The sequence below is a fragment of the Sorex araneus genome, chromosome 1 (genome assembly GCF_027595985.1).
Source record: "Sorex araneus isolate mSorAra2 chromosome 1, mSorAra2.pri, whole genome shotgun sequence".
Classification (NCBI taxonomy): Eukaryota; Metazoa; Chordata; class Mammalia; order Eulipotyphla; family Soricidae; genus Sorex; species Sorex araneus.
The window spans coordinates 339330514-339400289 of NC_073302.1; the positions used below are offsets into that span (position 1 = coordinate 339330514).

Sequence of the window (69776 nt, forward strand, 5' to 3'; positions counted from 1 at the left end):
TGGGGTCTCCTGTCTGTGGGAGTATGCGAGGCAGCGGGTATACCAGCCTGTGTGTGAGAGAGAAAGGGTGTATGTTTGTGTGCGCGCTTGTGTGTGTGCACACACATGCATGTGTGCATGTGTGCGTGTGTGCATGTGCATGTGTGTGCGTGTATGTGTGCATGTGTATGCACATGTGTGCATGTATATGTGTGTGTATGTGTGCATGTATGTGTGCATGTGCACGTGTGTGAATGTGTACATGTGTGTGTGCTTGTGCATGTGCACACACGTGCATGTGCATGTACGTGTGCTTATGTGCTTATGTGTGCATGTGCATATATGTGCATGTGCGTGTGTACACATGTGCGTGCTTGTGCACACATGTGCGTGCTTGTGCATGTGCACACACATACATGTGTGCATGTGTACATGTGTGCGTGCACACGTGCATGTATGTGTGCATGTGTGTGCACGCACATGTGTGCGTGTGTGCATGCGCATGTGTGCGTGTGTGTACGTGTGTGCGTGCGCGTGTGTGTGCACTCAGCAGGGCTAGGGGAGCCTGTGCCCCACTGCAGGGAGCCCCCACCCGCCTGCAGAGTGCTGCTGGCAGGGCCGAGGAGCAGATCTCGAGCTTTATCTCCCCCACACATTGAAGCCATCAGGCCCGGCCTGGCTCTGTCAGCTCAGAGCCCAGCTTTCATCCAAACCAGACCTCCCCTCCCCCGGCTCCCTCTCTCTGGCAGGCGGGCGGGCTGGAGGGGAGCACACACAGTCCTCACTCCTGCCTACCCCCACCCCGCCTCAGCCCGTTCCAGAACCTTTCAACTCTTGTCCCCTGTTTCGCTCCGCTCTGAAGTGTTTATGAGGCCACCTCCACTCTGCGCCCCTGCCTTGCCCCTCCCCCCCGCCCCCGGGACTTGAAGCCGGGGCGCAGAGCCCAGCACGCCCAGCACACCCGAGCACCCGACTCCTTCTTCAAAGCAGCAAGGGCTTCCTCGGTGCCTCCAGTTCTGGGGAAGTCAAATCAAAGGCAAACCCTGAATTCCTCTTGCTCACGGCCAATAAAAACCTTGCTTGGGTGCCGGCTTCCTCGGCTGAAATCAGATCTCCAACTCATAAACAAGTCCGAAAGGCAGGGAAAGCGCTGGCGTCTTTCAGTGGATTTTTTTCTTCCTAAAAAAAAAAAAAAAGAAATAGAAGTTCCCGCCTATGACAGGATGCCTGCCCAGACACTTGAGCGCCGAGTGGCGCCCTCTTAGGTCTGCACCCTCCTCAGCCCCTCGCTCCAGAACCCCAACCCCCAGGGGTCCTAGGCTGGGGAGGTCGGGCCTGGCTTCCTGTGCGGGGTAGCGGGCGCTGGAGAGAACAGCCTGGGGACCAGGGCTGCAGGGTCAGGCTCGGGAGCACCCAGCTCAGCCCTGGGCCCTGAGACTCCTCGCAGCACCTCTGGGCTGCCCAAAGCCCTCCAAAGCGGTTTATTTTGGTTGCTGTTGCACTTTGGCTGAGAAAAGGGGACAGGTTGGGACTGGCGGGGCCAGAGGACTTGGGGTCCTGATTTCTATGCGGGGGGGCAGCTGGGTGGAGTCACCCTGGGTGCCTCCCCCTGCTGGCGGCTCTTCTCCCTGCTCCCCCGGCCCCAAAGTACTTCTTCAAGTGAGTTTACTGTCAAAGATGCTATTCTGTTTGTTTTTCCTTCTGACACTATCTCTCCGGAGAGTTTCTGGTCAGGAGACTTATGGTGAGGCTGCAGATTGCAGGAGGATTGGGCTAATGGGGAACAGACAGGACACCTTTCATGTCCGGCCAAGTCCCCCACCCGCGTTCTCCCTCTCCCCAACTTCTCATCTTCCCTTTTTGGCTTCAAAGTTGGCCTCGTGTGTGCAAGTTTCCTCGTACAGCTGGTGAATAAGGTCACACATTGGTTTTATTTGGGAGATTGGCAGTTGGGTCCAGCTCAGCTCTGAGGCTGGGGCGCATGTGGGGTGGACACTTGCTCGGGGGCCGGACAGGCGGGGAGAGTGGGGAGAACCCTGGTCTTTGGTGGGGGTGGGGGCTGTTGTGCCTCCGAAGTCTCCGAGCTCAGGGGCTCCGACCTGTACAATTAGCCTGTTTGTTTATGCCCCTCCCCCCGGGGGCTGCCGTGGAGACTGGGATACGGGCCTTCTCCCCACTGGTGCTGTGATGACTGGGGCAGGGCCCTGTCGCGCACACTTGGATTTGGGCCCAGGAATGCCAAAGATCAGCCTTGCTGCGACCCTGCCTGGCGCGTGGGCAGCACCAGGGGTGGGATTGGAGTCATATGCAGACAAGGCAGGCAGGAGTTTCATCATTGAGCTAGCTCTGTGCTGCTGCTGCTGTAAAGTCAATTTTATTTGGGGAAGGGGAGGGAGTCACAATGGCAGTGCTCTTGTGCGCTCAGGGGACGGTATAGGGGGTGGGAATCAAATCGGGGTTGGCAGCGTGCAAGGTAAATGCTCTCTACCTGCTGTACTGCAGGCCTGGTAACATTTATTTTAAATTCAAGAAAAGTGACCAAAAGTGCCCAAAGTGGGGGGCTGGAGCGATAGCAAGTGGGTAGGGCATTTGCCTTGCACGCAGCCAACCCGGTTCCAAGCATCCCATATGGTCTCCCGAGCACCGCCAGGAGTGATTCCTGAGTGCAGGGCTAGGAGTCACCCCTGAGCATCACCGGGTATGACCCAGAAAGAGAAAAAAAAAGCCCTAAGTGTTGTCTCTGGCCCTGTCTCTACATATTTTTCAGCTCCTCTGTACCAGTGCTTGCAGGAGAGAAGGTCTCCTGGGAAGGAGCGTGAGCTCAGAGCCTCTCCCTGTCCACGGCTACACTAACGACACATCCTGTCGCTGCAGTGGCCGCCTGTGGGGAAATGAAGCCCATCTTTCTGCTTGGTTTCTTGGATTTTTTTTTTTTTTAATTTCTCTCAAGAAACCACTAACCTGCACCCTCTCCCTCTCCTCCCTCTCCCCAGGGAAGAGAAGAACCATCATCAGTGGGAAAAGGCAGTTGCAAAAGCAACCTCTAGAGCCGGCTTCGTGTCAGGAGAGGCGGCGCTGGTCCCCTCAGGGGCACGTCTCTGGGCACGAACCACAGCAATGATCTATGGTCTTCTCTGTGATCGGGCCCTCGAGAGCCTTTTTCTTTACCTGAGGGGAGAAGAAAGGTCAAACCCTCCGGCTGGAAATCTTCTTTTCTTCCTTCTGGGTTTTGCAGGCGCTCCCAGCTGTGTCCAGAGGTCACTCTCACAGTGCTCAGGGGCCCCTAGGTGCCAGGGGTGAAACCAGGCTCCCGCACGCAAAGCGGGCCTCAGCCCTTGAGCTCTCTCTGGCCTAGCGACTGGGAATCTTGTGCCTTTAATCTCATCGCTGATGTAACAAGCCAGACAGAATTCCCAAACTGGTCACTTCCTGCTGCAAGACACACACCCCTATGGATGCTTCAGGAACCGGTGGGTGAGGCCTTCCCTCCCCTCAGCTTACAGGGCTGAGGCGGGCTACTGTCCTGAGGATAAAGGTGTCTGGGATTTAAGGATGCCTCCCTGCGCAACGTCATTCCTCTTTTGTCTAGCCGTAGGGACCAGAATTCATTACCAGTGTCGCTCTTGGGGTGAAGACCCTCACACTGAATGCTTCAGCCTGTGGGAAGGCTTGGAGCTGGGAGAGAGACGCCCGTGAGGGAAACGGAAGAGAAGGCCAGGGTCAACTCCACTGTAAATGGAGTTGAATTCTCTCAACCACCATCCCTCGAGGCTTCAAAGTTTGTTTTTTTGTGGTTTTATTTTAATTTTCTTTTTGCACCAGGGTATGTCTATTTGGGTGAAGAATCTCAGAGGGCTGCGTGAATGTCTGTCTCACATGCCGGAAGCTCAGGGGTGATCCCTGGCACTGCACGGTCCCCTGGGCCTCACCAGGAGTGACCCCCCCAGGCATGGAGCCAGGAGCCCCAGAGCACCTTTGCGTGTGGCCCCAAAATAAAAAGTGTCACTTGTCAATAGACTAAATACAACAGACTATAAGTGTACACGGTCAACTAGAAACAAGACATTCCCGGCCCAGCTCCTAGCATTTGGCACCTCTGAAGCTAAGATCAACCTAACCACATGCTGCTTACCAGCCGTTGCAGCTCGAGATGACGGGAGGCCCCAGGGACCTCCTGGATTAGAAATCAAACACCTGAGCTTCTTTCTTGCCCTGCCACCATCCGTCACTGACATCATCTAAGCACTGAACCTTCGACAGGGCTCCGTGTCCCCTTCACGAGAACATGGCCAGAGAGCTTAAATGGTGGGGGCCGGAGAACTGGAGGGTGGCTGAGCTCTTGGTCACGTGCTGCGTAGCAAGGCCAGCGGCCACCTACGTAGATGATGGTCGTCCCCAGGCTGGGCATGCCACTTGCTCGGTAAGTTTATGCTCTGACCACACACTGCGGGCTACCCTGATAATGCATTTCCCAGACTGCGTCGCTAAACAATGAGACAGTCTCTGCACTGAGATTTTTTTTTTCTTTTTTGAGTCACATCCAGTGCTGCTCAGGGCTTACTCCTGCCTCTGTGCTCAGGGGTCCCCTCCTGTGTGAGGTTGCCTGGACCTAACCCAGGTTGGCTGTGTGAAGGCACAAGTAGTGCTGACCCACTGCTGGAGATGGTTTGGAGAGACAACTTCCCGGGGAAGCCCTCGGGTGCTCCCAGGAGCCCGAGCGCCAAGCCTTGGAGGCAGACAGGCCTATCGAGGCCTCTAGGACCATGCTGCCGCCCAAGAGTCCTGGCGTGCCTGCTCTGGTGAACACTGGGAGCCTTCAGGTCTGCCACCCTTCGTGTCCAGAAACAATAGGACCACGGAGAGAGGGGCAGAGAGAACACAGCAGGTGGGGCGCTTGCATGCATTTGACCCAAGTTTGATCTCCAGTAGCCCAGGTAGTTCTTTGAACCTGCCAGCAGTGATCTGAGTGCAGAGCACAGCGGGGGTGGGGGTGGGGAGGGCGGGGGTTGGGGGACAACCAAGACAACAAAAATATGACCACAGCTCTGCTCACTTTGCTCTCCGCTGGCAGCGCTGGCTTATGTGGGTCCTGGTCATACTTGATTCCCCACCCCCACCTTTTTTTTTTTATGCTTTCGGTTTTCAGGCTACAACCAGCAGTGCTAGGGGGTGTTCTGGGGTGTTCCGTGTGTGGTGCTGGGGACTGAGCCAGGGTTGGCTATGTGCAAGGCGAGTGCCGTAACCCCCGAACTCTCTCCAGCTCCCGATTTTAGCTGGGTCTGGTCAGCCTCTTGGGGGTCTCCCCCTTCTGCCATCCTGGGCCCCATGCGCAGGCAGGAAACGGCTTCCAAGCACAGGGTCCTAGCCAGCTAGGGGAAGGTGTGACGGAGCAAAAAGAATCTAAAGATTCTGTAAGAATCAGCTGCTTGGGAAGGCCAGGTCCCCCCCTCAGCCACTGTCCTGCTCTCCAAAGGATGAATCTGTGTCCCTTCGGTTGGCTGACAGTGGAACCCCAATGCCTGACCCCTCAGGTTATCCAACGTCGCCATCTAGAGGCAGTTTATTGAATTTCTTTTTATTTTAAAGTTGGGGGTTGGTGGTGGGGAGGGCACTCTCGGGGACGCCGAGGGGTTCCTTCAGGCCCTGCACTCAGGAATTACTCCTGGTGGGCTCAGGGGTCCATATGAGATGCTGGGGATCGAATCCAGGTCGGCTGTGTGCAAGGCAAACGCTCTGCCCGTTGTGCTATCTCTCTGGTCTCAACGTATTAGAATTCCTTTAATCAGGAAGTCTGCACGTTACCACCGCCTCCTGTCCTGAGAGCTCAGGATCTCTCTCATGGAACTTTGGCTACATCAGTAGCCCAAGGGAAGTCCTGCTCCCGACGGCTGGCACCGTGCCAAGTGATGGGCACAGCTGTTTCCTGTTTGGCTCCCATTCCCTCACATTAGATTCACTACACCAGAGCATAAAAAATAAATCCTTTAATTGCTCTATAATTGGCACAGATGGCATAATTCAAACTCACATTTTTTATTTAATAGTCTCTGAAATATCACACTCTAGCTCTGATTGGAACAGTACAAGAATCATGATGGTTTAAGTCTTACAAAATTACATTCAGCAGAAGCATTATGTTCTGGAAGTTATTTTGTATAATTAAAGATGGGGGCTTGAATAAATAAAAACCAGCAGAAAATAGGAATCCAGGCAGTGGTCACCTGCCACGACCGAATTGTGCTTTCTGACTGCAGAGCCGGCACTCCCCGACCCACAAGGAGCAGCAGGATGCTGGTTACAGAGCAGGCATGGGGCATGGGTGGGAACCCCCAGGCCAGCCCTGGTGGGAACACTGTGAAGAGACTGGGAAGGAACCTTCCAACTCTGGGGAGGTAGGAGCTAGATAGGTCCTCTGGTGGAAGATAGCCTTGTCACTCACTTACACTGCAGGGCCCAAGGAGGAAGATGTTAAAAGGCCGAGTCCTATTACTGTCACTCGGGAGTCTACAAGGTCATGGCTACAGGGGGGCCAATGCCACAGACTCTGGTCAGTGACAACTTGGGTTTGGCGCATGAACGTGAAAGTGACCAGTGCTGCTGTGCCAGTGCAAACACAGATATTGTGTGTGAGTGCGTGTATGTATGTATGCATGTATGCATGTAATATATGTGTGTATGTGTCTATATGTGTGTGTGTGTGTGTGTGCACGTGTGTATGTGTGTGTGTGCACGTGTGTATGTGTGTGCGGTGTTAACAGAAACACCTAGGGCAGCAGAGATGATAATCTGGTAGGGGCTTGTAAACACGAGTAAGTTTCTGTTAAATAAGATGGCAAATGTGAACTCCTCTGCTCAGGGTGACACAGACAGGCATCAGGGAGTCCCTCAGCTGGCCAGCCGGCCGGCACCCCTGGGCAGCACTGAATCCCGAACTCAATGACTGGCTACTGACTCGGTATTTATTTTGCTGAAATGCCTGAATTTCTCAGATCCCAACCGATGCCACTGCCTGGCGTGAATTTCTGCTGTCGGACACAGCGAACAGAGGGTTTCTGCCAATGCACATCACTAGTCTGATCTCCAGCCCCGAGCCCGGAAAGTGTGGTTGTGCTGGCACATGGGGAACATCGGAACCGACACCAGGGGATGCGTGATTGGCCTTCCTGGCAGGGTGGCCGCCGGGCGCCTCAGTGGGCTTGCGCCACCTCGACCGGGGCCTGCAGGTCTGTTGAAGACTTATCCTGGGCTTTCTTGGTGTAGTCACGCTCTCCAAAGATGGTGCTGCCGATGCGGACATTCGTAGATCCAACTTCAATCTGTGGGAAAGAAGTTTCAAGGGGGGAATGAAAGAAGCCTGTGCTGACGCGGTGCCCCTGGATCGTGCTCTTGTGGGAAACTCCACCAGCTCGACGAGCGTGTTTCAGGATGGGGAAGGATTTCCTTGGCTCTCCCGGTGGTGGGACTCTGAGCAGCACGGAGTTGGCTAGTGCCAGGGGTGTTGGACACACGGGCCAGCAGACACCCCCCCACACAGAGGCCATACAGAGGAAAAAGCCTCTTTAACTCTCTGAGCAGGACTTCATTCCACGGTACTTGTCAACACACATTATTTTTAACAACAAAGTTCTGTGGTTGGAGTGGGAGTACAGCAGACTGGGTGCTCCCCCTTGTGTAGCCGACCCGGGTTCCATCTCTGGCACTCTGTGTGGTCCCCAGTCTTGCTGGAAGTGATCCCTGGGTGCTCGGGGCTGCTAGGAGCTAAGCCATGAGCACCTCCAGGTGTGGCCCCAAAACAGACAGATAAAAGTGAAACTTCAAATTATGGCATGACCACTTACTGTCATCAGTCCAGGCCCATTGATTTATACAGATGACTTGTTAAATTGATCATTTATAGTACTACAAACGATTAATTTCTTATTTTCCTTAATGTATGATTAGGGAACTGTACTGGGTTTAAAAGAATGCATCAAAAAATAAAATGTGTCATGCTATATGATTTCTATACATTTCCCTTTGAAGGAAAGCAAAGGAGGCAATTAGAGAAGCTGAGTCACTGCTCCTAGGTACCCAACTGCACAGAGGCATTTGGGTTTTGGGCCACGCCTAGTGATGCTCAGGAGTTAGTCCTGGCTCTGCACTCAGGGATCACTGCTGGTGGTACTTGCAGGACCATACGGGATTCTGGGGACTGTCAGGTTGGCCATGTTCACCTCCTCTACTATCTCTCCAGCCCTACTATGAGGCATTCTGAAAGTTTCTCCAGCACAAGTGGATTCATTAAAAAAAAAATAAATTCTGGGGTTGGAGTGACAGTGCAGTGGGTAAGGCACTTGCCTTGCACGCAGCCAACCTGGGTTCAATCCCCCACATCCCATATAGTTCCCTGAGCACCACCAGGAGTAATTTCTGAGTGCAGAGGCAGGAGTAACTCCTGAGCACCACCAGGAGTGACCCCCAAAACCAAAAAACAACAAAAACAAAAACTGTGTGGAGGTCACTCGTGGTGGTCCTTGGGCTGGGCCATACCCCGCGGTGTTGGGCATCTAACCCGGGGCTTTGCACATACACAACACCCGCTGACCCACTCGCCTACCAGTCAGCTTCCGGCTACGGCCAGTGGACCTTGCCCCTGTGGCACAGAGGCGGCGGTCCGAGGACACTCACTGCGTGCTGGAAGTCCACCGACATGCCCATGCTGAGCTCGACCTGGTCGGCAGGGATGCTCATCTTGTCACACAGCTGCTGGCGGAGGGACAGCAGCACCTGTGGGGGACAGGCAGGGTCACACTGGCCGCCTCCCTGCTGGCAGAGCGCCTGCAACGGGCTGACAGGCATCGCGCTGACCACAGGACGGGCAGGGAAGCTGCAGGGAGCTCTGGTGGATGCGCCCTTTCCCGAGAAGCTGGCGGGGAAGAAGGGGCGAGTGTCCTTCCCAGCCACGCACAGCTGGGGTGCAGCAGCTGGAAAGGGCGCCGGGAGATTTTCTGACGAGAAGAGAAGAGAAGCGGCTGTTGGGTGGCACCCGAAGGCCCTCTCTGGGCTCCCCTGGCATTTACTGCCGGTCCCGCAACCGCGATTCAGTCTGATCTGCTGCTGCTGGGGTGCCAGGGCCACCCCCAAGCCGGGCTCCCGTACCTGGAAGTCTGGATTTGGTCCTCGGCTCAGGTCGTGCCCGAAACTGCCTATGGTCATCAGTCCCACAAACTCCAGGCTGGGGCACTTGGTGTTTATGTGTTCCACCACGGCCACCGTCTCCGAGGGCAGGAGGCCATGTTTACCTTTGCAAAAAAAGACAAATTACTGCCATCAAAATGACCCAAGTGCTGTAGGAAAGCCCCGTTTTCTCCGGCTGCCTTCAAACAGAGCAGCTGACTCTGGACTAGGGTTTTCTCTCCCCCGCCCCAGTTTATTTAAACACTGCGACTTACAGAGTTAAGACGCCTTTGTCACAGACATTCAATATTCCAAGCCCAGTTCCACTGCCACTGTCACCTTCTCTCACCACTGTCCCCATTTTCCCAACCAGCCCTCGGGCCTGCCCCTGTGGCAGGCCCCAAATAATTTATTTTATTGCTTATTATAACTAAATGGCTAATTCATACTGTTGGCCTTCTGTTGGGACTTTCTGAAAGAACTTGTACTCAGGTCCCAAAGAATAATTTTGTAACTGTGTTTTTTTTTAGGTTGCTACCCTTTGGGTCAGGCTCTGAATTTTTCAGGGTAAGAGTGAAAACTGAATTAAAAATAAGAAGAGAGCCAAAACTGGATTCTCTATATTTCGGTATCTGAGCTGAGAGAACATACACAGCCTTCCTTGGGATAGGAATAAGATTCACATTGCCCAAACGCCACTGAACCTGAAAATGACCTTTCCAAACCTGATTTCTCTACAGTTACAGTCTCATAAATTTGTAAAACAATATGAAGTCTATATTAAGCAATATGACTACTGGAAAAATTTAGTTGAGTTTCTAATTAGGAATGAGAGGAAAGTTATGATCACACAAATGATTACTGGTTAGGCAGCTGTAAGAACTACTGATATTCTTTCCCTCATTTATCAAAGGGAGATGCTGAGAACATTCACTAAACTTTAGCTGGGCCAAACTATAGCTAACGGAGTTGAAATGATATAACGTACCTGATCTGGAGTCAATGTTCCACTTACCTATAGAGCTAATGTAACAGTTATAATCTAGGTGCATGCAAATAGAACAGCTGCTAAAAAGTACTGAATGCTCTGCGCCAATTCCTGAGAGCTTTTTCTTTAATACTCCAACAGGTACACTGAACGACCTCTATTCCCAGTGAGGAAACTGAGACGGAGGTAAAGGACCTCTTCTAAGATCACACAACTAAGAACTCAGCGACTGGATTTGAACCCTGGGAGCCTGCCCTCAGGCCTTACGTGGAACAAAGGTCCTCACTGTGTCCCTCAAGTTCAGACTCCTGGATACTGGTGTTCTGATAGTCGTAAACACCGACTCTTCTCTGTGGACACGCCTGGCAATGCCGAAGGGCTATTCCTGGCTCTGTGCTCAGCAGGCAAATAGCAGGGCTGAATATCTGAGAGCTGAGGGGAACGGCAGGGCTGAGTATATCCGGGAGCTGAGGGGAACGGCAGGGCTGAGTATCTGAGAGCTGAGGGGAATGGCAGGGCTGAGTATATCCGGGAGCTGAGGGGAATGGCAGGGCTGAGTATCTGAGAGCTGAGGGGAATGGCAGGGCTGAGTATCCGGGAGCTGAGGGGAACGGCAGGGCTGAGTATCTGAGAGCTGAGGGGAATGGCAGGGCTGAGTATCCGGGAGCTGAGGGGAACGGCAGGGCTGAGTATCTGAGAGCTGAGGGGAATGGCAGGGCTGAGTATCCGGGAGATGAGGGGAATGGCAGGGCCAACAGTGTGACTGTATGCAGGGCTGGGGACGGCTGCACTCGAGGCGAGTGCCTTAGCCCTGGATGATTTCTCCGGCCAGTAAACACCATTCACCGGGCAGCTTACAAGAAAGACAGGAGGGCTGCTGTGTCAACAGCTTTATCTGCATTGTCACAGTCAGTCCTCCGAGCCCTCTGAATAGGCACTGCTGTGTGTTCCTGCAGAGACACAAGGAGGGCAGGACACCAGGCCAACGGCACGCGGCTGGAAGGCGGCGGTGCTCCAGGCCAGGGGCCACTGATGCTCATGTTTAGGCTCGTGCTGGCTTGTTCCAGTTAACTGAGTCCCTGAGGACAAGCACTGACGACAGCTTAAGCCTGTCCCCCAGGGTGGGCAGATGAAGGCTACTGAAGAGCTGGGGACTGGGCTAGGAGAAAGCTCCACGCTGAGCACAGGCTTGGCAGATCGTGGCCTGGGTCCAATTCTTAGGGCCAGGGAGTGCTACCACCTCAGCTCTCGGGTACTCGGCTCTACTACCCACTTGCTTTCTTTTTTTTTTCTTTTTGGGTCACACCCGGCGATGCTCAGGGGTTACTCCTGGCTCTGCACTCAGGAATTACTCCTGGTGGTCATGAGGGGAACATATGGGATGCTGGGAATTGAACCCTGGTCGGCTGCATGCAAGGCAAATGCCCTACCTTCTGTGCTATCGCTCCAGCATATCCACTTAGCTCTCGGATACTCAGCCCTACTATTCACTTAGCTCTCAGTGGCTCTAAATGGCCCTACTATCACCTCAGCTCTTGTGTACTCAGCCCTACTATCCACTTAGTTCTTGGATATATTCAGCCCTACTATCCACTTAGCTCTCAGGTTTTTGGCCCTACTATACACCTCAGCTTTTGGGTACTTGGCCCTGCTATCAACTTAGCTCTTGGAAACTCGGCCTCTACTACTCTGAGTTCCAGACCCTTCCAGGGATGAGAGATACCATTGTGCCCCAATCAACTTACTCTCCTCGCCACTGGTGTTGATCTGGACCATAACTTTGAGTCTTTCAGGAGAACCTTTTTTCTGCCATGAACTGTTCACTTTGTCAGCCAGCTTCACGGAATCCACCGTCTCCAGCATGGAGAGATTGGGGACGGCTGTAACGACAAAGAGGCAAAGCAATTCTCTAGTCATCTGCCTGCAGTGAGCAACACACGGCAGACCCTTCCTTGGGGAAGCTGGGAAAGTAATGAATCCCAAAGGAGACAGAGAGGGAAGTCTCAGAGCAGCCAAGATCTAGGTAAGTTTGACTAGACACTGTTTGAATGTCACTCCATCTTCAAGTCAGGACCCTCAAACACCGGGCTAACCTTCACAGTCTATCCAGCAAAAGGCCAAGGACCCTGCAGCCAGCATACCACGGAGAGGCTGCACACGTGTCCAGGCCCCACGGCGCTGAGAACTGCAGGTTTATCTGATGAGACTGCAGTATAAATCGACAGGGGTTGCAATACAGAGCTTTGCTTTATGCGAATGAGGCACAGGATTTGCTCACCAGCATCCAAACCCAAACAACAACTTGTCCGGGCCAAAGCGCATCCTGGGACACAGGGTTCCGGCCTGTTCTGAAGCGCTCTGGGCTACAGGAGCTTATTTAACAAGGACACAGGAATGACCTAGGCCCCAAAGCTAAATGAGGCCAGCCTTAGTAAGACAGGTGCAGAATAAAATAATAAAGTTTGTTTTTTATCACCAGGTGTATATAAAGATGGCTGGGAGGGGCCCGAGGGACAGTACGGCGGGGAGGTCCTTTGCCTGCACACAGCCAACCTGGTTAGACTCCCCAAAGCTGCATCTAGAAATCAGTTCTGGTCTCAGCTAACTCCTCACAGCAGGAGTTACTTTCACAGGGCGATGCTCCAGGCGACATGCGAAGCACTTCGTACTCGCTATTTTCTCTTGGTTTCCATTGCGTGTCACAAAGAGCGATTAGCTCCAGTTTACAGGTGGGAAAAAAGGCCCAGAAGGATGAAGTTTATTCAAATTTACAAATTTACAAAATTAACACATGGTGCTTGTGACTTGAAGGCAAACCTACCTACTCCCTGTATTTCTTTTTCTTTTTGTGGTGCCAGTGACAGGACCCACGGGTCTTCTCCCAGTCCATGCTATACTTTGCTTAAGAAAGACTCTTAAGAGTCTTACTCTCTCTCTCCGTACATATGCAAGCAATGCTGGATGTGGCCCTCAAACTAAAAAATGACAGTTTATACATGATTGATGAAAAAACAAAGTAAGCGATATAGAAGTGTATACAGTAAGAAGTCAGAGCTACCAATATACCCCCTGGTGTTTGTTTTTTCCAGAAAGGGGCCAGACTGGACACTATCTCTGAGCCACATTCCCAGCACAATCTTTTTTTGTTTGTTTTGGGGCCACACCTGGCGATGCTCAGGGGTTACTCCTGGCTCTGCCTGGGGGACCACAGGGGATGCTGGGGATCTAGTCAGGTTGGCTGCGTGCAAGGCAAACAACCTCCTTGCTGAACTGTCACCCCGGCCCCTCCCAGCCCTCTTTATATATACCTGGAGATAAACTTTTAATATTTTATTTTGCACCTGTCTTATTAAGGTTGGGTATTACTGATTCCTGGACTTTTATATCTTTTGTACTTGTGATTTGCCTTTCTGTTTTTGCCTATGTTTTCTTTATGGAGTAAAAAATTAAGCTCTTTATGTATTCTCAGGGCTGGAGCAATAGGACAGTGGTAGGGCGTTTGCCTTGCACTCGGCTGACCCGAGTTTGATTTCTCTGCCTCTCTTGGAGAGCCCGGCAAGCTACCGAGAGTATCCTGCCCACACAGCAGAGCCTGGCAAGCTACCTGTGGCATATTCGATATGCCAAAAACAGTAACAAGTCTCATAATGGAGACATTACTGGTGCCCGCTTGAGCAAATTGATGAGCAATGGGATGACAGTGACAGTGATGTATTCTCAACACTAACTTCCTCTCTCTGGGGTGGGGACACTCAGCAGTGCTTATGCTTATGTGGGTACAGGAGGACACCTACCAGACCTACCAGCTCAGGAGACCATGGAGTGCCATGACTGAACCCAAGGCTTTTTTTTTTTTTCTTTTTGGGTCATACCCAGCAATGTACAGGGGTTTCTCCTGGCTCTGCACTCAGGAATTAGTCCTGGTGGTGCTCAGGGGACCATATGGGATGTATGGGATGCTGGGATTCAAACCCGGGTCGGCCACGTGCAAAGCAAACACTCTACCCACTGTGCTATTGCTCCAACTCCCTAAGGCTTCTTTTTTAAAAAATAATATTTTAAACTAATCGCCTTGAGATACATAGATACAAAGTCGTTCCTGACTGAGTTTTAGTCACGCAATATTCCAGCACCCATCCCTTCATGAGTGCACATTTCCCGCAATAAACTAGGGCTTTGACACCCAGCTTATATGCGCCTTATCTCCTTTGAAAAATATTATTTTTCTAGTGAAAAATATTTTTGTCTCAGTCTGTGCTTCTCTTTTGGTTTGAAGTACACAAAACTCTAATCTGTGTGTAATCAAACCTGCTCCTTCTTTTGTGGCTTCCAGACTTGGTGTTTTCTTAAGGCTTTCCCTTAGCCTGAGAAAATAAAAAAAGTTTCTCTGTATTTTCTCCTAATAGCTCCAGTCTTGATTTTCAAGATAAGATTCTTTAACTGGAATGTATGCTGTGTGAAAAGGAATCTAATTATTTCTCAAATAAATAGTTACCTGTCCCATGGTGGTCTAGAAAGGATAAATATGTGACCCTCTTCCTCCACACAGGATAAACAGCTTTTTATTTTTTTTCTTTTTGGGTAACACCCAGCAATGTACAGGGGTTACTCCTGGCTTTGCACTCAGGAATTACTCCTGGTGGTGCTCGGGAGACCATATGAGATGCTTGGAATCGAACCTGGGTTGGCCGAGTGCAAGGCAAACGCCCTCCCCACTGTGCTCTCACTCCAGCCCCAAGATGAACCGGCTTCTTTTATTTTTATTTTTTTTTTGCTTTTTGGGTCACACCCAGCGATGCTCAGGGGTTACTCCTGGCTTTGCACTCAGGAATTACTCCTGGCGGTGCTTGGGGGGACCATATGGGATGCTGGGGATCGAACCTGGGTCGGCTGCGTGCAAGGCAAAACGCCCTACCCGCTGTGCTATCGCTCCAGCCCTGATGAACCGGCTTCTGAAGAGCTACCGAGACACCCGCTCCCAGGGGGAAGGCTGGGACCCAGAGCAATCAGACAGATGCCCCAGCATGAAGGAAACAACGGGCTTCAAGAACCGGGAAGGCTGCCATGAAGGTCACTGATCCTTAGGGAAACAGGTGAGGGGCATCCCTAAGCAGCGTCTGGGACCGGCACGGGAGGATGGTAGGGATGGAGGGTGGCTGACTGAATTCTGGGGAGCCGAGAATCTGGATGTAGCTCTATGTCAAAGGAGAAACCGCTGGATCACACATGCTCAGTCTGTCACCCCCTGCCCTGCCACCCCACACTGTGCTTCTCAGGTGCTGGGTTTCAGATAGTTACCCAACAGAGACAAAGATAAAACACGGGCTGGGAATAGGGCAGTGGGCAGGGCATTGGCTTTCTACCAGCCAATCTGGGGCTGATGCTGGCACCCCCTACCGTCCCTGAGCCCGCCAGGAGCGATTCCAACCACAGTGCCAGGAGGACGCCCTGAGCACTGCTGGGTGTGGCCCCTCCTGCAAAACACACACACACACACACATTCATAAAACAGACTGACCTACATGAAATAAAAAACTTCTCTGGTATAAAAACACCACCATCAAGAAGGTGAAAAGAGGGGCTAGAGTGATAGTACAGCAGTGGGTAGGGTAATGGCCTTGCACGTGGCAGGCCCGGTTCCATCCCCTGCACCCTATACGGTCATCCAAGCACCACCAGGAGTGATCCCGGAGTGCAGAGCCAGGAATCACCCCCGAGCCCAGCTGGGTGTGGCCAACCTCCTCGTATCTCCCAAAAAGAACAGTCCAAGAACTTAAATTCTCCCCACAACAAACTCCCAAACACAAATGGCGAATTAGGAATATTTAAGAATCTGTTCCCTCTTCCAGAGAAAGTGATCATAAGGGATACAACAATGGGAGAAGAAGGGGGCAGAGCTTTCTCTGCATACTGTGTTTTATCTTACCCATCAATTTGTTGACATTTTGTTTCTGTAGGTGTCCAATGAAGTGCCATTTAATGTCAGGACATGAAGACAGAACCTGAAAAGGTAACCAAGTTCACCTTAGATTTAATGCTGACGCTGCCAGTCCAAACACTCTTATCTTTCACATCTATGCAATCAACTACCTTCACCACCTGCTGCCAGCTCCAAAGGGTACTTCAAGCAACGCTTAAGGTCACTGTTTTGCTTCTCATCCTCTCTCCCATCAACTCTCAACTTTCAGATCTCACCCACTAAGAATGGAATGACTAAAGCTTTCAGATTTCAAAAGGATTCAGGATGATAATAAGTCTGAAAATCACCACACACAGCATCAACAGAGGAGAAAACGACAAGGTTAATAAAGAAAAAATCTAGCTGGGAAGTATCTGGGATGCAAGGGGAACAGTCTCACCCCCCACTCTAAAACCTAGCCATTGACCAGGGCCTCATTTTCAAATACAGAGCCAAGAGTCACAGGCTTGTTGGTCAAGGCTGAGTCCCCCCTTGAACACATATTTTCTTAGTCTCTTTACTTGCCGTGCTTTTTTCTCCTTTCCTCCCCACCCATCTTTCTTAGTTGTGTTCAATAAAAACCATCTTGATAAGCAAATGCACACACAAATTAGAGACAAATGAAAAAAATGAGGCATCCACTCACTTTAGGGTTTGATGCTTTTTCAAGTAGTTCTTGAACCTAAAGGGGGAAACAAAAGAAGACACTTCCAAAAGGAATTTGGAAAAAATGCCATTTGGGATGGCGGGGGCATCCACCCAGGCTTAGGGGGCTCCTGGGAATAGTTGGCCCTGGCAGTATGCTGTTATTTGGTGTAACACGTGACCATGACATTCGTGGGTTATACCGGCGGGGCTGGGGGCGGCGGTGGGGTGGGCGAGGGAGGGGGCAGCGTGCTGCACAGGGGCTGCACTGGCCTGGAGCACTCACGGCATGAGCGCCAGCCCCCAGAGCCATCCCCGCACCCCAGCATACGGCTCCTTACGTAGTTCTCCCCGAAAATGCGCTGGCCATGCCCATAGGCCTCGATCACCATGTCCGCAGGTTTGGTTTTGCTGACGGCTACCAGCCGGGGCTGGATGGCAGGGAGATCCTGTAAGAGGCAAAGGAGCCCAGAGTGAGTTGGTCTGGGCAAATTAGTCCGACATACTGTGAGATCATGTCATAAAAATACAGGTTTTTTTTTTTCCTCCAGGCCAGCAACACCGGGGATCCAGACGGAGGAGGTGCAGCCAGCACACCTTGTCCAGATGGAGCCCTGGCGACACTGAGCAGCAACTAACACGGCTCCGGTATGTGGGACTGGGACACATCCGAACCGTGCGGCCGCATTTCTAAAAACTGAAAACATACAATCTTTTAATGGAAAACTAATTATCAAATGCTTCCTTAGTAGGGCTGTCTTTCTCGGGGGGAAACTCCAACAACAATAGTGAGTTTTGTGTTGAAGTATGGAACGTAATCAAGGTAAAGAGAAAATGAAGTGAAATTCATCAGTTATACAGTTGGGGGTGGGGGTATACTGGGGATTTTGGTGGTAGAATATGTGCACTGGTGAAGGGATGGTGTTTGAATATTGTATAACTGAGACATAAACCTGAGAACTTTGTAACTTTCCACATGGTGATAAAATAAAAATGAAAAAATATATACAGGTTTTTTTAAAAAATAGGAGCAATACCTCACACCCATGAGGCTGGCAGGACCCCTACATGACGTGCTGGTACATGCAAAGCGAATTCGCTACCTACAGTAATCTGCCCATTTCCTGGGAATCCACTTTTTAAGGAACTGCAGAGGGCTGGAGCGATAGCACAGCGGGTAGGGCGTTTGCCTTGCACACAGCTGACCCGGGTTCGATTCCTCCGTCCCTCTCAGAGAGCCCGACAAGCTGCCGAGAGTATCCCGCCCGCACAGCAGAGCCTGGCAAGCTACCTGTGGCGTATTCGATATGCCAAGAACAGTAACAACAAGTCTCACAATGGAGATGTTACTGGTGCCCGCTTGAGCAAGTCGATAAACAACGGGAGGACAGCGACAGTGACAGTGACAGTGCTAAGAAATGTCACTCGTGGCTTTTGAAACGCCAGGGCAAGTGATTTCCGAAGGTCCATCTGGTCCAGGTGTGATTGTTAATCTTGTTCTCACCATCCAAGGTAGACTGCTCAGGGTAACTACTTTCTTGTTCAACTAATCAAAATCAGAGCTGAGCCCTGGACATCGGAAGCACAAGCTCAGGATCAGGCCTCCCCGACTCCCTCTCCGGGTCTATACCCAGCACACAAGGCTTTGCAGGTTCTGGGCAAAACAAACCCAAACGGGGCCAAAGGATTCCCCTCCTTCAGCTCCGGGTTCAGGTACCCCGCCAACCCGGGATATGCACAGAATCGCAGGATCTCCAAACGGCACTACTGGGCCTGAGAGAGAGAATAGTGCGTGGAGCGCTTGCCTTGCACGCGGCCTAACTGGCTTTGATCTGGGGTACCCTATTACGGTCCTCCGAGCCCACCAGAAGCAACCCCAGAGCACAGAGCCAGGAGTATGCCCTGAGCACAGAGCCAGGAGTGAGCCCTGCGCACTGCTGCTGGGCATGTGCTCCCTCCCCCACAAGCCGCATGATCAGCCTCATGTCATAGCTCCTGTTTGTGCCACACCCAGAGGTGCTCAGGGTTCACTTCTGGCAGGACTCGGGGCACCATGAGGTACCAAGGCGGGCGCCTTACCTACTGCACTGTCCCCCAAACCGAACCTCCAGAGTAAGCTTACGAGGGGAACCCCTACTTTTTCTTAGGGAGTGAGACTTTCTCTGGTTTGTCTTAGGACCACACCTGGGCATGCTCAGGGCTCACTCCTGGGGGGGGCTCGGGGGACGAGCACGGCCTGAACCCCTTCTGCGAGTGCAAGGCCAGCGCCCTCCCTTCTGCACGACCCTTCCCCACCCTGCGCGGCGCGTCAACGGCCTGATTAAAGACGCTATAAATGATTGATCAGAGAAACCTTTAACCTCTGCTCGGTCTGTCTCCCGCGGCGCCACTCCACTAAAAGGTCACCGCGAGGGCGCAGATCATCTGTGACTTTGGGGCTAATGAAATTCTAGGGGGACACGCGCCAGCCCCGTCCTGCCCCGAGGGCGCCACCAGCCGGGGCCTCCCCCCCCGGAGCCAGGCCGGCCCCTTCTCTCGCGCTGGCGGAGGAGCAGAGCTGACGTGCACGGAACATTTACTGGGCATTTACTGGGCATTGCCCAGCCGCGCCGCGGGCAGCTCGGTCCGCGGCTGCCGGGCGCTGCCCACCTCCCTTCCCGGCCCAGGTGCGGCCCAGGCCCGCCCCGCCCCACGCAGGGGTCCCGCCTCACCCGCGGCCGCCGCGCCACCGCCTGCTGCACGCGCTCGTTCACCGCCCGCAGGGCGGCCCCCAGGCCCAGCTCCGCCGACATGCCCCCGGCTCGCCACATTCCCCGGGGACCCCCGCAGAGCTCGGAGACCATCTTCCGGTCCCGCCCCGTCACGACTCGGCTGGGCCCAATCACCGCTCCCCGCCGCGTGCCCTCGTCCAATCGGCTCCGGGGCGTGGCGGCGCGCGGCCCCGCCCCTCGGCGACGGCCATGTTGAGGAGGTCGCCGCGGGGAGCTTGGCGGGTCCGGCCCCCAGGGACAGTGCTGGGCTGGTTCCAGCTGTCCTCGCACCCGCCGAAAACCCCGCCGGTTTCAGGGTCCTTTCTAAATGCCCCGCCGGCGTCCCCCTCCCTGGCCTTCGGAAGGACAAGTGATTCTCGTGCGGGATCCTCAGGAGCGAGATGCCCATATCCGCAGGGCGCCACTCGAATCTGTAATTACTTTGGTCTTGTCATCACCTGGACCTGTGATGAGGTTCAGTAGAGAAGTGTGATAGTTAATTGTGAAATCCCCACTAGGAAACGGAAAAGTTAAACATTTCACCGGCACATTTAATCCCAAAGTAGATAGTCTAAATAAGATTTCTGCATAAAACTGCTGAGGCAGACAGATTTGGGGTGCGGGCATGCTCTGATGGTAAGGTTGTTATTTATCTTGGGCCGTACCCAGCAATGCTCAGGGGTTGCTCCTGGCTCTGCACTCAGGACTCACTTCTGGTGGGCTAGGATGACCGTTTGGGGTGCCAAAGCAAGCACCCTGCCCTCTGCTCCCATCCTGGTAATGAGCTTCTGGTAAATTATAAAACTAAGAAAGGGCCCAGCCCTGAAACAACCTAATGGCATGCAGACCACATCTCTTTGAGATGCAAATGCTGAGCTCATTGGAGATGGAGAAACTGAGCCACCACCCAGAGAAGAGTGGATCCCTCAGAAAGAAGCTACAGCAGAACAGCAGAACCTATCTGTATGAGACTGCAGGACCATCAACCAAGGCGGTTCCTGTGACAACTAGCCTCCTTCTGAAAGCTATCATACAATCCTTTGCTTTTTCATGCCTGTGTTTTCTCATGAACACCACTCTCTCTCTTCCCCCTCACGTAGCTCCAAATTTGGTTCAACGAAAACTATTTTACTTCACTGGTTCACCTCCTTTTGAAATTCTTTTCTGCAAGAGAAGGTGAGGGATCTGAAACGGAACCTAATGACGCAGATAAACTGGGGGTAGGTGGTGGTCCTGGTAATATACTTTAGGGAATAATGGAGATGGCTTCACCCGGAAAGAGCTCAATGGCATGAAGATCACATCCTTTTCAAATACAAATCCTGAGCTCTTTGTAAAGGAGAAACTGAGGCACCTTCCATATGCAGAGATCTAAGGCACCCCTCTGAGGGTGGACCCTTCAGGAAAAGAATTACAGAAGAATCTATGCAATTATGGAGAAAGCATCAACGTGCGGGGAGGAGACTGTGAAGGAACCATCACCAGTGCGAGGGATGAGATGATGGAAAGACCATCAACCAGACTTTCCTGTGGCAACACCTAGATTAAGTTTCATATATATGAAACTCCAGGAAAAGAACATTTGGAGGAATTGTCTGAGCTCCTCCTGAATTGGGGTTTGCTCCTCAAGTCTGCGTCTCTTGAACCCGGTCTCCTGCTCGTCTCTGTGACTTTGCTTGCATGCTTGTTCTTAAGCACGTATTTCTTTCCTTCTCCCCTTCTTGCATCTGAGTTACTAATAAAACCTATCTTGCTTCACTGTTTTGCTTTTTCCTGGGATTCTTTTCTTTTCTTTTCTTTCTTTTTGCTTTTTGGGTTACACCCAGCGATGCTCAGGGGTTACTCCTGGCTCATGCACTCAGGAATTACTCCTGGCAGTGCTCGGGGGACCATACGGGATGCTGGGAATCGAATCTGGGGTCGGGGAGCACTCTTCCTGAGGCTACCACCCTTTCGCCACTCTTTACCGAGCCGCCTGCAACAAAACCCAACAGAAAACCTTGGAATGACAACCCAGTGTACAGCTTTGCCTCCTAGCTCACCTCAATTTCTTTGGTGTGTGTAGTACAGTCGTGTTGAGACAGTTGGTAGTTCCCGTGGCTAGTTTTCCTTGTGGATGGTGAGCACAGGCAGCATCAGCCAGGCCAGCAACGGGTCAGCCACACATGCACCCCAACTCTTGACTGAGCATCCTGCATGGCTGCCCTTGTGGTCATGAGACATTTCCAAATTCTACAACCCTGAGAATCTAGGAGGAGTCATCAGGCTGGATGGGATGCAGCACAGAAGGAGACCAGTATAGTTCCACACTGAGCCTGGAACATCTCAGTAATCCCTCACACAGAGACTGGAGATGCCATAACTTAACACTGTCTTCTAAAGAAAGTTTTCCATCAGTTTGTTAGCAACTTTTTGATAATTAGCACTGTAGCACTGTTGTCCCATTGTTCATCAATTTGCTTGAGCGGGCACCAGTAACGTCTCCATTGTGAAACTTGTTACCGTTTTTTGGCATATCGAATACGCCATGGGGAGCTTGCCAGGCTCTGCTGTGCGGGCGGGATACTCTTGGTCCCTTACCGGGCTCTCTGAGAGGGGCGGAGGAATCGAATCCAGGTCAGCCGCATGCAAGGCAAACGCCCTACCCGCTGTGCTATCGCTCTAGTCCTCTGTGGTAATAAGTAACATAAACTATGGTGGGCCTGCTATGGGGGCATGCTTGAGGGGTGGTCAGGAAAACTGGAGATGACGACGGAGGGAAGATGATAACGGTGGTGGGCTGGTGCTGGAATATAGACTGCCTGTAACAAGTCATCATGAACAAGTTTGCAAACCCCAGGGTTTACATAAAATACAGGAGGAAAATTTACATAAGTAGGCCTTACCTATTTCATATAAACTCCAAAATTAGCACAGGATTTCTTTAAAAGTTTAATTTAACGACAGATAAGGCATGACTATTGCCATAATGCGATCCAAATATAAGTAAAATTTAATGCAATATACTTTAGATTCCAAGTTGAAAACTTAATTATGTAAATGAGAAGCATTTTATTATATTGTATTAAAGGGTTTTATTTTCATTATTTACATAGGTTAAAAAGTATACAGCAATCACAGATTGGCTCTAATTTTCTGATCACTCTATTTGTCATTTGTCTTCTGTGGGTTTTTATGTTTGTTTGTTTTCTTTTTTTGCCAACCCAGAGATGCGCAGGGATTACTCCTGGCTCTGCACTCAGAAATCACTCCTGACAGTGCTCGGGGGACTATATGGAATGCCAGGGATTGAAGCCGGGTTGCTGGCTTACAAGACAAGTGCCTTCCCCTCAACTCTGGCCCAGCTATTTGCCATTTCTTAAAGTTTTATGGGACCATGTGATATAAATTTGTTCTGTGCTTACGGAGGCAGGCTGGGAACGGGAGGGACAGTGGGGACATTGGTGGAGGGTCACCCCAGTGTTGTTAAAACACTAAATGCCCAAACAACTGATAATGAACAACTTTTGTAAATCACAGTGTTTTCATGTTTATTTATTTATTTATTTATTTATTTATTTATTTATTTATTTATTTATTCATTCTTTTTGGGTCACACCTGGCGATGCACAGGCATTACTTCTGGCTCTGTACTCAGGAATTACTCCTGGCCATGCTCAGGGGACCATATGGGATGCTGGGAATCGAACCCGGGTCGGGAACATGCAAGGCAAGCGCCCTACTCGCTGTGCTATCGCTCCAGCCCCAAATCACAGTGTTTTCAATAAAAATAAAAATTAAAAAAAACCTACAAGAAATTAAAACAAAACAAAACAAAATAAAACCCAACATACTCTTGAGCGTCCTGACCTGCGCTGGAACCTGGGGAACGGTAAGTTCATGATGGTGGGGACCCAGGGGGTCCCCACCACAGGGGGCCCACTACAGGGAAGCACTGAGCTCAACAGTCCGAAGACCAGACAGCAGCTGGCATGACAAGGAGAGAATCAGTGTCGTGAGGGAAAGCAGGCTTGGCTGTCGTCACTGTGGACAGAGTTCAGAGTGGAGTCCAGCTCTGCATTCAAGCGGGGTGCAGTTACGCTGGTGGAAAGGCTCCAATGTCTCCAGGTTGATTTGAGGGGCCTGTACTCCCGCTGTGTGACTGGCCCACCCCTAGGAACTCTGCATCAGCTTGGGGACTGGTAGAGAAGGGGTCCCTAGGCCCACCCTCAGCTCCTCTTAGCAGAAGGGATACGGATAAGGCAACTGTCACAGACCAAACAGGCTAAGCAGCTGCCGTGTGTGACGAAACACAGATGGGAGTGTACACTGCTGCCCCCTCCACCCCCTGCAAGTTTAGGGAAGCGGGTGCGAATAGCAGCCTTCGACCGGATGGGCCTGGCCCGGGAGGCTCCGTGGCCCCCATTTCCACCCGCCACAGCTCACTCCTTCACCTTCTGGAAAGAGGCAAAATTTTCTTCCTCTCACCATCATGCCAAACTCCATGTAGTCTCACATGTTCTGCTCTCAGGAAAATCGTTCGGAGAAGCAGCTACGGTCCTCACCTTTAAGGACTTCCTCTGGGGAAGTCTCCGCTCACCCTGGGACGCCTAACTAGGCCATCTCTAAGCTAGGGCAGGTTTTAGCTTTTTCAACTCTTTCCACTTTCAACCCTTTCTTTTGGCCCAAAAACGCAAAGCGCGTGAGTGCTGCCAGAAACACCTCAGGTTCATTATGTGGTTGGTTTTGAATAAATTTTCGATCATTGCATGTTCAGAAACCCTTTACTGTTGCCAACTTTAGGGTGACAGATTTAAGTTTAAGACACTAGGAACTGGTGTTGCCAAACTTTAGGAGTAACTGTGCTTGAAAAATATGTCTCTGGGCTTCATCGTTTCAACTCCTGCAAAGTGATAGAAATTGAGAACCGACCAGACGAGTCCTTCATGCTGTGACTGGAACCGGGGTTGGCAGCAGGGGTGACAGGCTGATGGGTGAGGCCAGTTAGTGATGGTGTAATGGAGGAATGGGGGAGGGAGTGGAGGGGGGAAAGGAGACGGGACATACAGAGAAAGGCCGGGTGTGTGTGGCAAGGTGGAAGGGACGTGCCCCTCGGGAAGTATCAGAAGCCACAGATGCCTCAGAGATCTGTGGGATGGTGACTCGGTACAGGCCTCGAGGGCCAGCAGAACATGTCTTCTCAGTACATGCTTTGGCACGTTACTCTGCATTTGAAGGTTCTGAGACTCAGGCAATGCACACCCCTATTTTTCTCCTGGAAAGCAGGTGATTTCCCATGGGAAATGGACTCTCCCCGAGACAGAGGGGGGGAAGCCAGGCCTGGCGGAGCCGCTCAGGAAACCTGTTCTCTGCAGAATTTTAAACTCTTTCTCATTCCTCGTGTCTGCCTTTCATTTAAAGTTTGAAAATATTTCTATAAACCCTTTTTTTCCTTTTTGGTTTTGGGCCACACCCAGCATGCTCAGGGGTTGCTCCCAGCTCTACCACTCAGCAATTACTCTTGGCGGGCTCCGGGGACCATACAGGATGCCACGGTCAGTTGGGTGGAAGGCAAACACCTTACCTGCTGTACTCTGGCTCCGGCCCCTCTACAAACATTTAATATTAAACCAGAAGCCAGTCATGGATGAGAGAAAAAAGCTGTCTTATCCCTGACAATGTCACACGTAGAGCTGCAAAGCTGATGCTGCACAATGGCCAGAGACAGCACAGTGGGTGAGGCACTGGCCGTGCACGCAGCTGACCCTGGTTCCATCCCCAGCATCATACACTGATCCCCAGGCCTGCCAAGAGTGACCCCCCTGAGTAAGTTCTGAACACAGCCCCAAACAAAAACCCCTCAATCAAAAACAACACCCCCCGCCCCCTCCCCAAAGGCTGTGTCGAACAGTGGAGTTAAGGCTATAAGGAAGATCAGCTGACTTCACTGAACCATTGACACCAGCAGGGCGTGGCGTGACAGGACCCTTTTCTACTTCCTCCACCAGCCCTTTATAGGTTCCATGGTCCCACTTGAGAGTAAGATGATTTTTTTGTTGTTTTTGCTTTTTGGGTCACACCCGGCGATGCACAGGGGTTACTCCTGGCTCTGCACTCAGGAATTACTCCTGGCGGTGCTCGGGGGACCATATGGGATGCTGGGAATCGAACCCGGGTCGGTCACATGTAAGGCAAACGCCCTCCACACTGTGCTATCACTCCAGCCCCAACGGTAAGATCATTTTTGACGGAACAAGTTCACCATGGGCTCAGGCTTGCACCTGAGTAAACAGGTTTTTTTTTTACACCAGCCCTGTCTCAAGGATTAGCCCAAAAGCTGTGAGCCACCAAACCTATACAACCTATCCAACAGTTAGAGCAGCCAGAGAACCTAGAAAAAAAACCCTGTCCCACCCCCAGCAGGAGCCTCTTGTTCGACTCAGGTCTCTTTTATGGCCCGTTCTCTAACCTTGCCCCCCTTGTACAGGTTCCCCCAAAAGCACCATGAAAGGATTTAAACTCTCAAGTCAAGGGACACTTGGGGGCACTGGCGGCATGAAACTGCATTGAGCTGAATCCTGGCTTAACTATTAAACCATGAACTTGGGGAAGTTACTCAATGTTTTCAGTTTTTCAATTCTAAGATGGGGTCAGTATCTCCTTCAGGTTACAACACGGATCAATGAAGGGAACATGCAAACACAGTGGAGAGCTCCCCCCAAACACATGGAGAAACGCTGTGAAAAAGAAGTAACTGGAGAAGGAGCCTGCTGGGTTAGGAAAGACTAGCCTGGCCTGAGCACTGCAGCCTGGGGTATAAAATGCGAGGTCCCCGGGGAGAGCCACCCTTTCAGCTTAATCTATCTCTTACTGTGCCCTTACAGAGTGACTAGGAATATTAGTAAGAAATAAGTTTAAGATGACCGTTTAGATGGCTATGGGCTAAGGAAAGCAAAGCAATCCACCTTCAGTCGGGATTCCACCCTTGGCGGATCCCCTAGCAGGATGAGCTTCTGTTCTTGAGTCTCTTCCCTGCAGGAAGGGCTCTCCCTGTTCATTGTTCGTGTAACCTTTGTGTAACTGCGCCCCAACCTGTGACACTGGAATGAAGGGGGACTGACTAGCAACCAGCCTGGCAGCCCCTGCTCCCTCCTCGCACGCTCGTCCCCATTGGCGGCTGGGGCTGGGAGGCGGCTCTTGGCCACCACACGCACCCACACTTTGAACCTGCACCCTCCCTGCTGTTCTCTCTGGCGCCCCAAGCCCACTAGTTTCTGTGGAGACATGCGTTCTCTGAAGTGTCCCGAGGGCTGCAATACTCTTCTCTCCTGCACGCGCTATCCTAGCTGCAGTCTGTTCTCCGCTGCCGTCTGACTTCCTACTCAACAGTTCTGACACTCACACGGTAGGCAGTGACTGGCGGGCGTGACTTCACTGAACCCATTCAACTCGTTTTGTACATGGAGAAATCGAAGCTGGGAGAGGTTGGTATTTATCACCAAGAAGTAGGAAAGGGATTTGAAAACTGGCCATGTAACCGCAGTAATTTTACTGCAAACTTATCTACTCAATACTAAGTTTGTATTGTTTGTGTAGTATGCTCTCAGATCAACATAGTTTGGTAGCACCATAAAAAACCTGAGAAAGGTTGAGCTTGCATGACTATGTTTCTAGTAAAAATGTAGGATGCCCAGTTAAATGTGCAATTCATATAAACAACAAATACTTTTAGTATAAGTGTCTCAGGTTGTATTTGGGACAGACATTAAAAACTGCTTATGTGAGGTTCACATTTAGCTGGGCATACTGTAGACTGAACTCAGCTGGACATCTTCTCAAAGAAACCAATCTGTTCACCAAGTTGAGATAAATTTAGAACACCACCTTTGCAGTGAGCTTGGACCATTATTACTGTTCTGTTTCCTGTTTTGGTTTTAGGCCACAATGGCTGGTGCTCAGGGCTTATTCCTGCTCTGGGCTCAGGGGCCACTCCTGGCGAAGTTTAGGGGGCTATATATGGTGCAGGGGACTGAACCCGAGTTAGCAGCATGCAGACCAAGGACCCAGTCTGCTGCCCCATTGCTCTGGTCTCTAGTGTTGTCTTTATGACTCTCTAGCATTGACCACGAGTGACGCCAGCTCACAAGGAAATCAGATACTGCCACTATGTTGGTAATAGGGCCAGATACGCTTGTGAATGTATTTTGAAGGTGATCCCAACTCAACAGGCAGGAATGTTTTATTTCTTTCTATCATCCATCCTATTTTAACTACTGCTAAAGTTTCACTCTAATAAAAGTAAATACAAAGATTCATTTTATTTAGCAAGACTGAAAACAAAACTAAGACATAAATTCATACCATAGCATTTGTTGCCCAAATGACTTCTCCAACTATCAACCCATGGCAATTAATTCAGCGCATCATTTACAGAGTGATTATTATAACAAGAATTACTTCTCTGTTACAAAGTCAAATCACTGGGGCTCTTAGAAAGCGAAGTTTGACTACTCAATCACTAGCTTACACGAAAGCAGAAATAAAAAGTAATAGAAATACAAACAAAATGATGGGCAAGTGTCTCTCCCGTAAGGAAACAGCAGGATGGAGCGGAGACACTTCTGAACAGAACCGGAGGATAGCGGAAGGTGCCGGGCACAGAGCCTCTACTGCAGAGAGGTTTCGCCCTGAACTTAAGCAAGGAAGACGGTAAATGTAAGGGTCTTACTTTCACTATCTGCTCACTGTACACAGGAAAGCCAGCACTGCTGAGACACACAGACCCAGAGAAGCCACACACGATCATGGGTGAGTCTCCCTCTTTCTTTCGGGGCCGAGCTCAAGTCTGGCCCCACAAGCACAGAGAATGTGCTACTGAGCAGTAACACAGCCCCGTTTCGTACTTAAAAAAAAAAAAATCAGTATCTTGCTAAAATTCCTCCCATGATATGTTTTTTCCTCCTTTCACTTAAGCTGATCACAGATCCCTCTAATTTTTTTTTTCAAGTCATATAAAAATCATCAACGAACTTTGGCTTCCTTGCAAGCATTCTGTCCTCAGACTAAAAAAGCGTTTTAAAACAGGACTGAATATGAATCATTTCTGCAAAGTATGAGTGAGAAACATTCAGCAAGGTGACTTTTCCTTGGAAAATCCTACAAAAACGGAATTTTATAAAGTTACCCACACGTATAAATAGCAGCCATGACTTTCCTGCCCGCGACATTGCAGGCTGTCACAGTTTACATGTTTAGAATTCAAATGTAAGATCAGAAACTGTCCGACAGACAGACAGACAGACAGACAGAAGGGCTCGTTGTCCCGGTGAAGCCAACGGCTGACTCCATGAGCTTACCCCCATGCTGGTACCGGCAGCCCCAGGGTTAAACCACAGGGCCCGCTATCTGCATTCAGGAAGCAGCAGTGACAGGGAGGGCCAGCTGAGTAGGACTTTGGGTTGGTTTCTTTTGTGTGGTCAAAGACTGACTCGTGCACAGGACATGCTGTCACAAGTTTAGACTTTCAGGTTAAAAAACCACGTGGCAGTGCTGCTCGACACACAGACACTCAGAGACAGCCTCGCTCCTTCCTCTATGGGGAAACGCGCTCTTTGTCCTGACTCAGACTCCGGGCAGATGCGCAGACAAGTCAACTGGGGACGCTGGATGGGCTGTATGGCTCCTAACAAGTACCCGGTGACACCGAGATGGAAGAGGGGTCCATTATGGTTGCAGTGGACACCCGACCCGGCTCTCAAGCTTCCTTCTGCACTATAATCCATCACATCTAGAAACTCTGGTCCCCTAAACTCTGGTCCTGCGTGTGACAAGGACCAGCGGTATGAAACCGAAGTCTCCGGAACGAGGAATGGAGAAGCAAATTTATGTCGTGAGGAATTCACATTTTGTTTCTTCCTAGGCTGGCTGAATGCTCCCCACACTCCCGGCCAACCTGGTGCTGTCAGAGGCGAGCTGTCGGAGCTGGGGCCAACAGGTGAGCCAGAGGACCGGGCCTGGCCCAAGTGTGAGGTGTGGGTCGTGCCAGAGCATCACCCCTAGTCTCAGTGAGGGAAGAGGGGTCCAGGGCCAGCTTGGAGGGGCGCTTGGAGCTAATAACAAGGCCACATTATCTTATTTTATAAAAAAGTTCTTGGGTCATAGCTGGCAATGGCGAGCGGCTGCTCTCGGGCCACACTGGTTTAGGGTCGCTCCGGGCAGTGTGCGGGAGCTGAACCCCAACCTCTTGCATGCCAAGCACACGCTCCCCAGGACAGGTCTGTGTTACACGGGCCACACCTTCCAGGCCACGGTTCACTCCTGGCTCTTGCTCAGGGTCATTCCTGGTGGTGCTTGGGGGACCATATGGGATGCTGGGGATCGAACCAGGCTGGCCACCTGCAAGGCAAGCACCCTGCCTGCTGCACTGTCGCTCTGGCCCAGTAGGGACAAATCTGAAGCCAAAGATTGTGGCAGTGAATCCCGGCACTTTGCAAGATGACTCCGGAGGGTGACCCTCACCGAGCACTAGTCCAAGAGCGGGAGTCACATAGAGTGCCCGTCCGCGTGCCCCAGCCTGCTATGCGAACGCCTTTCCTTCACGGATGTGCGCCCTCATCCCCAACCCCCCAGAGCGCCTCAGAAATATCCCCATTAGCAATGACACAAAAAACATCTGAACGGGTTTGCTGCAGTGGGTACGGACTCCGCTCTGCCTTGCCCGGCCGCTGGCCAGAACCCAGGGTCCAGTAGTGCATGCTACGTGGAGAAAACGCTTGCTTTATTTTTGGTTTCTGGCCACACCCAGAGGTAGCTATGCTCAGGGATCAGTCCCTCTGATGCTCAGCAGCGAACCATGTGCCGTGCTGAGATCAAACTGGGCGGGCCACAGCAAGGCAAGTGCCCATCTCTCTTGCCCCACGCTCCTCTGGGTGTTATACAGGGTGGGGGCTGCCCAGCACACACCATGGGCATCAGGACGAGGCAAGCCTTTGGGTGACGCAGACTTGCCACAACAATAAAGACGCGCCGTCTCCAGGACACAGGAGAAGGACCCCACTCCAGCAGCCATACGACGCCTGAGCTGTGTGTTCATATCTTCTGAATGCTGAGTGGAACCAACGGACAAGCTTGGGGGCGGGAGTGGGGGGGGGGGGGGGGGGACACACACCGAATCACAAAAGGGAGGAAAGTCTTAAAAAAGAGTTTTGTGGTGGTGACCAAACCCTGACTCCGGAAACGCAGTCAGAAACCCACCGTTCCTGAGTCGCAGGGCAAGGAGGGCTGCAGTGGGACAGCTGGTGCCCCGGCCCAGGGTTAGAGAAAGCGGCACTGAGCGGAGCCGAGTCCAAGAGCTCACGACTGCACTGAGCTCACGCGCCTGCTCACCGCTGAGGCTCACGCCTGGGCATCTCCCACCTGGAGCCAGGACAGGGCCTCGAGCCACACGGGGAGTTTGCGGAAGGGGATTCTAGTGGCCTGGCGCAACACCCAGTACTTCTCCCATGCCCCAGCACCTTCCCTACGTAAGCCAGCAGCAAAGGGCTAAAATTAGTGTCCGCCACTGAAAGGTCAAAGCCACAGATTGTGAGAGCAGTCGTGGAACCCACTTACCTGATGGAGACCCCAAATCATCAATCCCTGCCCTAGGGGACCAGATTTCAAGCCTTCTCTTCTGTTTTTGCCCCACAGTGAAGCGGAAGAGCATCAGAAAAGGTATTGTGGGAGGAAGGGGTGTCCTGGCTCGTCAGTAGAAACTAAAGGTCTCTTCAAGTGTCATCTGAGGCTGAGGAAACGTGTTCAGTTCTCTCCTGCGTCTGTCTCCAAGGGTTCGTCTTCCAAGGCGAAGCCCAGTTTGTCCGTGAGTCCCTCAAACTCCTTGCCCAGCGCGCCTGCAGAGTCCACGAACATGTTCGGGATGTCTTTGCCAAAGTAGATCTTGCTGTTGGAGGCGATGGCCTTGTACTTCATCAGCTGCAGGTACTCCGGCGTCAGCTTCAGCTGTGAGAAAGGCAGGGAAGAGGGGCTGGAGCAACAGCACAGCGGGGAGGGTGTCTGCCTCACACACAGCTGACCCGGGTTGATTCCCAGCATCCCATAGGGTCCCCCGAGCACCGCCAGGAGTGATTCCTGAGTGCAGAGTGAGGAGTAACCCCTGAGTATCACTGGATGTGACCCCCCCCCCAAAAAAAAGCAAAAAAAAAAGAAAGGAAGAAGTGACGGGCCGGAGCAATAGTACAGTGGGGAGGGTTTGCTTGCCTAGCACGCAGCCGCCCGGGTTCAATATAGTCTCCACCCCCCTCCCTCCCAGCACGCCAGGAGCAATTCCTGAGTGCAGGGCCAGGGGTAAGCCCTGAGCCTTGCCAGGTATGGCCTCAAAACAAAAACAAACAACAAGAAAGGGGAAGAACTAAGGCCTCAGGTAGACCCGGGCCAGAGCTGACTCCTGTGGCCACTGCTCTCCCGGGCCTCACAGCGCCTTTGCGGATGGCGGCAGTTCGGGGAGAGAAATACTCAGGGCCTTCCAGGAAGAGTGGGAAGAGATTTCGTGCCAAACAGAAAAACTGGACTTTCGTGAGTGCTCTAAGGAAAGGGGAGAGCCGGCCCAGCCCACACGGGGCCAGCCTCTCCGGCCAGCAGAAACCCAGACCGCCGCACCCTCACCTTATTGGCTTCAGCTATCTTCATGGCGGTGTAGCACTCAGCGTCCGCCTTGGCCTTCTCCCGGGCCAGGAAGGCCGCATCTGCGGGGGAAGGAGGCGGTGAGTGACGCCCTCGTGGGGTCAGCGGGGCCTCTCCAGACTGCCTCGGTGGCGGGGGGAGTGCGTCTGCCCGGGACCACGGGCTCCTCAGCTGTGGAATGGAAGCAGGCACTCCTCTCCCATTTCACACACTCTGAACACCAACCAACACGGAGGAGCATCGCCCTGGGTGGGGCGAGAGAGCCCCAGGTCCCGGCTGTGCCCATCTGCCCGGTGTGCCCCAGGAAGTATGCGGAAGCTCCACCCTCTGCATCAGGCCCCTCCGTCTCTCTGCCTCAACCCACTCTCTGGTGCATGCAGCCAGAGAAGGGGAAGCCAGAGTCTCACCCTAAGTCGAATACCACAAACAGGAACCCTGGCGTCTTGGCCCTCATGGCCCTGAAGGTTCTAATGAGCCGTGCTTACGCTCCCACAACCCTGAGACTTGGGTACAACGGCCCCGCTAACACCCCTGAGCTAAGACCTATGTTTCCATGTTTCAGACTTTGGGCTCAGGAGACACCCCCAGGGGGTTTCAAGTGCTCACATGTAGGAACTAGGGATCAAACCTTGGCCAGGCTCCTGCAGGGTAGCTGCCTCACCCACTGTACTATTCCTCTGGCCCTGGAGCAAACCTACTTGAAATTCTACTATGCAAGTAACACACTTCCTTCACCTGCCAAGATAGGTTTCTAGTGCCACAAAGGCAAAATTTTTGCTATTTAGTCCTTTGCCTGGAGAATGAGGGCAGCCGCCAGGTAGTGTCTATGGTGAGAAGCCCGGGAGGAAAGGTCAGTCTGTGTGGACGAGGGCTCCCTGTGCACCTTGAGCAAGACCTGGGCTTCCTGCCGTGAAGATGACTCTCGGCCTTGGCACCAGATGCTGACGAGAAGTAAAGGGTGTGTTGTGTCATTCTGCACAGGCCCCAAAGGAGCCACTGACCTCTCAAACCCTCAAGGCTTTAAAACTTAAATCCAGTTAATTCAGCGGTTTCCTGCAAGGCCTCACTGGCCTCAACTGAACCTAGCAAGTTCAGTTAAACGGGGTATTTCAGAGCAAGAAGCTGGGTGCTGATGTCTTGGTTCTCTCTCTCTTTGCTTTTTGGGACACACCTGGTGATGCTCAGGGGTCGTTCATGGCTCTGCAGCCAGGAATTTCTCCTGGTGGTACTCGGGGGTCCATAAGGGACACCAGGGATCAAACCTGGCTCAGCTGTATGCAAGGCAAATGCCCTCCCTGCTGTATTATTGCTCCGACCCCTTTTTTCTCTTTTTTAAAATTCGAGGCGATGTTGGTTGCAACAGGAGTTTTGCTTGCTTGTTTGGCTGTACTTTGTGGTGCTCAGGGCCTCTTCTAGTGGAGCTGTAGCATCATTCTTGGTGGCGCTCAGGGAAGTGTGGGGATTAACCCCAGGTCACCTGTCTGCAAAGCAGATGCCCAGTCGAGGAGCATCTTTCCAGCCCTACCAACACTGTTTTAAGTGGACAAGCTCGGGCCTCATCACAGGGCACCATCCCCAAAGGACCAATAACCATCACTGACGTGCTCTAGACCAGTGGCTCCCAGCGGGGTCTCCGGGGAAAAGCACATCAGTGGGGGCAGCCGGTGAGACAGGGGCCACTGGAAGGAGCAGAGCTTCCAGGGGCGAGGCTGGAAATACTGCACAGACCCCTTGACCTTCTGTTCCTACCCGTCACCCCAATAACTGGTTCTGTGGTCACAATTCAAGTGATTGTTTACTTAGCATTGCCTGTTCCTTTGCTTCATTCCTCGTCTTCCATGGGTGAGACCAACTGGGATTTATTTACTATCCTAGGTCCCATTTCCGTCCTAAACTTGCTTGACATAAGCACCATGGGAAGGACGGGGAGCTAGTGGGGATGCTGTGACGGCTGAGGAGAAGGACGGGATGGAAATGTGATTCAGGAAAATCAGCAAAGGAACCCCCCGTGCCGCCCCCACATGACTGGGTCCAGAGACACTCTGGGCCCGGGAGTGGGTATGAAGGCCCGCGGAGCACAGGGCGGCCTGCGATTCCCGTTTGTGTGCTCATGGGGGAGGCCGCAAGGCTGTCTCAGGGGCCCTGGACGGGGGTGTCAGTGCTGGGCATCAAGCTTTACCATCTGACTAATACCCCTAGCCCTAGCCCCAGGGCCCCCATTTTCTTTTTTGTGCCCTGCCAGGCCCTGGGCCCCTGGGCCACTTCTGGCAGTGCCAGGGGTTTTCAGGGATATTTCTAGTCACACTTAGGTGCCCATGCAGTGGGCTGGGAAAAGGCGCCGTTTTAAAGAAATGATGTTACTTTAGAAGAGCTGTGAAAGAGCCAGGAAATGCCCTTCAGCCCACCCACTGCACAAGGTGGGTGCCAAGGACGCTGAGGCACGGACTCCGCTTCCGCTCACCTTCAATTTCTGAAATCTTCTTCTCAGTCTCCTTCTCCATTACCTTCTGCCCGTAGGTGATTTCTGCCACTTGCGCCACTTTTTCTGCCTCTAAGTCATTGGAGCAGAGAAGAGCAAACTTGGAGCTGAGAGTCCCAGCGTGTGACGACAGATATATCCAAAGTCTTCCCCAAGCTTCCCGTCCCTTGCCAAGACCCTGAGCCCGGGAACAGGGTGGGCGCCGAAGGTGAGCCGCAGGCCCAGGGGCGGCACTGGCAGAGGTGCCAGGGCAGATCATGCCACAGCCTGGGCCCGAGGTGGGGGTCAATCCTTCGGCAACAGTGAGGGGCGAGCCTGGGGTCCCGAGTCACAAGATCTCCCCCCGAGGGAGAGCTAACGAAGTAATGTCTAAAGAGCCTCTTCTGTCACTTCACCCGAGGAAGCAGAACCTCCCAGAACCACCCAGGATTGGAGCCCCATCCTGCTCCCCTACCCAGACCCCTCTGCTCACCACTGACCCCGGGCATGCTACTGACCCCTGCTAGGCGTCCTCCCAGAAAAACAAGGTCAAGGGGAGTGCCTATGACCATGACTGAGCTAGTTCACGTGTGCAAGTTCAGAAAAGCCCCTGGCGCGGGTCAGGTGCCCGGCAGTGGGGGGCATTAGCACTACAGAGGACTGAGAAGAGCTCTTTCACTTCAGAGCTGGGACTCCAGTCGGCCAACCCCTGGCCACAACCTGCCCAGTCCAGCAGGCGTCTGGGAGAGACTCAGGCCTCCTGCCCCTTCCCGCCGCCCAGCCTGCCCCGCCACAGCCCCGGACCACACTCCGACCGATGAGGGCTTTCTTCCGCTCCGTCTCGGCCTCCTTCTCCACCACCTTCTGCTTCTGTGCTGCAATGAGCAGCTTCGTCTTCTCGCTCTCCCTGCAGGGCAAAGAGGTGAGCAGCTGAGTGGCCAGCTGGGGGCGCCCTGCAGAAGCTCAGGGTCCACTGGGCCAATGACCGAGTTTCTCTCGCCTTCCAGAAGACCGGTCAGCCTTCGGGCAAATGCTGACTGTCCGCTTTCCTCTCCCTGAAGGCTAGTAGGTGAGCAATAAATCCACTTTGGTAAAAGGAGCCTGCCCACGAGTCCTCTCCAGGGCGAGCTACAAAGCACAGACAAGGCATCCCGGCCCCTTCAAAAGCATCAGGCATGGCAGGGTTCCCAATCAGGGGGCAGTGGGCTGAGGCTGGGCCCCAGCTGACGGTGCCTCTGGGGGGCGGGAGGGGTACTCACATCAGCTCATAATTCCTGCGGATCGCCTCCGGGATATTGGGTTTTGTCACTCGCACGGCCTGGAGAGGGAGTTGAAGAGCACTGACGGGAAGGCGGGTGGTCGGGGCCCGAGTGGTGCCCAGCAGCCCAGCCAAAACCACCTCTAATGAGCGGATGCGACTCCCAGGCAGCGGTGCTGACGCTTACCTGGATGACAAGCCCCGGAGCCATGGAGGTCAGGTCCTGCTGCAAGGCCAGTTTCAGATTCTCGTCGATCTGATCTGAAAGCAGGGAAGGCCGCAGAGGCAGCGTCACCCCGGGCTATGTGTGCTCGGGAGTCGCTCCCACACGGAGGCAAGAGCTCCCCAGAATCCTCTGGGTGCCGGCACCCCTCCCCAGCAGGGCGGCAAGCGCCGGGGAGAGGGTGGGCGAGAACTCCAGCTGAGAACGCAGCTGACCGGCAAAGGGTCTTCCCAAGGCAGGAGCTCGGGCCCGGGTGGAAAGAACCAGGGTGCAGCAGGCCCCCCTCCGCCCCTCCGCTGCAAAGGACGCCAGACGTGCCCTACACAGGACCCAGCTTTAAAAGGGCAATTTTGGGGTCAGAGTGATAGTACAGCGGGTAGGGCGTTTGCCTTGCATGCGCTTGACCTGGGTTCGACCCCCAACATCCAACATGGTCCCCCCCAAGCACTGCCAGGAGTAATTCCTGAGTGCAGAGCCAGGAGTAACCCCTGAACATCGCTTTTTTGTGACCCAAGAAGAAAAAACAACAACAACAAAAACATAAAAAGGACAATTCTGACCCTGTTTTCTTTTTGGGGGCCACACCTGGTGGTGCTCAGGGCTTACTCCTGATGGTGCGGGGGCCAGACCAGGGTCAGCCGGCTGCGAGGCAAACGCCCTACCCACTGTGCTATTGCTCTGGCCCCTCTGGCACATTTTTCTGTCTCTCCCTTTCTAAAGAAAAATGTATTTATTTATATAAAGTTGTTCATAATGATCTATTACATTCAGTATTCCAACACCAATCCCACCAACCTCCCCTCGAGCCTGCCCCTGTAGCAGTGTATTTGATATTGTAATCTATTTGATATTGCCCTGTTATAAACAATTCTCTAGAACATTTCTTGAGTAAGGAGGTACAGTTCTTCCTCCAGATCAGGGTTTTCCAAAGTGGGTGACAGGTCCCTGGGGGTGGGCAGGGTGCCCGAAAGTGTGTGCTGGGGTCAGAGCCTCTCACACACGGGGGAAGGGCAGCATCTTCCAGTTTGCAGCTTAAGGAAAGCGGACTTCCAGGGAAGCACCATGTGAGTCTATTTTTTCCCGAGAAGGTGGTAGGCAGCCATAAGTTAGGGCACCGATGGGTGAGAGAGTGCACAGCAGGCAAGGTGCTCGTCCTGAACGCAGTAGGCCCAGGCTCAATCCCTGGCACCCCGTGTAGTCCCCCAAGCCCCACCAGGACAGATCCCTGAGCACAGAGAAAGGAGTAAGTCCTGAGCACGACCAGCTGTGGCCCAAGACAAAACCAAGAACTTGGGACCCTCTGCCCCAGACAATAGTTGCAAAAAGTTTTCATGAGAAGTAGGGGGAGTGACTATGTGAGGTATTCTGAAAGATTCGATTTAGTAATTTTAGAACCGTCTGAAAGAAAACCTGACTCAAGGAAAGTCCCGACGAGGCTGTTGCCACTGGGAACTTCACCCAATAGAATTAAGGGAAAAGGAAAATTCATAGAGTTTGGTACAAGACCGACTTTGGGATTTTTGTGTTGGTCCCGATCCCGTTCTCTGGACCTCACTTCTGAGCCCCTTCCTGGGTGAGGGGAGGACGGGCCGAGACCCTTCCAGCTGTGGGCCCTGAGCAGCAGTGCCCAGGCTCTGCCTTCCCGCCAGGCCTGCAGACTCTTGGCCCCGCCAGCGCCACAGCAAGCTCCTGCAGGGCCCCGGGGGCACGGCACGGCGTAGGTGCTCGCCTGGCAAGCAGCGACCCTGGTGCAGTTCCTAGCACCACATGTGGGCCCTGAAGCACCACCAGGAGTGAGCCCTGAGCACCACCAGATGTGAGCCCTGAGCACCGCCAGATGTGGCTCTTAAATAAAAACAAAACAAGACAACAACAACAACAACAACAACAAAAGAACAAAAAACCCAAGAACGAGTCCAGTCACCTCAGCAGACTCGCCTCGGTCAGAGGCTGCTCTGTCACCTCAGAGTAGCAACAACTCCCCCTCTGCCCTTCACACACGCCCACCCTAGGCCCACACCTGCCCCCTCCTTTCGGGGAGGTCCTCAATCACCTGTAGCCCAACGATACACTTGCTTGTTATTCTTGGCAGGATTTTTAAAACAATACTTTCTCTGACAGCTGCATCAGGAAGCAAGGGGCTGGAAGAGTTCTACACACGTAGCGCACAGATGACAGTCTCCAGGGGAAAGAATGCGCCACAAAGGCAGCAGCCCCCACTCGACATGGGCCTAGACACCTGACACCTAGAGACACGCTTTATGTATCTAAGACAGGGTTTTTCTGGGGCTGGAGCAACAGTGCAGCAGGAAGGGCGCTTGCCATGCATGCAGCCGACCCGGGTTTGATCATCGGCATCCTACCCGGCCCCCCGAGCACTACCAAGGAGTAAGCCTGAGCATGCCAGGTGTGGGCCAAAAACCAAACAAACAACAAGTACGAAGAATGGGATATCTCCTAAAGAGAATCCTAGCCAAACCCGAACTCAGATGGCCCATCCGCCAAGCACTGAGAGTAACTGCCGTCTGCAGAGCCCCCGGCCCACATCAAGCTAAGCACCGACGGCGAACATCTGCGAGAGTGATTGTGTGTGAATGCGACGCTGACTGGCGCCACTGTCAAATACACACAAGAAGCTTTCCAGGTAGGGTTCTGAGCAAGTGCCGGGCAGTATCTTAGTAACGTAACAAAGCGTCAATGTAAGCAGCAATGACAACTAAGGAGTCATGTGATTCTCCGAGGGAGCCCGGGAGGAGCCTCTCATGTCCAGGGCCCAGGGCCAGAGACAGAAATCCGCTTTCTGGGGCCACACCCGGGAGTGTTCAAGGGTCACTCTGGCTCTGTGCTCAGGGACATGTGTGGGAACCCTGTGGACCGGGGCTGCCCGAGGGCCAAGGCTGTCCCCTCTACGCCGTCTCTCGACACCCTCCCTTCCCATCTCGCCTTTGGTTTTGCGGCCAGGCCCAGCAGAGGCTGGACCCCTCCCAGCCCAGCGCTGGGCTCAGGGCCATGGGGTGCCAGGAGCTGAGCCGGGGTCAGTAGCAGGCCAGGGCAACAGCACCCTCCCACACTGTCTCTCTGGCCCACGAGTTTCTCCTTTTCTGTATAAAAATAGATTTTTAAGCAAAACTGCTTGCTAGGAAGATTGAAATGTAAAAAGCAGTTTCAGAGTAAATACATTTTCCAGCTCTTCTATACAAGTACACAAGCTACACTCATCAAGCTAACAGGTTTCTCTCTACTAAGGAGTTTTGTAATGCGAAACAATTTCTACTTCAACTTTCTCTTTATGGAAATTCTAGAAACTTTCCTTTTTTTTCAAATGCCTTCAAATATTCATTTAGTGGCACAAGTCCTGAAATAATGACTGAGAGAAAACGCCATGTTTTGCAAGATCTTATTACTTTGAAGGAAAAAGGAAAAAAGTATCAGTAATAAGTTTACCAGATATTTCTTTAAAGTATATGGAATCCAAAACTTATCAAATAAATTTAGATTTAGTTTCCACTGCACCAGAATTAAAAGTGATTCTGATGGCTTCCTGATTTTCCTCACAGTGTGAAAGGCTGTCTGCTTAATTAGAAGCTTTGGCAACATCACTGATTCCTCCTTCTGTCTGCTCTAAGAAAAGTCTTCTCAGCACAGGACCCTCCTCTTGAAGATCCCGAGGAGAAGCCGCGTTCTGTTAGCCGACGGTCTGGGAACAGACAGGCGTGGCGCTCGCTAGGAGAGACGGAGCGCCCAGAACATGGGTACAGCCACAGACAACTCATGCTGGCCGCAGAGTCAGCCAAGCGTCTGCAAGGGCCTGGGAAAGTCTCTTAGCAAGTGCAGGAGCACGATTCTCGGTTCTGGCTGCAGGACGCAAGATGGCCTCCTGAACGCAACTCCCGAGGCCAGGGAAACAAGCAAACAAGCTGATGGAACCACACAGCTTCTGCGAGGCACAAGAAACTGTCTCTAAAATGATCTTCGGAGCCAGGCGCTGAGCCGGAGGAGCCTGTGCACGGCTGGGCTACGTGGTGGCCTGTCCCCCAAGCAGCTCAGAGAGGAGACACGGCACAGACCATCTCCAAAGGTGGCCCGTCCCCTGAGCAGCTCAGAGAGGGGACACCGCACAGACTGTCTTTAAAAATTTATAAAACTCAACAATGAAAATACGATTAAATTAAAAAATGGGCAGAAGATCAGAATAGACTTTTCTGGAAAGAAACCGATGGCCAAGAGACACATGAGCAGGTGTTCAGAGGCCGGGCGAGGGAGACAGCCCAGTGGGGAGGGCTCTCGCCCTGCACGTGCCCGACCCGGGACAATCCCCCGCACCCAGATGGTCCCGGCCCTGGCAAGAGTAACCCGTGAGCATCTCCATGTGGCCCCAAATGAACAACAAAGGACGACTCCCCCCTTGCCCCTGGGGGCCCAGAGCAGGCCCGCGGTGCCATGCCCCTGCACACGCCTGTCTCCCAGCCTGCCCGGCACCATCCCTGGCATCTGTTCTGAAGTCTCCACGGCCATTCTACTCATCACCACAGACACGGTGAACAAACACAACCACCCACGCAGGGTGGCGAGTCGCGGTGCCCTGGCATGGTGTGAGCATGGCAAGGCTCGGCTCCAGCTGGGCAGCCCACCAGCCCTGCGACTGTCTCTCCCGGACTCAGTGACCCTCACTGGGCCCAACAGTCCCCGGTATTCTGGCGCTGACCTGTCCATTCCCACTCCCTAGCTTGGCAGTGCGTCTCGGCCCCGTGTGCTCCTGTGCCTTTCCCTTAGCCACTCCGAGGACCTTTTTGTTTGGGGGCCACACCCAGTGGTGCCCAGGTTCACTCCTGGTGGTGCTCGGGGACCCTAGGGGAAGCGGGACCGAGTATGCAAGGCAAGCACCTCTCGCATTGGAGTATGGCTTGGGCCCCAGCCCCAGGGATCTCCCCCAGCCTCGCTGCTTAGGAATTTTCTTGGGGACAGTCTCATCCGTCAGTCCCTGTAGGATGACATTGGTCTGTCCTTTCTCCCTTGCCACAGGGAGCTTAGGTTTATCAGGTTACACCCATCACAGTGCTCCTGAGGCACTCCCATTCCACTGTGCTTATCTGTAAACTCCTCTCCGTGCTCTCTTCCCTAAACCGGCCCATCACCTTTCCCCCCCTAATCAGACTCTGTTAACCTGTAAGGTCAGATTCCTCAGAAATCTATGATTTTACACATCTGAGTGAACTATTTCTTTCTCCTCTCCTTATGTCTTTTGAATAATTTACTTTAAAGCAATGTCCCTTTTGTATAGACACAGGAAGACAGTTGATATTATGCTTTTGTAACTTGGGAGTATATTGTCTCCAAACAATCGACACTCCGGGGCATTTGCTTTCTCGACTTAAGTCTCAGTTGCCCTTAGTTCCTAGCACCCCAAAAGCAGTGTCCCGACGAGGGAATGAATGGACCCAGGGCAAGCTGAGAGCTACCCTGGCATAGAAATGGGCCAGGCCAAAGCGCCACAATACGCAACTATCAATGAGAGCATGGTCATAGACAAATGCTGTCATGATCCAAAAGTAACAACGAGATTAAGACCCTGCTAGGGATAGGAAAGAGTAATCTGGCCTGAGCACTGTAGTCTGAGATCGAGATGGCCCCAGGAGAGCAATCCTATGAGTTTAATGTTAAAGTATCTCTTATTGTGTCCATACAAAATGATGATTATGAATGCTTATATGTTTGTTAGACTAAGGAGAGGAGAAACACACCCATAGTTGGAATTTCAGTCTCGGGAGAGTCGTCTTGCTGGGTAAGTATCTGTCCTAGAAGAGGCATCCCCTCAGGGAAAGATTTGACCCCTACTGATTGTGGCCACATCTATGTGTAAGCCCCAACTCCTCAGATTTGGGGATTTAACTAGACTGTAAGGGGGCTGGGGAATCCAGAGGAGAAGGAGAATGAAGCAGCACGGGGGAGGGAGAAGCAGGAGAATCAGAGGAGAATGGAGATGGGAATGGAGTAAACGGCAACTGACCCCAACCAGCCTGGCCCTCGTTCCTTCCTTCGCCTGCCCGTCACCATCAGCCTCCCCAGGATGCAGGAAGCGGCGGGAGAGACAGAGCACCGCTGCCCCGTTGTGATTGCACAAGTCCCACGCCAAATGCAGAAAGCCCAGAGCGAGGCCGAGGCCCGCTGCGGCCAGAGCGGCCCTTACCGAAGAGTTCGATGTAGACCTCCTGAAGCGTGTGGACGCTGCAGAACTGGTTCAGCTCGTGGTGGATCTTGTTGAAGATGAGGGCCTTGTCGTAGTCGGCGGTGTAGTTCTTCACAATGTCATACACTGGGGGGGAGAGTGGGGGGGTGAGCGTGGTCGCTCGCTGGGAGGCTGTCCCAGACACGGGGAGGCACCAAGGACAGGGGGAGGCGCACCTGCATTCGGGACCAGGAAGTTCACCACTTCGATTCTGTCGAAGTAGATCATCACGCCGCCACTGTGGGAGGAAGTGCACACAGAGGTCACCGGCCAGCACTGAGGTCCAGTGTGGGCTCCTCGGGCCCAGCAGATGCGTAACTTGGCCGCAAAGGGGTAGCAGAGTTCATGGAGGGCGCACCAGACCCCCAAGCAGGAGATCATCATGCGTGCAGCACGCACACCTTTTTTTTTTTTTGCTTTTTGGGTCACACCTGGCGATGCTCAGGGGTTACTCCTGGCTCTGCACTCAAGAATTACTCCTGGTGGTGCTCGGGGGACCATATGGGATGCTGGGATTTGAACTCGGGTCGGCCGCATGCAAGGCAAACACCCTACCCGCTGTGCAATCACTCCAGCCTGCATGTATACACTTTTGTGAGAAGTCGCCTCCTTAAAAATATCCTCACAACAGGAAGTGAGACTTCCGGAACGCACTCAACAGCCACATACCTTTAACATCAGAGGCCTTTGGAGGAAGGCAACTGACTGCTGGCAGTGAGAGTGTGCAGGGATAGGGCACAGGCCTTGCACGTGGCTGACCTTGGTTCGATACCTGGTACCACACAGTCCCCTGAGCATCACTGGGTGTGGCCCCCCAAAAAACCAAAAAAATTTCAAACACAAAAAAATAGAAAGAATCGAACAACAGCCATGTGTCAGCACCCGTCTTTAAGAGTTAACACCTCACCTTGTAGATCAGCAGATCTGTCTTCCCCTTTCCCTTCCCCAAGCCTCAGCCGCAGTCATGCTAAGCCGTAACGCTTCAGCAAGCGCCCCAAGAGCCATGCCCCGCTCCCCAGAGTGTAACGCTGTCCCCAAACTGAGTAAAATTAGCATAATTCCCTAATGATCCAATCCCCAGACCTATTTAAATTTCCCCAGTTGTTCTTGTTTTAGAACTGAATGCCCTCCAAAGCCCATGTCCAAACTTCCCCAACGTAACTGCGTCTGGAAACAGCCTTGAAGAACAGTCAAGGGAACACAAAACAACATATTATTTTAGTTTGGGGGCTGTACCTAGTGGTGCTCAGGGCTTACTCCTGGAGGTGCTCAGGGGACCCTAGGGGAAGCCGGATCAGCAGGCAAGCGCCCCATAAAGGTGAGACGGAAGCAGGCTCAGGTGGGAGCTGGATCTGACTGCACAGGGAAAAGGAGAGACGAGAGAGTCTGCTCTCTCCAGGAACAGAGCGGCCCCAGGGACAGGGGAGGCGGCACCTGGCACCTGCAGGGCTGATTATGGACAGAGTTTTGGACTTTGTGAGACACAAAGTTGCCACAGTGAAAGGTCTTCAAGGTGCAGGGAGCCAATGTAGAAACAGAGTGCAGCATGATTGGCTGCGGCAGCTCTCGGGCCCTTTCTCCTCCAAGCTCAGGGCTGACTCCTGCCTCTGCACTCAGGGGTCTCCTGGCAGGGCTTGCGGGGACCGAACCGAGCGGGCCGTGCAAGGCAAGTAGCCTACCCACTGTACCAAGTCTCACCCGGTTGCACCTCTTGAGTTAAAAAGGAGCCGTGGAAAAAAAGGGGAGAAGGATGCAGCAGGCCTGAGTGGGCCCCTGTGGGGGTGCGGCAGCCGTCAGCCCTCACTCCTGTAGGCCTCTGCAGCCTCCACGCCCAGCGACCCCGACACAGGTCAGGCAGCCCACGGGGCCCCGATTCTGGTCTGGTGAGGTCCTCTTCTTCATCTGGCCCCATGGGGACCCTGGGCCTTCCAGCTGGCTACTTCAGTGGACCATGGACTCCCACCCCTAGGCCTGCCTTCAGCCCCACTCCTTCAGTGGGGCTGAAGTCCTCCTCTATGTCACCCTCTGCCAAGCAGGGGTGGGGCTCCCCTGACGGGAAACGCCAAGTCTTCTCGGCGTGCCACTCCAGGTCCGCCCAGACCGGTTTGGTCCTGGGAGCGCTCTCTCTTGCACGGCCTCATTTGGGACCTGCAGGGCAGGGAACCTGGTGAAAGCACCCGAGTGTCTCCCTCTCACTGCCTTTCTGTGAGGGAGGCTGGCCAGAGCACCCTTCCCTTTAGGGAGGCTGCACAGCCTTACTCCGAGCACCTTACCTAGTCCCACAAGGCACATTCTTCACTTCATCCGTCTGCAGTGTGGTCTGGAAATAAAGGAGACAGTCTGTCACATGGGCAGCGACCCGCAAAGTGACTTTTTCTTTTTTTTTTTTTTTTTTTTTTTTGCTTTTTGGGTCACACCCGGCGATGCACAGGGGTTACTCCTGGTTCTACACTCAGGAATTACTCCTGGCGGTGCTCAGGGGACCATATGGGACGCTGGGATTCGAACCCGAGTCGGCCGCGTGCAAGGCAAACGCCCTACCCGCTGTGCTATCGCTCCAGCCCCGCAAAGTGACTTTTTCAAACCCCCAATGAACCTGCGCATGGATACATGCTTTGGGGTGGTGACATACGCCTTTGTTAAACCCACCGCGTCATGCAGAGATGCCCACCCTGCCTCACTGGCGCCAAAGCAGCCTGTGAAGAGGCTGAGCGAAGGCCGCTGCAGCCCTGCACCGCCGAGCCCTGAGCTGCAACTGACTCAGCCTGTCGCAGCCTCCAGCACTGGCCCGGCCCTTTCTCGGGACAGCTAGGAGGCTCCACCAAGACACTGTGCGTGAAGGCACCATCAGTGCAGTAATGCAGGAGAGGAATAGTGGAGGAGGAAGCCCTGGAGAAGTCACTCTCCAAACCTCGCTCCCGTCTAGCCAGACTCCCCAAGGCTGGTCTGAGTCAGCCCGGCTTCGCATCTGTCTCCACGGACCCGACTCCTCCATACATGTCACTTGCCCTTGCCAAGGCCAACCTTCCTCTACCCACCCCAAAATTATGTTTCCCATCTCTGAAACTCAACTAAGAATCAGCAAAATTATCCTATTTTATTTCCATCTTCTATGGTAGCCTGTGGATTTTAAACACGAACAGCCAAACCTCCCCTATTCTTCCTTCTCTACGTTCAGAACACATTCTTCTCTGGCCTGTCTCGAAGTGAAGAAATTTCTCCCAGCTGGGGCTGCTGGGCCAAGGCAAAGACCCCATTCAACGACCTCAACAATCCGGGGAAGCGTCAAGGTAGCCACAGAGCCTGCTCTTTATAGGAGCTGTCCGTAAGGATACAAAAGATCAGTCTGCCTTACACCACTCCCTAAAAGGGCACCACACTCCTCCCATGCCAGCCAACACCCCACGTCGACACTCAGCCACACAGGCCAGCCCGGTGTACCTGCACAGACTTATACGAGGTGATGAAAGGGAGCATGAGGTGGAAACCGGGGCCGCTGGTGGAGGTCAGCAGAGCACCGCCTCTGTGGGAGGGAGAGAGAGGGTGGTTAGGAAGGCGAGCTCCGACAGCAGTCCTGCTCGGGCCCACTGGCCCGCAGCGATGTGTGCCACAGCTCTGGCCACCGACCCTTCCCTCCCAGCCGGACCCTAACATTTGAGGAAGCATGAGGGGGTACACAAAACCACCAGTCATGCTTCTGCAGCAAGAAAGCTAGGCAGACAGGCCAGCGGACTGAGGACAGCAGAGTCCCAGTCCGCACGGAGAGGAAGCTGCTCTACTCGGCCACATCCCCCGAGCTTGCAGCAACCCCCTACTGGCAGTAATACGGTTACCAATTAATTGCACTAATGCTGGCATCCAGGGACAGGGACAGGCAAAGGAATCCTTTTCAGTACACCTTATAAATCATCGAGAGATCTCTTCTGGCAGTAGAAGTTACCTTTCCAATCAAGTTACATGGAAATAACAAAATTAAAAGCCTTTTGGGGGGACATATAAGCAGGTAATTGGGACAAATAACAGAGAGTAGGACACTCAAAGAGTTTTAGAACTTGTTATTGGCAACCCAGAAATACGCAGAAGTAGAACACATATATGAAAGGGTTTACATAGATTTATTTATTTTGGGATCACATTGTGCAATGCTCAGGGGTTACTCCTGGCTCTGCACTCAGGAATCACTCCTGGTAGTGTTTGGGGCACCATACAGGATTCTGGGGATGGAACTTGGGTTGGCCACATGCAAGGCAAGTGCCCTACCCTTTGTACTATCACTCTGATCTCAGATTCATACTTATAAAGTAAAAAAACTGGCTAAGCTTACTGAAAGAAAGGGAACCCAAGATTGACAAGTGTTTCTCTGTTTTAGGCACATTTTTTTAGAAAGGTGAGTAAACTGACCAAATGGTTTAAGGACTCTAAGGCTTGCTTGATTGTAATAAATCATCCGACAGCCTCTTTCATTTTTCCTGAAATGTCCGTTTTTAAGAATTAGGCCCAGATTAGAGCAGGCTCTCTTCCCAAGCTCCCACTAAGAACTGGTACGCATCAGGGTAACCTTGGGTGGGAGATAGCTCCAAAGGCTGGGACCCGTGCTGTATTCGCGAGGCCTGGTGTTGGGTTCCCAGATGGGATGGTCCACATGGAAAACAGAGCAAGAGGTAGCCCTCAGCTACCCCAGACTGGGGTGGGCCCCAGCCAGATGGAGAGCAAACCCTTGTCCCAAGGATGATTCGACTTGCTTCAGGGTTCCTGTCTGAATCTTGCTACACACTGATCAATCAACCATCCAGGGCATTAACTCGGGACGCTACTTTATGCTCAATGTCCCTGTGTATGATACGTGTGAACGTCTTCAGTTCCCTCCCCAGTGTCACTGAGAGAAGTTCAACCTGCAAGGCTCCAATCAGTGCAACACAATATCCAGCAGAATCTGCGAGCCAGGGAGCAAGAAAGGTATTTCACACGAGGGTCAGCGGCTCCCACCCGCCTTACCTGTAATAGACCCCGATATGTCCCTCTTCAATTTTGTGCACAGATGAGAAGATAGACGCACAGCAAAAACTCACAGCCACAGCCACAATTGCGCCCAACTGAGCCATTGGGAACCTGGACCCTGGGGGGAGACAGGGGGAACGTGTGCAGTCTGACACGCGAGGCAAAGTTTTCACGGGACCAACGGGACTGCCGAGAGGGTCACCCAGCCTGGCTCCCTCCATGTGGCCATGGCACAGGAGGCCGGGGCTCTAGCTGCATGGTCCTGGGGAGTGCCAACTGGGCGTGGCTCAGACATCGCCTCCACCTCCTGGAGCACGCATGCAAGGGCACTGGGGGGAGGGGACGAGTGTGGAACCCTGGCCAGGGCCACCCACAGGAAAGCAGGCCATCCTGCCTCCTTCTGGGGTCACCACGACGTGGCCAACAGCCCAGGGGGGCTGCCTGCCCGGGAACTGTTTGGTCTGGCTTGGCGTGGCCGGCTCCCCAGGCACCCCTGGGCCTGGGTCCTGTCCGTGTCCTGGCTCCCTGGGTCCATGTCCGTCTCCCCGTCGCGTCCCGTCTCCCAGTCCGTGTCCAGCTCCCCGTGTCCGTCTCCCTGGTCTGTGTCCTGTCTTCCTGGGTCCATGTCCCATCTCCTCGGGTCCCGTCCCCGTGTCTCGTCTCCCCATATGTGTCCTGTCTCCCCGGGTCCATGTCCCATCTCCCCGTCCGTGTTCCGTCTCCCTGGGGCCGTGTCCCATCTCCCCGTCTGTGTCTAGCTCCCGGTCCATGTCCCGGTTCCCTGGGTCCGTGTCCGTCTCCCTGTCAGTGTCCCCGCCCCCATCCCCGTCTCCCCAGGTCCGTGTCCGCATCCCCCTCCCCGGGGCTGTGTCCCTCTCCGTGTGTCCCCCTCCCCGGCCATGTGCCGGCTGCCTGTCCGTGTCCCAACTCCACGGGTCCGTGTCCCGTCTCCCCGTGTGTCCCCCTCCCCGGCCGTGTCCCAGCTCCCTGTCCGTGTCCCAACTCCCCGGCCGTGTCCCCCTCCCCGGCCGTGTCCGTGTCCCCCTGCCCGGGTCCGTGTCCCGCACCCCGTCCGTGTCCCCCTCCCGCGGCCGCGGCCCGCCGGGCGCTGCCATATGGTCGCGCCGTGCCCGGGTGTCCCCGAAGGCCGCAGCCGCGGGCTCGGACGCTCCCCGGGCCGTGCTCGCCCCCCTCCCGGGGCTCCGTCCCCGGGTGGGCCGGGGCGGCGGGGCGCGCGGCGGGGGCGCGTACCGGGCTGTCCCTCCGGGCTCTCCGTAGCCGTCGCCGCCGCCGCGCGCGCCGCCGCCCGCCACGCCCCTGCGTGCGCCGCTTCCTTCCGGCCGGCGTCTGCGTGACGCCCAGTTCACGCGAGAACACGCCGCCTCGGCCCCGCGGGCTTCGGCCGCCAGGGGGCGCTGGTGGCGGGACCCGGGGGCGCCTTCCGCGCCTTCGCTTCCGGTTCCAAGTGACGCCCTGCACAGCGGTGCCAGGCTCGGCCTTGGGCTCCTGCGTGCAAAGTGTGTGTGCAAAGCACGAACGCCCATACTTCATTTGTAGTTTTTGGGGGGAGGGGGCTTGGGGTACGGACCAAAACCAAACAGATGATGATGATGATGATGATGATGATGATGATGATGATGATGATGATGATTTTACTATTTTATAAAAAAATTTCAGGTTTTGGTGTTTGATCCGCATCCCTGGTGGTACTGGGGTTAGTCCTGGCTGTGCTGGGGACTTGGTGGTCCCTAGGGTCAAGCCTCCATGTGAAGCATGCGGTCCAGCTCATTGAGCTCTCTCTCTGGCCCGGGTTCCCCAATTGTTTTTGTGGGCGGTGGGCCACACGGGGCTGTGCTCAGGAATCTCTCCTGGAGGTGCTGGGGGTACCGACCATATGAATGCTGGGGGTCAAATCCCAGTTGGCGCGTGTAGGCAAGTGCCCTACCCATTGTACCATTGCTTCGGCCCTGTTTTCCGTCCGTTTTACTTGGTTTTGGGCCCCACCCGAGGCCTCTCAGGGCATAGTACTGTCTCTGTGCTCAGGGGTCAGTGGCTGTGCTTGGGGGTTGGTGGGGATCCTTTGTAGAATCAGGGACCAAGCCCGAGTTGGCTACATACGCAAGACAAATGCCCCGACCCAGTGCCTGGCCCTGTTCGCCTAGTTACAGTGAACAGAGCTCATGAACCAGAATGCAACTTCCGCAAGGTTCGGGGGGTAACATGGGGACACCCTCTGCCAGCGACCCCCCTGGGTTTGAGTGCCTTCCCAGCTGCTGCAGTACACCGCTTGTGGCCTGCGTTGTCTCCTTGCCTAGAATGTAAGTTCTCTGAGGCAGCGGTGTCTGCCTTGCAGGTTTGGGGGCACTCGGGTGCTCAGGTGCTTGGGAAACACAGACTGGAGGTGGATTGGAACCACAGGAGGACCCACACTTGGGGCTGCTCTGCCCTGGCAGTTCTAACTCAGCCTCTGCATTGTATCTGCTCAAAGTGGTCCACTTCATTTACAGCCTTGGGTAAACAGGAGCGTCCTGCTCCCCTGCCTGTGCATCACGTTAGATAGGAAAACAAAAATAATAGCGTTTCCAGGCCAGCTTCTTCTCCCTCCCTGTTTTCGCCGTGTGTTGGGATATTTCGGCATTATATGCGATTACACAGGTGAGCTGACAAGACTTTATTTTTGTTTTGGGGTCTTAGGCCACACCTGGCAGTGCTCAGGGCTCTGGCAAACCCGGGTCAGCCATTTGCAATAAAAGTGCTCTACCCAGGGGCTGGAGCGATAGCACAGCGGGTAGGGCGTTTGCCTTGCACGCGGCCGACCCGGGTTCTAATCCCAGCATCCCATATGGTCCCCTGAGCACCGCCAGGGGTAATTCCTGAGTGAAGAGCCAGGAGTAACCCCTGTGCATCGCCGGGTATGACCCCCCCCCAAAAAAAAAGTGCTCTACCCACATACTTTCTCTTTGTCCCTTGCAGGATTGCAGGAGGCTGTTGTACTCACCTCCATCTCTCACTTCAACTCCCAATCTCACCTCAACACACACACACACACACACACATCCTCGACCGTCTCCTCATTGATTTTATTAGAACTTAGAACTTAGGGTTTGGTTTTTTCTTTCTTATTCCTTTGCTGCTGCTATCGCCGTGACTGGGGGTCCCTAGGCCCCTAGAACTTCAGAGTCTTTTATTTCTATGTTTAGTGATAGAACTCATCCAGGCATGCATAATAAATGTTTATTTACTAGTAGAGAGAGTGACTAAGAGAAATGGAGATGCTGGTGGGATTGATTAGCCTGAGAAACATGGCTGACTTAGCCTGAAGCGTGCCGGATTTAAATTAGTTGTCATTTAAGAATTCCCTGAGTGGACTTGCTCTCCAAGCCCGGGTTCTCCCTTGAACACCTGTCTCACTTTCTTATCTCTCTATCTCTTTGGTTGCTATTTCCACTCTGGGGAAGACGGTGTTCTCTTTTGAGCACATTCTTCTCCCTTTCTCTTTCCTCACTGTATCACTGTCACCTGTTGTTCATCGATTTGCTTGAGTGGGCACCAGTGACGTCTCCATTGTGAGACTTGTTACTGTTTTTGGCATATCGAATACACCATGAGTAGCTTGCCAGGCTCTGCCATGCAGGCGGGATACTCTCGGTAGCTTGCCGGGGTCTCCGAGAGGGGCGGAGTAATCGAACCAGCAAGGTGAATGCCCTACCCGCTGTGCTAACACTCCAGCCCCTCTTCCCTCACATCTTTTTTTTTTTTTTTTTTTGGCAGCAGGGGTCGGGGGAGTGCTTAGGGGTTACTCCTGGCTCTGCATTCAGAAATCAAAGCAAGTACCTTACCCACTGTACTATCTCTCCAGCCCCATTCCCTCACATCTTCCTAAAGAATTTTAAGTACAAAAATATATTGCTTCACTTAAAAAAAAATTCCTTAAGTGAATCAAAGAGCGAGCACAACAGGCCGAGCCCATCCTGGTTTGTTTAGTTTGGGGGCAGGTAGGCTGACTCCTGGCTCTGCACTCAGGGATCTCTCCTAGCGGGCTAAGGGGGCCACTGGGGTGCCAGGGATTGAACCCAGATCAATGGTGTGCAAGGCCAATGCCTTGCCTACTCTTTTTTTTTTTTTTTTTTGGTCCTGAGCATATGCTTTATGTGCAGGAGGCCTGGGTTTGATCCATTGAGCACCGAGCTGGGAGTAGCCCCAGCACAGCTGGTGTGGCTCAGAAACAAAAACAAAATTCCTGACTAATACAGTTTGGCATGGACTGTGAGCGGAAGCTGTGGGATTCTGTTCTCAAGGGGCTTTTCACCAGACCCAAGTTGTTTGGCCCTGCCTGGAGACTGAGAGTGGAGTCTAAGTAGATGATCTAACGTTTCTGAAAAGCCCTGTCTTAAGAGATCTGTGATTTTTAATGATTTTGTTTCTAAAGCCACCAAGTGGGTGAGTCTGTGATGATTTATTTAATAAAAGTGTTTAAGAATCTGTGTGTTTCTGGTGTTGGAACATAAAGGCCTGTAACAACTGTATTATCAACAACTTTGCTTACCACGATGTTTAAAGTGAAAACTATATTTTTGAAAGAATCTGTCTTTCTTTCTTTTCCTATAATGCTGGGGCAGTGTACACAGGGGTCCCACCTGGCCAATGCTGTGGGTCAGCATGGCTCCAGCCGAGGGTGTTCTAGCCACGTGAGGGGTCAGAGCTAAGGATGGAACGCAGGGCCTTGCGCACGGGAGGATGTACTCCACGCTTTACTCTCTCTGGCCCTTAAAAACCCACTTTTCTTTTTGACTTTAAAATGACTTTAATTCAGATTTAAAAAAAAATTAAAATGATTTGCCATACTGCTCATGGTCAGGTATGAAGCATCCCCGGACCCACCCTCCTCTGGGGTTCCCGCTGCCTCCATTCCCACCCCTGGTGAGCTTCCCGCTGAAGACCAGCTCTCACTCCTGCTGCCTCTGGGTGTTGATTTCCTTGGACTGGAGTGATAGCACAGCTGGTAGGGCATTTGCCTTGCTTGAGGCCAACCCGAGTTCGATTCCTCTGTCCCTCTCGGAGAGCCTGGCAAGCTACTGAGAGTATCCCGCCTGCATGGCAGAGCCTGGCAAGCTACCCGGGGCATATTCGATATGCCAAAAACAGTAACAAGAAGTTTCACAGTGGAGACGTTACTGGTGCCCGCTCAAGCAAATCGATGAACTATGGGAAAATAGTGCTACAGTGCAGTGCTACTATCTTCCTTGTGTCCTGTATCTGAGAGAGATCATTCTGTGTCTGTCCCTTTCCCTCAACTTCACTCAGGTGTTATTCCCCAGATTCATTCACACAGCAGCAAATTGCAAGATTTTTTCTTTCTTTCTTTTTTTTTTTCTTAGAGCCAAGTAGTATTTCATTGTACATAGGTGCCATAGGTTTTTATTTTTTATTATTTATTTTTAATCCGTTTCCTGTTCTTGGATCCTTGGGTCATTTCTAGATCTTGAGTCTTGGGAGGGCTGGAGCGATAGCACAGCGGTTGGGCGTTTGCCTTTCATGCTGCCAACCCGTGTTCGATTCCTCCGCCCCTCTTGGAGAGCCTGGCAAGCTACAGAGAGTATCGTGCCTGCATGGCAGAGCCTGGCAAGCTACCCGTGGCGTATTGGATATGCCAAAAACAGTAACAAATAAGTCTCACAATGAGAGACGTTACTGGTGCCCGCTTGAACAAATTGATGAGCAACAGGATGACAGGAGTCTTGGGAATAGTGCTGCAATGAATATAGGAGAGCACATTTCATTTCTTTTTTTTTTTTTCTTTTTGGGTCACACCCGGCGATGCACAGGGGTCACTCCTGGCTCATGCACTCAGGAATCACCCCTGGCGGTGCTCAGGGGACCATTTGGGATGCTGGGATTCGAACCCGGGTCGGCCGCATGTAAGGCAAACGCCCTACCCACTGTGCTATCGCTCCAGCCCCTCATTTATTTTATTTTTATTTATTTATTTATTTATTTATTTATTTTTTGAGAAGTCCATAGCTTTTATTTATTTGCAAATATAGTGAAAAAAGACTAGTTTTTAATCAAAACAGCTTAAGATATTATCTGTAGCTATTGATAAGAGACCTGGGGATACGGAGACTATTTTTTTTTATTGAATTATTTTTTTTATTTTTTTATTAGTTTATTTTTAATTAGAGAGTCATCGTGAGGGTACAGTTAGAGATCCATACATCTTTGTGCTCATGTTTCCCCCATACAAAGTTCGATAACCCATCCCTTCACCAGTGCCCATTCTCCACCACCAGTAAACCCAACATCCCTCCCCCCCTCCCCAGTCCCATCTCCCCCCACCCCACCCTGCCACTGTGGCAGGGCATTCCCTTTAGTTCTCTCTCTCTGATTAGGTGTTGTGGTCCCTCATTTATTTTTAAAAATAATCCACTTCCTTATTTTATTTTTTGCTTTTTGGTCACACCCAACAGTGCTCAGGGCTGATTCCTGGCCCTGTGCTCAAGGATCATTTCCTGGGGAACTCTGGGATTATATGCAGTGCCAGGGATCAAACCTGCATTGGCCGCACACAAGGCAAATGCACTGTCCTCTCTGTCTCTACTCCCCAACAAATGTCTTTCTTGTACTGAGTCTAAAATCTATTTTAAAAAAGCTTTCATATAAAGTAGCACTGTGTGTAGCACTGTTGTCCCGTTGCTCATCGATTTGCTCGAGCGGGCACCAGTACCGTCTCCATTGTGAGACTTGTTACTGTTTTTGGCATATCGAATACACCATGGGGAGCTTGTCAGGCTCTGACATGCGGGCGGGATACTCTCAGTAGTTTTCTGGGCTCTCTGAGAGGGATGGAGGAACTGAACCCGGGTCGGGTGTAAGGTAAATGCCCTACCCACTGTGCTATCACTCCAGTCATATAAAGTAAGGACAGATAATCCACAGGCAGCCTATATCTAAGTTCTACCCCACCCTCTTCACCCCACTAACCTTGGAAAAATGGCAAAATGTATATGCCTTAGTTTATCATCTGTAAAATGGGTATTAATCATGATAAGACCCATTTAGTACTGCTGTGAGGATTAAAGAACACATCAAGATGAATGCCCACATCCACATTTGGTATATCATACATGTTTAATAAGTGTTAGCTATGAAACATTTTCTGTTTTAAATAGCTAACTCATTTAATGAGCTCTTGCCTATTCATCCATTTAGATTATTAATGTGACAGAAGGCGAGAGGAGAAGGTTAAAGTTATGTGGTATTGAGTAATAAGCAAATGAAGGCTAATCAGAGGAGATAAGGGACTCTGAAAGTATATCTTAATAGGTATTTACAATTCAGGTTTCATAAGGTATTACTGAGTACTTGCTAGGTACTTTGTACCTTTCTTGTCTGATATAATTTTCAGATAATTTCTTCCATCGATTTCAAGAAGTCAAAACTTAAAGAAGTGAAAGATCTCAGAGCTCATAAACTGCAGAACTCAGAGAATCCTGCCCTTCTTTCTTGCAGTTAATAAGAAAGTAGTGACTCAACTCTCTCCTTCCTCCTCCTCCTCCTCCTCCTCACTCTCTCTTTCTCTCTTTCTTCCCCTCTCCCTCCCTCTCTCTCCCTCTCTCTTTCTCTCACTCCCTTTCCCTCCCCTTTTCCCATTTAATTCACATCTATTTCACATGTAACCTATCAGGAATGAAGACCAGTGGTCAGACTTTGCAAAACTTTTAAGTTGGACCAGTCCATTTTTGAGTTGTAATCTGAAACAGGATAAAGAGTACTCCTTCTCAAGCACTTCACATCTCCTTATCTCTGGATTTCTGTTTGGTTAGTTCTCTTATCATCTTATCAAGCTAATTCTTGGGGAGGGTGCCACACCAAAGGGAAAACAGCCCCCACCTATTTCACATAATTAGAGCACTTCCGATTAGCAACCCCCAAAAGGACCAGGCAATTCTTGAAACTGTTGGTTTTAATTCATTTATACTATTATGATGTAATGGAAGTTGCTAGAAAAAAATTGAAGAATTTTCCCCCTTCTCTTTAGTTGCAGTGGTGGTGGTGTCAGGGGTGCCAGGGTCCCCTGAGAAGCTCGTGGACTCCACTTGGCTTGTGCAGCAGAGCTGGGATTCAACTTGTCTAACTCTGACGTCTGCATGGGGGACTCTACCAGAGAGACATCCCCAAGTTCTTGGGCCATTTTTTTCCTTTTCTAATTTTTCAGTACATTTGATACTAACAAAAATCTTGTGGGCTTGAGAAAAGACAATGGAGAATCTTGTCTTTATTAATAAGAGGGCACGTTACCTAGAATTCCCCCCGCCCCGTTTTCTTCAGTTGGGAAAACCAGATTGGGTACCTTCTAAGAGCAAAGGGATATTTGCTTGGGGCTGATGATGTTTTTCTCTTTTTTCTTTTTTCAAAGGGAGTTTCATAAAAGGATCAAAGAAGAATCATGAAAAATGGATTGAGTTGGAAGTTGGTTGGTCATCACTGAAGGATCTTTGTGTGGTTTTATGTTTTTATGGCTTTATTGAGGCAATAAAGCACACAGAAAGCTACAATTTGTTAAAATTTGACATATGTAAAAACTTGTGAAACCATGGCCTTCATCCAGATAATACATGTGACGTGTCTCATGCCCCCAAATTTCCTCATGCCCCTTGAAAACTTGCTGACCTGCTCCCAATTCCAAGCAAGTACCCACGTGCCTGTCACTATAGACTCGTTTGCAACTTCTATACATAAAATTAAATAGTATGTGCAACCTAGGGCGGATTTTTTTTTTTGGCTTAGAGAAAAAGAGTTTTAAAATCTGTTTGATTGAGTATAACGATGTTTTACTCGTTTTTATTGCTATCTAGTATTCCCCTGTACAGTCACACTAAATTTGTTACTCCATTCATATTACCATTCACTCATCATGAACATAAATTACATAGTCAGTGATTTAAATCCTACCCTTAGACTCTGAGATTTTTTTTATGAACAAAGGGCAGAGAGAGAATGTTTCTAGACATGGGACCTGGCCAGGGGAAGCAGCACATTTGGCGAAAGAACCAACTCCTTGGAGAGTCAGAGTGAGAGGCTGGAGTGCCCGGGGTCTCCTTTTCATGGCAAGCTATTCACTTGACATCTCTGAAGCCACACACATAATAGGGACATACTTTTCTTGTGTCCTCTCTTGGGATTGAACCGGGGTCCACAGCATGCAAGGCAATACCCTAGCTACTATACTATAGCCTTGGCCCCTAATAATAGGGACTTTTAAGAAATAGTATGGCATACCCCCACTTATATCTATAGATTTCTTTATATTATTGACAGCTCCATTTTGCTGTGGGCAAAGAGATACCTGACATACTTCATATATGCATCTTGGAGTGTTCGGGAATGCCTGGATTCTTTTAATTTCTTTTGGGTCACATTGGCGATGCACAGGGGTAACTCCTGGCTCTGCCCTCAGGAATTACTCCTGATGATGCTCGGGGGACCACCATATGGGATCACTGTATCACTGTCAACCCGTTGCTCATCGATTTTGCTTGAGTGGGCACCAGTAACATCTCCATTGTGAGACTTTTTGTTTGTTTGTTTTTGGGTCACACCCGGCGATGCACAGGGGTCACTCCTGGCTCTTCACTCAGGAATCACCCTGGCGGTGCTCAGGGGACCATATGGGATGCTGGGATTCGAACCCGGGTCGGCTGAGTGCAAGGCAAACGCCCTACCCGCTGTGCTATCGCTCTAGCCCCTCCATTGTGAGACTTGTTGTTACTGTTTTTGGCATATTGAATATGCCACAGGTAGCTTGACATGCTCTGCCGTGCAAGCGAGATGCTCTAGGTAGCTTGCCAGGCTCTCTGAGAGGGGCGGAGGAATCGAACCCTAGTTGGCCGTGTGCAAGGCAAATGCCCTACCCACAGTGCTATCGCTCTAGCCCTGCCATATGGGATACTGGGAATCAAACCCAGATTGGCCTCATGCAAGGCAAATACCCCATCCGCTGTGCTATCGCTGCAGCTTCAGATCTCTGCCTGGATTCTTAAATTTCACCTGTCACCTCTCTTCAGGGACCTAGACCTTTAATCATCTCCTCTCATCAGCAGCCTGAAGCCTCCACCTTGCCCTCACTGCTCCGTCTCCCTCTCCCTCTACCCTCTGTTTCCATTCCCCTCTTCTTTCTCTCTCCACTCTCCTTTCTCCTCTCTCCATTCTCCTCACTCTAATGATCAGATATACCACCTACACATCCAGCTTTTATATTGTTCTCAGTGTCTTACCAGAGCAGGGTCTTTTCAAGGCTAGATCAAGACTTCTAAAGCTCTCTGGGCTGATGGAACCATACTGCGGTTAAAATGCTTGCTCGGGACGTGGCTGACCGTGGTTTGATCCCCAGCACTGTGCATGGTTCCCCCAAGCACTTCCAGAAGCGACCCCAAGCACAGATCTGGGAGTGGCCCCTGAGCATTGCTGGGTGTTGACCTCCACACCAGATAAACAGAGAAGAGTTTCTCTATTCCCACAGCTTCCTTTGCACAATTTGGAAATATTCTGGTCCTGTCAGGGGATTTCCTGGGAGGTGCAGCTGTGGCTTAGTCACCCCTCTGGGCCCAGCGGGCTTCCTGGCTCCTCAGTTTCCTGGTCTGAGGACTCGTGGAATAAAATAACTGTCATGGGATTCTTTACTCCTAAAATGGGCTTGCAGTTGTGTTAGCTCATGAGCCTCAGAACAACCCATGAGGATGGCATCTGTGTCCTGTTCGACAGGTGGGACATAGGGATGGCAGAGTCCTTTGGATGCCAAGGGCTAATCTGACGGTCAATCTGATAGCCAATGCAATCGCATCTCTACCTGCGGTTTGGACTTTGGGGAATGTCAATGAGTCAGGATTGAGATTTTGTCCAATCCATGAAGCACTGAAGAACATCTGTCCTGAGAGACCAGCAGAGAAACAGGAGAACCTCAGGCTGTAAGCTTCTGTACAAGACCTTCCCCTGCCCCCTCTATCAACATTATAGACGGAATAATTTTTTTTTGCTTTGGTTATTGAACCATACCTAACAGGGCTCAGGGGCTCTGTACCCAGGGATCACTCTGAGGGGGCTTGGGAAACCATATGCTACATTGGGGGTCAAACCCAGAAAGGCTATCTGCAAGGGCAAGGCCCCACCTGACATACCATCTCTCTGGTGGCAGGGATGAACAGTTAGTTATTTCCAGGGGCAGCCCCCCCCCCCCGCCAAGTTTGGGCGATGAGAGCCACTTCCAACGGTTCTGGGGAGGGTACATGTGGGGGTGCTGGAGGTGGGTGGGGAGCATATGGTGCCTGGCACCTGTCAAGCACGTGCTCTACACATGAGCTGCCTCCCCAGTCCCAAGGTCTGATCATTCATGTGTGTGTGAAAGGCGGCGGGAGGGGGGGAGAGGAAGGCAGGGGAGAGGGAGAGAGGGCTTGACTGTGCATTCGAACTGTTCCACAGCATCTCTGACTCCTCTCCAGCCTCTTCCAATCAGGTGTAACCACAAATATGTCTCCAAATGTCGCCAAATGTCCCCAGGTGGGGTGATGACAAAATTGTCCCCAGCAGAGGAACCCTGCGGTGTGTCTGGAGGAAGATGGACATGTGGAAGGCCATGAGCTGACCCCCTGGTTGTGGGCCGGGAGAGGTGGGAACACGAGATGGATTTAAACCACGGAGCTCCATGTGTCATGACTGAACCCCACGCAAAAGAGGGGACTCATTTGTTTTCAAATCAGAGTTGGGGAGAGGAGGGCAGCAAATCCCATGGGTATGTATGGGGGGAGCCTGAATTCCACTTAGAAATCAGGCCCGAACCCCCCTAATGTTCGTCAGTTTGTGCTTTGGTGGGCTGGGGTGTGTGTGTAGGCAGGGGGCGGGGGGACGAACTATGGTAGGTGTTTGATTTAAAAAGCCTGCCTAGATTTAATGTCCTGATAAAATGTATTAAATCTTTTTAAGGTTTTAATGAATCTAGTATGTGTTTCATAAATCAAGAACTCTGCTAAGCTGTCTCCTGGTTTAATAAGAGTAAACTAGGAAATTGCTCTGAGCAGAAGCAAAATACATTTATATCACATTGAAAAGTAATAGATTTTTAAGCTGAGGGGGTCTTTCTGGGCCTTTTAAGCTGTTTGCTTATTACATTGCTCCAACTCCTTCAAATATGAAACCCCAGGCCAACACGTGCCTAACCGCATCAAGATGTGAGCTAGCACAGAGGTAAAGATGATTTGTAAGAGAACAGAAAACAAAGTCATTACCGCCTTTCCCGGAGACTGGGCTGAGAGCTGGTGTGTGTAGGCTTGAGGTGGTTAGTTAAAGACGATGCTTCCCTGGTATGAAATATCAATTCCTACCTTCCCTCACTCCTGCATTCTCACCTCATCTGCTCGATCCAACGGGCACACATCCCGAATCCACCTGGTTCCCCTGCATCCAGGGTCCAGGGGCCCTGCTTCAAATCCCTGCATCACACACGGCTATGGACCCCCCCCCCCCCTCAGCACCACGGCGAGTCACCGGTGCGGACCAGTCTCTGGGCCCAGCTGAGAGTGGTGAATCCCACTAAGGCGAGAGCCAGCCGGGTACAGCTGACTGTGGTGCCCCCGGGAGGGCTGCACGCCCATCTGCCACACAGCACCAGAAGCTTCTTCCCCCGGCCCCAGACCAAGGGTCTTCGCTTGTCTGGGTCTTCGCTTCTTTTCCTCGCTAGTTTTAGGAGCACCCCAATCCCAGGGCCCTGCTGGAGGTGAGGGGCCCGGGAGGGAGTATTTAGGGGATGCGTGTGTGAGCGGGCAGGACACCAGAACCCCCTGCTGCAAGGCTCTCACTGAAGCCCCCCGACTCCCAGCCGGGGTGGGGGGGGGAGCGGGGGTGCAGGGTGCTGGGGAGGCGGTGTTCGAGGGTGGGGAACATTCCAGCACAAAGCTGGCAGGGTCTGGAGCTCTGCGGGGAGGGAGTCGCCCAGCTCCGAGTGGGGAAGGCCGTCCAACCTCATTAGCTGTCGCGGGCAACAATACTGATCTGGCAATAAAGGCGATTCCAAACCTGTTGGTCATTAATCACCGCCTGACAGTTGCGAATGGAAGTGGAAAAACCTCATCCCCCCCCTCCCCGGCCAGCCCTGGGGTGTCGGGTTACCTCTCCTAGCTGCTGGGGGTGAGGCCAGCTCGAGAGGCCACAGCTGGCCAGAGCCAGGAACGGAACTCCAGAGCGGAGCCCACAGCAGCCTGGAGCACCCCCAAACCCCTCTCCCCAATCCGGAGCACCCCAAGCCCCTCTCCCCAGCCTGGGGCACCCCAAACCCCTCTCTCCAGCCTGGAGCACCCCAAACTCCTCTCCCCAACCCGGAGCACCCCAAGCCCCTCTCCCCAGCCTGGAGCACCCCAAATTCCTCTTCCCAGTAAGAGCACCCCAAATTCCTCTCCCCAGCTCAGAGCACCCCAAATCCCTCTCCCCAGTCAGGAGCATCCCCGAACCTCTCTCCCTGGCTCAGAGTACCCCCAAACCCCTCTCCCAGACCTGGAGCACCCCAAACCCTTCTCCCCAGCCGGGAGCACCCCCAAGCCTCTTTCCCAGAGGGGACCGCGCGGGAAGGGGAAAGGAGGCGGCCTCAGAGGTCAGCCCCGGGCTGTGACCCCTGGGACGGGCTGGGCCCTAGCAGGCCCGTGCGGGGTGGGGGTGGGGGGCGCCCTCGGCGTGCAGGCTCGTCCCTCCACACCTCCCTCTCGCTCCCGGGCACGCCTCTCGCCCTCCGCACACCCTCCGCGCCAGCAAATTTCCCTGCGCTCCTGCTCCACCCACCCCCTGCCCCAGATCAGCCCAGCGCACTCTCGGGACGCTCCCTCGTCCGGTCACTCGGAAGGGAGCCCGCGTCCTCCCGGGGCCTGGCACGGTCAGCGCATCCTCCCCGCCTCCTGGGAGCGGGAGGACCACGCGGAGAGCGCGGGCCTGGGGCAGGGCCCGGGCGCGCCCCCTCCAGGCTGCCCGGGGAAGTGCATGCGCGGCGCCGCCCGGGGCGCTCCAGTTCTCGGTCTCCCCCGCGCTGGAGCACCCTAAAGTCCCGAATTTGGTCGGGAGAGAGGGAGCAGCGAGGGGAGTGGGCGGAGGGGCGGGGTCGTCAGAGGCCCAAAGGTGGGGAGGCAGAGAACAGCTGCAGACCAGACCAGGTGGGACTCGCCGAGCCCCTCAGTGCGCTGAACTTGTGGAGGGAGGAGGGCCCCAGCACAGCCAGCACTTCCTCGACGTAGCGAATCTAACGCAAGCAGTGAAGCACCCCCAACCCCTCTCCCCAGCCCGGAGCACCCCCAACCCCTCTCCCCAGCCCGGAGCACCCCCAACCTCTCTCCCCAGCCCGGAGCACCCCCAACCCCTCTCCCCAGCCTGGAGCACCAACAAACCTCTCTGAAGGGTGGGAGGGGGCGGATATTATAACAGATTTCCAAGTGGTTCCATAAATCAGTCCTCTAGCTTCCCTCGAGTTTTCTGAATGCTGTGAGGATTCAGAGATCCAGGTCTGGTTTTGTTCTGTTTTGGTGTGGCCTCTTGTCTTCTTTCCAGAGCTGGTCATCCAGAAACCCTTGACAAGACAAATTCTCATGACAATCTGCGAGGAGCAAGATGGGAAAGGACATCAGCTTACACTGCTTTACACCTGCTTTCCAGCCCAACACCTTTGATTCCTGATATCCCAAGTGCCTCCTCCAAACACTGTTTTGATTTGGGGATCACACCCTGCCGTGCTCAGGACTTACTCCTGGCTCTGCTCAGGGCTCACTACAGGGACCACTATTGGTGGGGTCAGGGGACCACATGGCGTGCTAGGGATTGAAACTGAAGGGTAGAGCGGGGTTGGCTGCATAAGAGGCAAGTTCGTTACCTGCTGAACTGTCTCTCTGGCCCCCTTGACATCATTTGAGAAAGAGAAGCAAAGGATGTGCCCTGGACAGATAGTACATCGGGTAGGGTGCCTGTCTTGCACGCAGCTGACCCGGGTTCAACCCCAGGCATCCTATATGGTCCCCCAAGCACCAGGAGTGGTCCCCAAGTGCAGAGCCGGGAGTCAGCCTGTGCACGGCCAGGTGTCCCTCGCCCCCATATGTGGCGCTTAGCCATAGAATTGATACGCACAGACACAGAATGTTCTTAGTTAGTGGTAAACAGGTCGACATCGTGGTATAACAGCTCAGGACAAAGTTGACAGTGAAGGGCAGAGTAACCAGGGGTAGCTGGGAGAAGGGGGAGGAAGGGGTGGGGCTGAGCATCCACCTCTGGGTCAGGTTTGTGTTGACCACAGGAAGGGCAGAGGAGAGCCTGTTGAACATTTTCCATTCATGATCCCTTTTCACCTGATCATTATTTTGGTCTGTTTTGGGGCTACTCCAGGTGGTCCTCAGGACTTATTCCTAGTTCTGTGCCAGAGATTACTCTTGGCTGTGCTCTGGGGACCGGGTGTCATGCAAGGACTCAAACTGGGTCAGTCTCATGCAAGGCCAGTGCCTTTCTCCTGTACTAGCCAACTCTCATCTGAGAAATATTTAAGCAATCCTGGGTACAGTTACAGAGTTACAACTTTTCATGCTTTTGCTTCAGTCATACAACGCTCGAGTACCCATGCCTCCACCAGTGCCCATTCTCCACCACCAATGATCCCAGTATCCCTCCCAATCCCACCCCATGCCCCCCACCCCCACCCCACCTCTGTGAACAGAAAATTTCTCAAGGACTAAGCCTGAGAATGGCCAGTATGGCCTGAAAACCAAAAAATTTTTTTAAAAGTTGGTGATGTGGAACCTGTGGAGACAAATAGGCTATGGGGGCTATAAAGGACTATTGACCCTTGGAGTTATTACCCTTGGGAGATTCTGAAATCAGAACCTCTGAGGACCACTGTATTCACACAGAAAGCCCACACATTACTCCCGTATGATCGTTAAGAGCTGCCTAAGATGCCTCAATAAGCCTGATCGTTTGGTTTCCTAATGTTGGTGCGTTTGTTTTTGGGCTAGACCCAGCTGTGCTCAGGGACCACTCCTGGCCTTGTGTTCAGGGATCACTGTTGGAAGTGCTGAGGAACTAAGTAGGGTGCTGGGGATCGAACCGAGACTGGTTGCATTTAAGACAAATACTGGGTTACGGAGATAGTGCAGTGGGTAGCACACTGGCCTTGCACGCGGCTGACCCAGGTTCAATCCCTGGCATTCCATATGGTCCCCTGAGAACCACCAGGAGAAATTCCTGAATGAAGAACTAGGAGTAGCCCCTGAGCATTGCTGGGTGTGCCCACCCTGCAACACACACACAGACACACACACACACACATACATGCACACACATGCCACAAATCAAACACACAAGGTAAGTACATTATCTCCTGACTGTCTCTCTCCCCCAGTCTCCTACATAACACATAAAGATTTAATGTTGTTAGTAATGAATGTGGCAGGTTTTCTTTCTTTGGAGGGGCTCTCCCAAACAGTGCTTAGGAGACCATGGCTCCCCACCAGAGTTTCTTGGCCAGCTGGGCTGGTGGTTTAATGCAAGAGGCTGAGGGTGTAGTCCTGCCAGGCCCTCCACTGCCAGGGTTAGCCATCAGGCAGATGCCCTAACGGCTGGATTATCTCTCAGCTTCTGAGATGAATCCCAGAGTCTCTGGGGCTGGAGAGACAGCTCATGCCTGGCACACAGAGGCCCTGGCTTGATGTTTGGTACTGCTTCATCCCCCAAGTACCACTGAGCTACCTGGGTAGCCTCCAGCCTTGCTGGGCGTAAGTACTGCATCATGGGGAGTGGCCTCAGGGCCCCCTGTCCCAAGAAGATGTACTTCCCTCTGGAAAGACCCATATCCCAACCTGGGGTGTGTAATTCCTTTAACTTCATGGGGTTCCTTTTCTTTCTTCACTCGAATTTCCTAAATAAAACTTACTTATTTAACTTACAAAATAAAAGACCTAAAAATAAAACTTTTATTTTACAAAATAAAAGTCAGGTATTAGGATGAATGTATATCATCCCAATTTGAATGGGCTAATATTTATTTATTTATTTATTTATTTATTTATTTATTTATTTATTTATTTATTTATTTTTTGGTTTTTGGGTCACACCTGGCGATGCACAGGGGTTACTCCTGGCTCATGCACTCAGGAATTACTCCTGGCGGTGGTGCTCGGGGGGACCATATGGGATGCTGGGATTCAAACCCGGGTCGGCCACGTGCAAGGCAAACGCCCTACCTGCTGTGCTATTGCTCTAGCCCCAGGGCTAATATTTATTTAATTCAGTTTTTTCGGTTTTGTTTTTGGCTCAGACCCATCAGGGCTACTCCTAGCTCAGTGCTCAGGGGTTTCTCCTGGTGATGCTCAGGGGACCAGTTGATGCTGAGGATCAAACCTGGGCCTCTGCCAGCAAAGAATTAGCTCAACCTACTGAGTCATCCCTTGGACCCTAATATTTATTTTGCTATCTAAGTCCTTCTAGGGTTGTTTTAAAAACCGTGATTACTCCATAGTATTTCTTGTTTCCCCCTGCTACCGAACAGAGCCTTGGCACTCATCACAGCATATATATTAAATACTCCAGGAATGGAATTAAGCCTCGGGCATGCCGGTATGTGCTAATTTGCAAGGCACTATTCAACATTTCATCTGACTTTCCAAATCCAACTAAATTGAAGGAGCAAACTCTGTTTTCCCATTCCAGAAGTGAAACATGCATATTTAAGAGAGGTTCCTTAGCTTCCCCCTAAGAAGCAGAGGTGACCACTTTTCCTGAAGTCAGTGAGAAGTCCATTTAAATGAAGGAGCAGCCGGGAGGGTAATCAGCCTGCCACCCCGTACGCAACACTGCCCTGTGGTTTCGCCGCGTATTAGTCTCTGAGAGAGGACACAGAAGAAATAGAAGCTGCCATCTTTGCCCTGGCTTTGCTCCCGATATGTCCAGGGAAACAGGAACCGTACAAGCGACAGTCACGAAGACACAGGCTGCTGGGCGATTGGAGCAGAGGAGACGCCTTTGAACGTACATCTTTGTGAAGCGCTTAAAACTCTCAGCGCTGTAATAGCTATGTCTCCTCTCATCTGGTCCTTGTACACGTGCCCTGAAATAAAACTGCAGGGGAGATTCAGCTTAAAAGAAACTTCGAGACCATCCATGTGCCCCGTCCTCTCGTGCTCTAAGAGGAAACTGAGTCACGGGCTTGTGAGGCATTTGGTCTTGGTTCATCCGGGAGGAGCAGCCCTGGGCCCGGAACCCAGATCGCTCCCTGGCAGATTCAGACTCAGAGCCTAGTGTGGTTACAGGAGAGGTCACGGGAGCGTTTTTGAAGGCATTTGTGGGGGGCTGAGGGGAGCTTACTTTGGCAGGGAGAGAAAGAAGAGGCAGCTGGCGAGGAGAGCCTCTCCCAGTCTGGTTTCAAAGGGCGGCCCAGGCAGGGATGATGCGGTTCACGGAGAGAGGTTCTGGGGCTGGGTCACAGCAGGGGCAGCCCTGGGCTCCGAGCTGCAAGCGGAAACATTAGCTTTTAATTATTATTTTCTGAGGCTGACCCTCCCACAGCTGGGGCGGCTGGAGCAGGGCGATCAGGGAGGTTAGGAATGCCTCTGAGAACAAGGCTGGGCCGGCCGTAATTACGTGAGGCCCAGTAATGAGCTGAATTCCTCAGCGTGGGGTGTTTAGGTTCCCACCACCGGGCTGGAACAAAGACCCCAGAGCAAGGGCTCCCACTTCAGGAGGTGGCCCCCTCGGGCCTGTGCCTGGAGAAGCCGTCGGAGCTCCCAGAACCTTCCCACTGCCGCGGGCCACAGGCCGGTGCTACCCACTGTGAGAACTGGTGCCGCTGCGGCACGAAAGACGGCAGGAACCACGCTACGGGTGCCAGGAGGGACTCACAGAGCACATAAAAGCGAGTTCTGGGTTCCTGCGAGGGTTCGGATCCAGAGTGGGGCATTCTTGCAGGCAGGGCCCCAGCATCAGGGCTCAGGCTGCCTCCCGGCAAGGTTGCTTGGTCAGGGTGCTGAGGACGCTATTTCTTAGCCGTTCTCCAGCCTGCGCCAACCTGGCCTGGTTCCAACGTGGTTTTTATAGCCTGAGGTCTGGTCAGGGGTTCCTGCGTTTCCAGCGGGCGCCCAAGCCGTGGCCCTGTGGCTGCTGTTGCTTTTAGGGTCGTCTTCTGAGGAAGGAGGCTTGAAAGGGGTCTCGGGCACGTGCCATTCTCCAGGGCCAGTCCAGTGTCCTCCACCCTCGAGCTTCCTGTCCTTCAGACCAACTCACGTATTTTCTGCATTTTCTAGATGTTTCCGGCCTGCTCCTTGAAGCCTCAGTCCCTCTCCTCAGAACCCCAGGGTACTGCCCACCTGTGCTCCCCCATCGCCTTGGCGTCTTTTCTCCTCTCACCTGGGCAGCCTGGGCCTGTGGTCTCCCTGGCCCCTGCGCCCTGTCCGGAAGGGCCCAGCCACACACCGGGAGGGCGGCCGCCGCCCTGAATCCTGATTCCTGAATCGCCTGCCCGCTGAAGCCAGCCTCTCTCTCCCGGGCTCCTCGTCACCTTGCTCGGTTGGCCCAGAGAACCTCTGCTGGCCCGTCTCCCTGTCCCTACTGCCCGACGCTCCATTTCAAGAACAATACCAGAGGTTTCGTGCCTCTCCTGAGAGAGCGTGGAGTTCCGGAGTGGGGGGAGCCGAGTCCTCTCTTGGCAGCGGAGGAGCCGCCCCGTCAGGCTGAGGCACCATTGATCCAAGGCCAGTGGAAATGTGGCTTCTCAGGAGCCCTGGACCCAGGCCCGCTTCGAGACAACTTCTTTCAACTGCCTTTCATGTGTTTCAACTTCACAAACACGCCAGTTCCCACTGCCCCCGAGAGACAGCAGGGATGACAGTGTGTGTGTGTGTGTGTGTGTGTGTGTGTGTGTGTGTGTGTGTGTGTGTTGCTCACAGCCCAGTCAGATGGAGAGGTGGGCGGGAGGAAGCAGAATCCCCCCATCAGAGTCTTCTCTCCTGGGGACTGATATTGCGTGGGTCTGCAGATACAGTCTCTTGGGACCCACACCTGACTTATTAAAATGGAGATGTCCACCGAGTGCCAGTTTACACAGGCATTGCCCTTCTGCCCGTTACACACTATCTGTGTTCTCTCTCTCTCTCTCTCTCTCTCTCTCTCTCTCTCTTTCTCTCTCTCTCTCTCTCTCTCTCTCTCTCTCACACACACACACACACACACACACAAATACTTAACCAATTAAGTCCGTGGAGCGCTATTTGCAGATGATGGTGTGGAATTGTGCTGGAGTTGTGTCCGGCCTCATTAAATGTCAGCATTAACAATACGGCACTTGGCAATCAAGGCTGCTCTGTGGCTGTTAGCCATTAATCACCATCTGACAGGCCTGAATTGGAAACGAGGAGCTGCTTCACATGTGCTCTGCGTACCTAGTTACCCTCTTGGTAATCAGTCTCGGAAAAGTTTTCTTTGACTCCCTGCCTGTGAGGGCCTCTGTCCTGGCCAGGGGGCAGTTGTGGGGGGGCGGGGGGTCAGGAGGCTTTTGCTCTCCTCTTCTCCTCACTGGGGAAAGGAGTTGGGCGCCTAAAGCAACAGGGGTGAGGAGCGTATTGTTTTTGGCCCACCCTTTCCTCCTGAAGCCTACTTGCGCCTGGTTTTTAAAAATTTTGACCCAAGAGCCAGGAAAATTCTTTTTCTCCCTGAAGAAGTCCTCAGAGGCAGTGGGGAGCTGAGTTTTGTCCCCACAGTGGCGGGTGGGGCGGGGGGTGTTGAGTTGGGACCTCTGTCCTTCCAAGCCCCTGAGGTGGGAACTTTTGTCAGTTCAGTAGGGGTGCCGTCTGCCACCCTGGCCCTGAGACGCTGCCGGCTTCCTGGGGCCCTTCGCAGGATGGAGAGGAAGGACTGACTCCTCTTTGGGGTCTACCTTGTAGCTCCTTCCCCAGCTGTGGTCATGACTTTGTCATTATAAAATGTGCACCTTGAGTCCTGCGGAGGTGCTGCCATGAGTTCAGGTGCAGGTGCGATCCGGGGCCATGAGGTGGTCTGTGTCAGGCTCTCTCCTGGGAGGGTGGGGGGCCAGTCCCAGCCTTCAGGGTGCCTGTTTCTCCTGGGGGGCTGGGGGTGACTGGAGTGCCTCTCCTGGGACACGTGTGAATTCCCCAGGCCCCTCCTGCTTTCTCCCAGCTGGCCTCCTATGCTGCCGTTTCCCTCCTCCTGGTGACAGAGAAGGGGACGACCCCAAGCAGGCCCTAGTGGAGGGTGTGGGAGGGTGTCTTCCCCGCCTCCTTTTCTCAGCACAGTTTTTCTGATTTTCTCTTCAGGCGTTTGCTCCTCACCTCCAGGAGCACCTGGCGTGGAGAATTTCAGCCTCCATGGCAAGTTGACAGGAAGGAGATTGGCTGAGTGCTGGGTCCCCAGTGGGTTTCTGCCTACCTTTAGGTGAAAGCCTGTGGCCCCAGCACCCACTTCCTGTCCTGGGCTATAGGAGATGAGCTGAGAGAAGGGGATGCTACGGGAAGTGTCTCCTCCGGCCGTGCGCCCTCCCTCTCTTCCCCATAGCATCCTGTGATCCTCCCTGGGTTCTTACCCAGGTCTCTCCTCTCTCCAATGACTGGCTTTAGTTCAAGGGCCTTGAGCCGGGGTGTGACTCAGTGGTAGAGCCTGTGCTTTGCCTGTGTGAGGCCGAAGCTTGGTCCCTCGCGTCACAAAGGTGTGGATAAATGTGTGTGCCATTGAGCTGGTTTCTGATGAAACGGAAGACAGCAAGAATGTTACTCGCCACGTGTCTGGCACCGTCCAGGGGACAGGGGGCGCAAAAATGAATAAAATGTGGGTCTTGTCTCTGAGGAATCTCTTTTTCAATGGGGAGGGAGGTGAGCGAGGAACCTTCAGATGGAGGAGGACTCTTTTGGAGAGAAAAATACAGATTCAGGTGAGGAGACAATGCAAAGGGTCGAGTGTGCGCTTAGCAGGCAGGAGCCCTGCGCTCAATTTCCATCTCTAATGGTGCGCCATCACCACTTAAGGGGTCCACAGGTCCTGGGCTGGCAGTAAGCCCTAAACTCTCCTGGGTGTGGCCCCCAAGCAAACAGAAGGGGAGGGAGGCCAAAGGGAAACCCCGGCTGGCTGAGGTGGAAATGACAGTAGTGAAGTTGTGAGGGGGGATGGGATTTCAGGAAGGAGCAGAGCAGGGGGCTGAGAACTCCCGAGATGAATTTTTAGGGACAAGGTGCAGAGGCATGTGGGAGCCCTGTTGTGGGGACCTTGAATGTCCCGTGGAAACCTGGACCTTGCAGGGCTGGAGACAGGCTGGGCTGTGGGCTTCGTCTGCGCATGCTCCACAGGTGGCTCCCAAGCGCTGCCAGGTATGGCCCAAACACCGAAAACTAAGAAGCAAACCCACTCCCGACCTTGGCCTTGATTAGACAATGGGGAATCACTGAAAACCTAGGAGGTTCCTAAGTAAGG

At 52.7% G+C, this 69776-nt stretch overlaps 2 protein-coding genes and 1 pseudogene across 3 annotated transcripts; all 3 read right to left on the reverse strand.

Moving 5' to 3' along the window:
• Positions 1-2952: 2952 nt before the first annotated feature.
• LOC129401204 (small nucleolar RNA U3) lies at positions 2953-3049 on the reverse strand (annotated as a pseudogene).
• A 3640-nt stretch (positions 3050-6689) lies between these two features.
• On the reverse strand, positions 6690-19577 carry PLPBP (pyridoxal phosphate binding protein). The gene is made up of 8 exons (XM_004606939.2): positions 19439-19577; positions 17069-17176; positions 16729-16764; positions 16050-16125; positions 11869-12003; positions 9118-9260; positions 8647-8745; positions 6690-7295 (listed from the first exon to the last, which is right to left on the reverse strand). Exons 1-8 carry the CDS (start codon positions 19568-19570, stop codon positions 7167-7169), a joined length of 858 nt encoding a protein of 285 aa, XP_004606996.2. The 5' UTR covers positions 19571-19577; the 3' UTR covers positions 6690-7166.
• Positions 19578-27755: 8178 nt separating this feature from the next.
• ERLIN2 (ER lipid raft associated 2) lies at positions 27756-48619 on the reverse strand. 2 transcript variants are annotated; one of them, XM_055136629.1, is made up of 12 exons: positions 48549-48619; positions 47295-47415; positions 45741-45822; positions 44573-44619; positions 42476-42537; positions 42261-42386; positions 36038-36111; positions 35852-35910; positions 35408-35499; positions 34596-34685; positions 32117-32196; positions 27756-31453 (listed from the first exon to the last, which is right to left on the reverse strand). In XM_055136629.1, the coding sequence occupies exons 2-12, from the start codon at positions 47399-47401 to the stop codon at positions 31253-31255; spliced, it is 1020 nt and encodes a 339-aa protein (XP_054992604.1). In that variant the 5' UTR covers positions 47402-47415; positions 48549-48619; the 3' UTR covers positions 27756-31252. The 2 variants fall into 2 exon arrangements, with proteins under 2 accessions (XP_054992604.1, XP_054992612.1); XM_055136637.1 differs by lacking the exon at positions 48549-48619 and adding an exon at positions 48365-48531.
• Between the last annotated feature and the right edge of the window lie 21157 nt (positions 48620-69776).

Excerpts from the sequence above, each read along its gene's own strand:
- PLPBP (XM_004606939.2), bottom strand. The coding sequence starts at position 19,570 with ATGGTCTCCGAGCTCTGCGGGGGTCCCCGGGGAATGTGGCGAGCCGGG. Across the intron at positions 16,765-17,068 it reads GCATTTTCGGGGAGAACTAC|GTTCAAGAACTACTTGAAAA; the intron begins GTAAGGAGCCGT and ends TTCCCCCTTTAG. Across the intron at positions 12,004-16,049 it reads AAATGTCAACAAATTGATGG|CCGTCCCCAATCTCTCCATG; the intron begins GTAAGATAAAAC and ends TTGTCGTTACAG.
- ERLIN2 (XM_055136629.1), bottom strand. The coding sequence starts at position 47,401 with ATGGCTCAGTTGGGCGCAATTGTGGCTGTGGCTGTGAGTTTTTGCTGT. Across the intron at positions 34,686-35,407 it reads GCGGAAGAAAGCCCTCATCG|AGGCAGAAAAAGTGGCGCAA; the intron begins GTCGGAGTGTGG and ends CCAATGACTTAG. Across the intron at positions 31,454-32,116 it reads AGATAGCTGAAGCCAATAAG|CTGAAGCTGACGCCGGAGTA; the intron begins GTGAGGGTGCGG and ends CCTTTCTCACAG.